The following is a 72,089-nucleotide window of genomic DNA, read 5'->3' as shown; positions in this document are numbered from 1 at the left end:
GGATTTAACACAGGAATTATGACAGTATAAAATAGAGAGTCCATCATATCTTGATCATCTGCCTGTGCAGATCCAGGGCGCACGTACATGAAGAGAAGGGGGCCATAGTATAAAGATACGGATAAAAGATGGGCTCCACAAGTAGAGAAAGCTTTCCGTATGCCTTGTAGAGACTTCTTTTTTAAGATTGTAAAAAGAACTAGTGTGTAAGAGACAAGAACAGTCAAAATGGTGAATACTTGTATTGACCCAGAGAAAATAAATACCATCAGAAAATTAATAGAAGGGTCAGTACAAGAAATCTTAAACAATGGCATAATGTCACAGTAAAAGTGATGTACTATGATGGAATCACAGAAGGTTAATCTGAATAACAAAGCATTGTGAATTATGGCATGAAGAAGGCCACCTGAAAATGACAAAACTAACAGCCGGATGCATAGTGTATTGGACATAATCACTGGGTAAAGTAATGGTTTGCATATGGCCACATAGCGATCATAAGCCATTGTTGCCAGCAGAAAACATTCTGTGGTTACACTGATTGCAAAGGAAAAAAATTGTACCATGCATTCAGAGAGAGAGATCATCTTACTCTTGGCAAAGAAGTTGACCAGCATCTTGGGGGTCACTGTGGATGATATCCAAGCATCCACAAATGCCAAACTTCCAAGGAAAAAGTACATGGGGATGTGAAGCTGAGGTTCATTCCATATGAGGGCAATCAGACCAAGGTTCCCCACAATGGTGAGAAGATAGATAACCAAGAACACCAGGAATAGGGGGATTTGCCACTGTGGTTCATATGTGAGTCCTGTGAGAATTAACTCTGTCAGCAATGTTGCATTTTCCTTTCCCATGTCCTCACTGGGTGTTGCCTGAAATGAAATGGAATAAGTTTTTTAAATGTCAGTAAGAATTTATATGTGAAAATATAGGGAGGAGATTTGAGATACAATTATGCATATCATAATGTCCTCTCAATTTTATGTGTTACCTATGTAATAGATGGAATCTGTTTTGGGGACTAGGAAATAAATGCAGTTACTCACATTTTTTAAATGTGGCATGGTTAACAGAATTGGGAAAATGAAAGGCATTGCGCATATGTGCTAAATTTATGGGATAGGATTGCATATGAAAAGCAAAGTCTATATCTGGGATGTGGATATTGGGTGAAGGGAAAGAAGCTTGAAGAGCCTGGGATATAAAATGAATTGAATAGCCCAGGAAGGACCTTGAACATTATTCATCATTGAATAACCATTCACTGAAAATGTAAGAGAAGGGAGTGGCATTGTAAGATTCTTTTTTTAGTGAATATATGGTAGTGTGGAAAATAGACTGTAGGGAGAAGAAATTGAGGTCAGGAATACTAGTCAGGAAGATGTTACTGCTATCCACTGGTTCTCAACCCAGTTTACACATTGGAATTCTCTGAGCAACTTTTTGTGCAGAATATAGATCGTGAAGTTTTATTTTAGAATTAGATTTAGTGAGTCAAGAATGAAATCTAATAATCTGCATTTTAGACTTGCTCCTCAAGTGATTCAAATACATATGATATGGCTAGTTCATGGGTGAAATCACGTTGATAATGATGGGGAAGATGAAGAGAGAGATGGAAAAGAGTTTAGAATGTAGAAACACTACTTCTGTGACATATTGGAGGTGAAGGGGTGGTCACTGAAGAATAGAGGAGTCACTCGGTGACTAAATAGATTCGTGTACCCAAAGAAAATGAAAACACTAATTTGAAAAGGTACATGCACCACTATATTTATTGCATCATTCATTATTTAGAATGGCCAAGATATGGAAGCAACCTAAGTGTCCATCTATAGACAAATGAATAAGCAAGATGTGGTGTGATACACACACACACACACACACACACACACACACATGCACACAATGGATATGCACAATGGATATATATGTATATATTAATATCATATCTGTATCTATATCTACCTATGTATGTATGTATCTATCTATCTATCTATACACACACACACACAATGGAATATTACCAGTCCTAAAAATAGGATAAGATCAGGCCATTTGATACAACAGGAATGGACCCAGAGACTATTACACTAAGTGAAATAAGTCATACTGAGAAAGATAAATATCATATTATTTCACTCATATTGGAGTTTAAAATAACGAATAAACAAAGAGAAGAATAAGACCTATAAATATAGAGAACAACTTGTTTGCCAGAGGAGTGGGGGAGTGGGCAAAATGGGTGAGTGGGCTTCCAGGTATAGAATGAGTAAGTCAGGAAATAAGTCACAGCATAAGGAATATAGTCAATGATTGTAATAGCAATGTATGGTGACAGATGGTAGCTATGCTTGTGGTGAACATAGCACAAGGTATAAACTTTTCCAATTACTGTTTTACACCTGAAACTAATGTAACATTGTGTGTTAACTATACTCAAATTTTAAAAAAATCATGAAATTAGGATGCATTGCCAGTGTGTAGAGAGAATGTCCTCTGAATAGCGAGGTAATAAATACTTTGTTCTATGAATCTACTACAAATAATGACTTGAAAGTCATTGGGGTAGCTGAAGGCATACCTATGTATGCATCTATCCGTTGGAGAATACACAAAGTGAAGAGAAGGGTGAGGAACTAAGCTGACAAAGTACATTAAGGTGGTTATAGAGGATATATATCATTTTTAGATAGCAATCTGATCCTCTTTCTGCTGCATAATCTTAGTGGCAGGCAAAGTTTACGATCCACCCTAGGAGCCAAAGGAGCTACAACTGACTTTCCTGTCCCCCTAACAACTAGAGTGAGGGGACATGAGATGTGGATGTGACAACTGAAAACCACCAACACTGGATTTGGAATTTGGAATGAGGGAGAAAAGGGACAAGGAAAAGAGAATTTGAGTTGCTAAGGCAGCCAAGGCACAATATGAAGACTCCAGCAAACGCATCATGCACTCACACCAATGACCCTGGCAGTGGCATTTCCACGTAGCAAGGGAACACAGCCCTCATGGAGCCAGTGGTGGCACACGATTTTTGTTGCTGACAGACTGCCTTGCTTCTTCTGTTGCTGCCCATTTTTTTCCTTCTGATTCCTTCTATCTCCCTAGCATTTCTATGTTAGAGAAAATCCATTCATAAACATCATTTCTTGTTGAAACTAATTGCTCTGACTGACAGATGAAAGTCAGGGAGAGACCAGGAAAGGATACTGAGCAGAATGATCAAGAAGAGAAGGGAAACAGGACAGATGTGTGTCATGAGCATAAAGAGAGGAACATATTTAGGAAGGACAAAGAAAGTTATGGTACCAATTGCTAAAATACATGCTGTATTAGGACAAGGTGTGAACAGATATAATTGAGAATGGAAATTAAGAGATTTTTAGTGGCTTTAGCACAAAATTTCCATTATGTGATGCAGTGGAAGACAGAGACTAATGAAAAGTGAATGGGAAACAAATTGCACAGCAGTGAACAGGGAAATTAAATTGAACATCCCAACAATGTGGAGGACAGTTGTTGTATGTATGCTGTGGGTGAACAAATAGAACATTTTTTCCCTGATATTGTCTTAATAAAAGTTTTCAAAAGAGAGAAATGGAGAGGAAGGCATTAAGAAGAGAAAGCAGGTAAAAGTAGGAGAAGGAGCAATTTTGGCTGGTGAAAAGATCAGGAGATGGAAGAAAAGCATTAAGTAGAGAATACTAGATGGATGGGTCAGTGTGGGAAAGACCACAAAGAAGGAAGAGGAAGGACATATCAGAGATAAGCAATGGACAACAAAAAAGGAAAGGGTCAGAGTTTATCTTAAGCTTGGTTTTCATGTAAAGTTGTCGGCATGTCAATCTTTTCTTTTTCTCTTAAAATTTCCAAATTTATTTTCCTATGGAGTATGTGTATGCAAGAGATTTTAAGTTTAACTTTATAAACTTTGTGCTATTCATATATATACTAACACTGTCTAAAAGTTCTATTCATATTAAAAGTGCTTTCTAATTTTTATTGCAGGAATTAGAACTTATTTTTTCTAGAAATCCTGCTGGTTTTACTTGAGAGCACTTTTTCTCCACCATTTATTTTCAGCACAATAAAACTGAGTCAAAAACCAGAGTGAAATACAAGTGACATAGATAACCAAAACCAATGGTTGCAATTGTTGAATGCATATGTATTTGAAAAGGGCTTATTTCCATGTAATCTCAAATCATTAAATTATTGAAAATTCTGAAGTTCAACTTGTGTGTGGTACTTATCAAGCCGTAAAAGCTGGAGCTGCAAAGGGACACTTACTGCCTATTTCCTGCTACATATATAAAAAATAATCAATGAAATTATTGCCAGAAGTGGGAGAAAGGATAGAGTTAATATGCAAGTGACTTTAAAAGTATTAATCAGAAAATGTGATCACTTAAACAAATGGAGCTTTTAATCAGAATAACCAGATCCATTTCTTATGTAGGAATCATTAAGACCTGATACTTAAATGCAGTTTAAATTGTTTCACATTTTAGTTCACCACACTTATCTTATAAAGCCATTATAGCTATGTTAAGAGACAATAAAGCATTGTTAAAGGGAGTAATTCAGCCTCACAGTTATTTTGCTTATCTAGATTATGGCCATCAAAATAAAATATACAATTTACACACTATTTTTTTCCATTATTTACCTGGCTTTTTGGCACCTGTAAACCCAATGTGAAATTTTTATAAATGTAATAGTATATCAACTTTGTATAGAAAAGAATAATGAATATTATAGAAATCATTTCTCTCTTACCCATATCTTATAAGAATTTGAGGAAATTGCTTCAAATTGTTAGGCTTTCTAAAGTAGATAAAAATATAGTAGCAATGGAATGACCATAACATAGGTAGCAACTCTTTGTACACTGATTCACTTTGGAGGCTTCACAAGCTCAGGAAAATGTTGCTTATACCAGTTTGTTTTGAATATGAGTTGGCCAATTGTCATAAAACTATGTGCTTTTGCCAAAAAAAGGAAGGCGTGAAGAACTAAAATTCCCCTAACAGTGCCCAAGGATTCCCCTCAGGACAAAAGTAAGGTGCTCTTTTGAGCATTGTAGATTTGAATTTGTGTGAAAAGTACAGGTATCCCATAGGGCAACACGTTCTGTAGAATACAGGCTCTAAAATCGTAAACATCAGGTCATGGTATACATTTCTAGTTTTAACAGTTGAAATTGCACTTTATGACACTACTGTCTCCCACAAATGACACTTCTGACATGTTTACACAAACTTCAGTTTGTCTATATATTTTGATGCTCTGAGTACTTTGATTAATATGGTCTTCTCTAAGCTAAGCATACATGATTTTATTGAGGCCAAAGTTCTAGATTCCTTTCAAGAGCCAACCCCAAGGAAAGTTCCTCCTCAAACAATCTACAGCTCACAACCCAGACCTACACCTAACTCCACATTTTAAGATGAAGTATGATCAGAAATCTTAGGCAAAGTTCAGGGGAGGTCAAAGGCAGAACAAAGATGATGAACCACAGTGAGAGGTGCCATAGATCAGTGCTTCTCAAGCTTTAATGCTTGTGAATCTCCTGGAGACCTTTTAAAATATAGATTCTGTACCAGTAAGTCTGAGTGGGGTCTAAGGGTCTTCATTTCTAACATGGTTATTGTTGCCTGTGGACATATGTCATCCACAAGGCCTTCATCATTGGAAGGCCTAGATTATCAGAGCGCCTAGGTCATGGGAGAAGCACAACGTGGCACATTACAAATGGAGAAGCTAGGAGTAACCAAATGAGGCAAGGAAGGCCAGCGTGGGTGGGATCACGCATGCCCATAGAGGCTAGTTCAGAGACTTTGTTTTTACCCCAATTTAAAAGACATGAAGTTACTTGAACATGGTGGTAACGTACTCAGGTTTGCTTTTGTGCATTAGCAATGTTGTCAGTGAACTTTCATTCAGAAAAATAAAATTTAATTTGCTTATTTGTGACATTTTTACTTGACCTTTGAAGAGGAGGAAAAAATGTTCAACCTACACATGAGACTTGATTGGTAAGATAAGGAAAAGCAGACAGCATCTTTTTTGGCAGACCAATTAATCAGTTATCTCACTTGCTTATAATTTGGCCTGTGAAGGCCAAAATAGAGAAAAATAAAACAGCTTTAACATAAAGCAAGCTTGACTTACGTTTACTGACTCCTTCAATTCTGTATAATTATCTCTTAATTCACTCTGCTACCTATCTGTGAGTACAGAAGATCTGTAATGCTACTTCCAGTAAGAGTTGTTTTTTCAATTTTAGTCATTTATACAAGTGGGTTGTGGTATCCCTTTGTGGTTTTCACATGTATTTCCCTGATGACACATGATATAAAGTATCTTTTGTGTCCTTTTTTGGTATCTTTTTATCTTGTTTGTGTCTATTGTTTGTGTCTAATAAGCTGTCACACTGGCTCATTGCACAGATGACATTATGATGTTCAATCCCAGTGAACAAGAAGTAGCAACTATGCTATGCTTCTTGATAAGACAGGTGCATGACAGAGGATGAGAAACTGACAAAAATTAAGAGGCCTATTTCAGTGAAATTCCTAGGGAGCCAGTGATACAGGGCATGTGGACATACCCCGTCCAAGGTGAAGGAGAAGTTGTTGCATAAGTCCCCTCTTACAACCAAAGGAGAGTCACAACACCTAGTGAGCCCCTGTGGGTTTGGGACAGAGTATAATCCTCATTTTGGTGTGCTACACTGGCCCATTTGCCAAGTGACCAGATAAAATGCTAGTTTTGAGCAGGCTCAGAACAGGAAAAATCTTTGTCATAAGTGTTGGTTGCTGTAGAAGCTGCTCTGTCGCTGTGCCGTGTGATTCAGCAGATCCAATGGTGCTTTAAGTGGCAGATCAGGCAGGGAGACTGTTTGGAGCCTTTGGTAGACTTCTGTAGTGAGCCTCATGTGTAGCCCTTAGAATTTTGGGGCAAAGCCCTGCCATCCTTGGTGGATAACTACTCTTCTTTTAAGAAACAGCCGTTGGCCTGCTATAGGCTCTTAGTTTAGACTGGATGCTTAACTATGGGCCACTAATTTAATATGCATCCAAAGTCGCCCTTACAAGCTGGATGTTCTTTGATCCACCAGGACATTAAGTTAGGCATTCACAGGCTCATTCTATTGTGAGATGGAACTGGTATATACATATGTGTGTATATATACATATATATATATATATGTATGTATATATATACGTATATATGTGTGTGTGTATATATATATATATATATATATATATATATATATATGTGTGTGTGTGTATATGTATATACCAGTTCCATCTCACAATAGAATGAGCCTGTGAATGTATATATATACATACATATATGTAGGGGCCAGAGCAGGCCCTGAAGGCAACAGCAGTTACATGAAGAAGTGGCCTAGCAGTAGGCTGCTACACTAGCCTCTCTCCCAGGATGCACCTATGGGGAATTCTCTAGGATCAGTTGACAGAGGAAGAAACAAAATTGGGGCCTAGTTTATAGATCGTTCTGCACAAAATGCAGACATCATCCAAAAGTGGACAGCTACAACACTACAACCCTTCTCTGAGACATTCCTGAAGTACAGAGGTGAATGGAAAGTGGCAGAATATGATGCAGTGCACCTGGTTGTTCACTTTGGAGGACAAATGTCCAGATGTATGATTGTATTCCAATTCATGAGCTATGACTAAGGAAATTTGTAGAAGAGGTATGTGAACAGATCTCTCTGCAAGGGTGAAAAACATAAAGATATCTGTGTCTCATAAGAACAATCATTAAAGGGTGACTTCAGCAGATAAAGATTTAAATAATAAAGTGGATAGAATAACCTATTTTGGACAATAGTCAGCTTTTTTCTTCAAACATTTTTTTGTTATCATCCAATGGGCTCATGAATAAAGTGACCCAATGGCAAGGAAGGACGATATGCATGTGTACACATCATGGACTTCCATTTACTAAGGACATCTTGGCGATAGCCATTGCTGAGTGCTCAGTCTACCAGGAACTAAAACATGAGTCTCTTATATACCACTGTTTACTAGAGTGATCAGCCAGCTGCCTGGTGGCAGGTTGATTACATTGGACAGTTTCAATCATAGAAAGGAAGTGTTTTGCTCTTACTATAATAGACATTTACTAGATATAGATTCCGCCCACCCCCATGAATTTGGTTCTACCAAAACCGTTGTCTTGGACTTAACAGAATTCCTTACCCATGTCATAGTATTATACACAACATTTCTTCTGACCAAGGAATTTACTTCACAAAGAAGTGCAGCAATGGGCCTGTGATCATAGAAGTCACTGCTCTTGCACTGTTCCCTACCATTCTGAAGAAACTTGTTCAATAAAATAATGGAATGGCCTTTCTGAAGACTCATTTGTAGCAGAACTAGATGCCAATACCTTGCAAGGTTAGAGTACTAAATACTGATTGGCATCAGTATTTAATATGTGGTGATGGTTCCCCTATAACCAGGTTCCACAGGTCCAGGAATCAAAGGGCAGAAATGGGAGTTGCACCACTCATTGTTACCCCCTAGTAACCCCCTGGCATAATTTTTGCTTCGGGTTCCCTTGATCTTATGTTCTGATAGCCTAGAGGTCTTGGAGCCAGAAGGAGGAATACTTTCATCAGGACACACAACAGTGATCCATTGAGCTGGAAATTAAGATAGGAAAAAGTTGCTATGGCCAAGGTCAAAGAGGTTGCTGCCTGTGTTCTCCTCTAGGAATTTGATGATTTACTGTTTGACATTTAGATCCTTCATCCATTCTGAATTTATTTTTATGTATGGTGTAAAAAAAGTGGTCCAGTTTCATTCTTCTGCATGTTGCTGTCCAGTTTTCCCAACACTATTTGTTGAAGAGACTCTCTTTTTTCCATTGGATATTCTTTCCTGTTTTGTCGATTAGTTCACCATATAATTGTGAGTCCATTTCTGGGTTTTCTATTCTGTTCCATTGATCTATGTGTCTTTTTTTTTTGTGCTAGTATCCTACTGTCTTGATTATTACAGCTTTGTAATAGAGCTTGAAGTCTGGAATTGTGTTGCCTCCAGCTATGCTTTTCTTTTTCAACACTACTTTGGCTATTGAGGGTCTTTTTTCCTTCCATACAATTTTTAGAATTGTTTATTCTAGCTCTATGGAAAATGCTGATGTTATTTTGATAGGGATTGCATTGAATGTGGAGATTGCTTTGGGTAGTACAGACATTTTAACAGTGTTCGTTCTTCCAATCTAATGAGCATGGAATGTTTTTTCATTTCTTTGTGTCCTCTTCAATTTCTTTCATTAAGTGTTCTATAGTTTGTCAGAGTACAGATCTTTTACCTCTTTGGTTAGGTTTATTCCTAGGTATTTTATGGTTTTTGTGCAATTGGAAATGTGATTGATTTCTTGATTTCTCTTTCTGCTGCTTCATTATTGGTGTATAGAAATGCCACCAATTTCTGTACACTGATTTTATATCCTGTGACTTTGCTGAATTCATGTATCAGTTCTAGCAGTGTTTTAGTGGAGTCTCTCAGGTTTTCCATGCAGAATATCCTGTCATCTGAGAAGAGTGAAAATTTGACCTCTTCCTTGCTGATTAGGATGCCTTTTATTTCTTTTTATTCTCTGATTGCTGAAGCTAGGACTTCTAGTACTATGTTGAGAATGAACACCCCTTTCTCATTCCTGACCCTAGGGGAAAGGCTCTCAGTTTTTCGCATATAATGTGTGGATTTTTTGCATATGGCCTTTACGATGTTGAGGTGTGTTCCTTGTTTTTTTTTTTTTAATTTTTATTTATTTATTTTGATGGAGAGACAGAGACAGAGAGAAAGGGAGAGAGAATCGTAAGCAGACTCTGAGCTGTCAGCACAGAGCCCAATACAGGACCCAATCTCACAAACTACAAGATCATGACCTGAGCCAAAATCAAGAATCAGACAATTAACTGACTGAGCCACCCTGGTGTCCTGAGGTATGTTCCTTCTATCCCTACTTTCTTCAGAGTTTTTATCAAGAAAGGGTGCTATATTTTGTCAAATGCTTTTTCTGCATCTGTTGAGAGAATTATCAGGTTCTTATCCTTTCTTTTATTAATGTGGTGTATCACATTTATTGATTTTTGGATATTGAACCACCTCTACAGCCCAGGAATAAATCCCACTTGATTGTAGTGAATATTTCTTTTAATGTACTGTTGGATTTGATTTGTTAGTAACTTGTTGAGAATTTTTGCATCCATGTTCATCGGGGATATTGGACTATAATTCTCCTTTTTACTGTGGTCTTTGTCTGGTTTTTAAATAAAGGTAGTGCTGGCTTCATAGAATGAGTTTGGAAGTTTTACTTCCATTTCTCTTTTTTTGGAACAGTTTCAGAAAACTAGGTATTAATTCTTCTTTAAATAGCTGGTAAAATTCCCCTGGGAAGCCATCTGGACCTGGACTCTTGTTCGTTAGAATATTTTTAATTACTTATTCCATTTCTTTGCTGGTTATGGGTCTGTTCACATTTTCTACTTCTTCCTGTCTCAGTTTTGGTACTTAATATGTTTCTAGAAATTTATCCATTTCTTCAAGATTGCCCAATTTGTTGGCATATAATTCTCATAATACTCTCTTTTTATAGTTTGTATTTTTTCAGTGCTGTTTGTGATCTCTCTTGTTTCATTCATGATTTTATTTATTTGAGCCCTTTTTCTTTTGTTTTTGATAAGTCTGGCTAGGGTTTTATCAATTTTGTTAATTTTTTTCAAGGAACCTGTTCTTAGTTTTGTTGATCTGTTCTGTGTTTTTAATTTCTATATCATTTATTTCTCCTCTAATCTTTATTTTTTCCCTTCTTCTGCTGGTTTTGGGTGAGGATGTGTTTTCTGCTGCTTTAGAGTGAAATGCTCTGAATATATATGTAAAGTTCACTTGATCCAGTGTGTCATTCAAAGTCATTGTTCCCCTGTTGATCATCTGCTTAGATGATGTGTTCATTGCTACAAGTGGGATATTAAAGTCCCCTACTATTATTGTATTATTATCAATGAGTTTCTCTAAGTTTGTTTATTAATTGATTTATATTCTTTACTTCTTTCAAGTCGAGGGCATAAATATTTATAATTGTTAGATCTTTTTGTTGGATAGACCCCTTTATTATGATATAGTGCTTTTCTTCATTTCTTATTGTAGTCTTTAGTTTAAAATATAGTTTGTCTGATATAAGTATGGCTATTCAAGCTTTCTTTTGATATCCATTAGCATGATAAATGGTTCTCTACCCCCTCACTTTCAATCTGGAAGTGTCTTTGGATCTAAAATGAGTCTCTTATAAGCAGTATATCAATGGGTATTGGTTTTTTTATCCATTCTGATATCTTGTGTGTTTTGATTGGAACATTTAGTCCATTTACATTAAGAATAGATATTAATAGACATGAATTTAGTGCCATCGTGTTAGCTGTAAAATTGCTGTTCCTGTGGATTGCCTGTGTTCCTTTCTAGTCTATATTGCTTTTGGTCTCTCTTTCCCACTCAAAGGGCCCCCTTTAATAATTCTTGCAGAAATTTTAGTATTGGATAAAGGGCAAGTTTCCAAAATATATTAAGAGCTTATCAAACTCAACTCCCCAACAATAAATAATTCAATTAAGAAATAGGCAGAACACATGGACAGACATTTCTCTAAAGAAGACGTAAAGATGGCTAATAGACACATGAAAAAAATGCTCAACATCACTCATCATCAGGGAAATACAAATCTAAATTATAAGATACCACCTCATGCCTATCACAATGGTTAAAATGAACTCAAGAAACAGCAGATGTTGGTGAGGATGTGGAGAATGGGGAACCCTCTTACACTGTTGGGGGGATGTAAACTGGTTCAGCCACTCTGGAAAACAGTGTGGAATTTCCTCAAAAAGTTAAAGATAGAGCTACCCTACTACCCAGCCATTGCCCTAGCAGGAATTTATCTATAGGATACAAAAATAGGATACAAAAATATTGATTCAAAAGGGAATATGCACCCCAATGTTTATAGCAGCACTATCAACAACAGCCAAATTATGGAAAGAGCCTCAATGTCTATCAACTGATGAGTGGATAAGGCAGAGGGTATATATACACAATGGAATATTACTCAGCCATCAAAAAGAATGAATTTTTGCCTTTTCCATGTGGATGGAACTAGAGTATATTATGGTAAGCAAAATAACTCAGTCAGAGAAAGACAAATACCATATGATTTCATTCATACGTGGAATTTAAGAAGCAAAACTGATGAACATAAGGGAAGGGAAGGAAAAATAAAATAATATAAAAACAGAGAAGGAGGCAAACCATAAGAGACTCTTAACTGTAGAGAATAAACTGAGGGTTGCTGGATGGGAAGCGTGTGGGGGGATTGGCTAAATGGGTTATGGGCATTAAGGAGGCCACTTGTTGTGATAAGCACTGGGTGTTATATGTAATGATAAATCACTGAATTCTACTCTTGAAGCCAATATTACACTATATGTTAAATAACTTGAATTTAAATAAAATCATGAAAGAAAGAAAAAAAGATCAGCATGGTTTCTTTGAGTTCTACATTCCTTGAATGGTCAGAAAAAAATGAAGTTACTGTGTTGGCTCTGGTGGTTGATGCTGATTATCAAGGGAAAATGGGACTAGTCCACAGTGGAGGTAAGGATGAATGTGTCTGGAATACAGATCATTTAGGGTGTCTCTCAGTATATCATTCCTTGTGATTATGGTCAATAGAAAACTTCAAAAAATTAATGTAGGAAGGACTTCTATTGGCCCAGACTCTTTAGGAATAAAAGTTTGTGTTACCCCATCACGTAAAGGACCTGACCAGCTAGGTACTTACTGAAGGCAGAGGGAATATGCAATGGGTAATAGAGGACTGTAGTTATAAATTCTAGCTATATATACATAATCAGTTACAGAAATGAGGACAGCAATTGCCAGGAGTATTTGCCTCCTTAATTTTATGAGTACGTTTTTGCGTGCCTGTATGTGTACATGTAGCAAATGTCTTTGGTTTCTTTTCACTATTATTCCTTTATCCATGTAACATAAGATGTATTGCCTATATCTTATAGTAATTAAGCATTGTTAATTTGACATCATAATATTTAAGTTACCAGATATCAAAAAGATGAGAAAATATTACTCAAGGAATTCACCTCCTCCTCTGGGGAAGGGTTTAGTGCATTTTCGATGTACACGGCATACTTTTATCATGTGAGGCAGAATTATCACCATGCTGTTGTCCTAATTTGGGGATTAAATATAATTTAAGGAATTGTGTGTGTGTGTGTGTGTGTGTGTGTGTGTGTGTGCAAAGTGACATTGGGTGGACTTATGATGTTTCATTTTATGTGTCAATTTGACTAGACTGCAGGATGTCCAGATATCTTATTAAACATTTTTTCTCGTTGTGTTTGTAAGAGTATTTCCAAAAGTTATTAGTATTGAATTGGTGGACTAAGTAAAGCAGATAGAGCTCACCATTATGGTGAGCGTCTGAATTAAACAAAAAAGACAGAGGATGGCTGAATGTATCTCTGCCTGGCTGGTTTACATTGATCTTTCCCTGCCCTTGGTGATCCTGATTTGAGGACTCAGACTTGGCCTGGAATCTATACCATAGTTCTCCTGGGTCAGGCCTTTGAGCTACAACAAAGGCTCTCCCTGTCTCTAGCTTGCAAACGGCAGTTTCTCAGACTTAATAATTATATGAGCCAATATTGTATTAAAAAATCTTTATATTATAAAGATTTCTTCTTATAGATCTATATCTATATAATCATATTGATTCTGCTACACTGGAAAATCCTATACTAATAAAACAATTCATTGTGATTTATTCAATTTCTTGCTTTACATTGAAAATAGAAGAAAATGTCATGATGCTACTGTTAGCTGTTTCCCACAAATAAGTCTTTTAATTAGTTAGGTAGGTAGGTAGGTAGGTAATTAAGTGGGCTTCACACCCAGCATGGAGGCAAACATAGGGCTTGAACTCATGACCCTGAGTTCAAGAGCTGAGATGCAGAATCAGACACTTAACTGACTGAGCCACGCATGCACTCCAAATTAGTCTCATTTAGAAAGTACCTTCTCAGAAAAGGTAAACATCACTTTATTATAACATCTGGAACATCTTGTTTGTGAATTTTCATTGATAATGATGAACCTAAAGTTGATCCAGCTTGAAATGTCTTTTTTTTTCATTTTCTTAAATTAAATTTTAGTTAACATACAGTGCAATATTGGTTTCCGAAACAGAATTCAGTGATTCATCACTTACATACAACACCCAGTGCTCATCACAAGTGCCCTCCTTAATACCCATCACCCATCTAGCCCAACTCCAACTCTCTTCCATCAACCCTCAGTTTGTTCTCTATTGTTAAGAGTCTCTTGTGGTTTATTTCCCTCTTTTCTCTTTCCTCCCCCTTTCCCATATGTTCATCTGCTTTGTTTCTTAAATAAGCTTGAAAATTATTTTTTTTTAATTAACTGAGGTCCTATCCATTAACCTTACTCAAATGAGGCAATGGAGTTTTGATTTGCTATCATCACTTTCAATCATGGCACCCAAGAGAAAGTTATAAAATGGTCCAGAATTCTTCATCCTTTGAAACAGAAGCCCAAATGAAATCTGGACCCCTCCTCCCATAGCAGGGAGGAAAGTACAAACCAGAAGATAGAAACCTTTAGAATATTTGCATATTGTGTTTAAGTAGGAGATAGAGAATGTGTAGAAACTCTATTTTGACTGGTCTCTAAATATTACAAAAATTTTGCTTCACTGATTATTTTAAGTATGGTTTCAAACCAACAGAATTAACATTGCTGACTCAGAAACACTAATGGTGGAGCCTGTCAATATGTTTTCACAAACTCTCCACATGATCTTAATGTTTAAAGACCACCATTTTAAAAGAACAACAACATGAAAGCCTATACCAGAGAGATTGTGACATACACCTAATACACATACTCAGTAAGATTTTACCATAGCTACTCTACAACCTAGATGTTGAGAAATACTGTTCTAGTGTTGATTGGTGTTTATTTTTTTTTCTTAACCTGGTTCTTTGAATACAATCTAAGATAATTTTTTCAACAATCTTCTGAACAAAAGAAAGTATTGGAAAGTGATGAAAAAAAATGTATATAGTATATGTGTTTAAAGAGGTAGGAACTGTAAGTTATTTTATTTTTAAATTTTTATTCAAGTATAATTAGCATACAGTGTTATATTTCAGATGTACAATATAGTGATTCAACAATTCTATACATTTCTCACAGCTCATCATGGTAAGTGTACTCTTAATCTCTTTTATCTGTTTTACCGATCCTCCCCTCTGATAACCACCAGTTTGTTCTCTGTATTTGTCTGCTTTTTATATTTGTCTCTTTTTTTCTTTGTTTTGTTCATTTGTTTTTTTTTCTTAAATTCCACATCTGAGTAAAATCATATGGCCTTTGTTTTTCTCCAACTTACATTTCACTTAGCATAGTACTCTCTAGGTCCTTCCATGTTTTTGCAAATGGCAAGATTTCATTCTTTTTTATGGATGAGTAATATTCCACTATTACAATTTCTTCTTTATGCATTCATTTATGGATAGGCACTTGGGTCACTCCCACATCTTGGCTATTGTAAACAGTGCTGTAATAAACATAGGGTTGCATATATCTTTCTGAATTAGTTTTTTCATTTTCTTCAGGTAAATACTCAGAAGAAGAATTACTGTATCATATGATAATTCTGTTTATTTTTTTGAGGAACCTCCATACTGTTTTTTACAGTGGTTACACCAGTTTGCATTCTCACCAAATGCATGAGAGTTCCTTTTTGTCCTTTATTATTTTTTCTTTTTTTATTTAATTTTTTTAATGTGTGTTTGTTTTTGAGAGGACAGAGTGTGAACAAGGGAGGGACAGAGAGAGAGGGAGACACAGAATCTGAAGGAAGCTCTAGGCTCTCAGCTGTCAGCCCAGAGCCCGGTGCAGGGGTAAAACTCATGGACCACAAGATCATGACCTGAGCCAAAGTTGGATGCTGAACCTACTGAGCTACCCAGGCACCCCTGTCTTCTGTTATTTCTTGTGGCTTGATTTTAGACATTTTTACAGGTATAAGGTGGTATCTAATTGTCGTTTTTATTTGCATTTCCCTGATAATTAGTAACGTTGAGCATCTTTTCACTGTCTGTTGGCCATCTGTATGTCTTCTTTGGAGAAATGTCTATTTAGATCCACTGCCCATTTTTTTTTAATTTTTTTTTTAACATTTATTTATTTTTGAGACAGAGACAGAGCATGAACGGGGGAGGGTCAGAGAGAGGGAGACACAGAATCTAAAACGGGCTCCAAGCTCTGAGCTGTCAGCACAGAGCCCGACGCGGGGCTCAAACTCACAGACCGCGAGATCATGACCTGAGCCGAAGTCGGCTGCTTAACTGACTGAGCCACCCAGGCGCCCCATCCACTGCCCATTTTTAATCAGATTGTTTGGGTTTCCTGGTGTTCAGTTGTATAAATTCTTTATGTATTTTGGATATTAACCACTTATTGGATATATCATTTGCAAGTATCTTCTCCCTTTCAGTAGGTTGCCTTTTTGTTTTGTTGGTGGTTTTCTTCACTGTGAATAAGCTTTTTGTAGGAACTGTGAGTTCTTTTAAATCTCCAGATTAAGAAAGCGAATGCACCTTGATAATAAAGAGCATTTCAAGTATGTTATCTATATTTCTAAGGGATGGTTTAATCCCACATCAGCAGTGGTAGTTCCAGACAACTAGGTGAATTTAGCATTGTAATATCATCCTTTACATCTAAATATCTATTAAATAATACATATGTAATTTCATAGTTTCTTTTTAAAGGAATCACCAGAATTAAAATATGGGCTTTACACAGATGTATATTTTACCTCTTTCCGAACATGCTACTTAGATGACAAAAATAATGTATAAAATGAATAGATCTATAACAGAAATGATAATAGGATTACACCAATGGGCAAAGCTTTTTGGTGAATTTCTAGAAGGAATAAAGTAGTTGGTATTTTACTGAAGTTCAAACTGGAACAAAGGAATCTATAGACCTGACATATACAACAGGGGGCTGCAGAGGAAATCTGAGCTCCTGAGAGGCCCCCAACTGTCTGTCCCATACTCATCCAGCCTAAAGTAAGACTTGACAGGTAACACATCATGCTCACAGAGTCACAGCTGGATGTCAAACTTCTCATTCAAAGAAAAAAACAGGAAAACATACCTTTCTAATGGCTAAAGAAATACACAGTAGTAGTTCATATTATTATTTTCGCTTTGGTGTCATAACAACAAATGAATGAAAAAAATCTAGACAATTGACAAGAAAAAGCAGAACAAAGGGAATATTATATAGCAACAAAAATCAATGTAGCTATAGATATATGAAATAACATGAATTCTTCAGGTTTAAAGAGTAAAAGCAGTTGGACTGTGATCCATTCATTTCCTTTACTGGGGCTTGAGGGCCTCTCCTCAGAGAAACAAAAAGGGCAGATTACCTGTTTTAATCTTGTGACTTGTACTTCCAGAAATACATAATAATGACTTTAGTTTTAAATATTTATATGTTTTATATCTTTAAACAAGTATCTAATTAAAGGGCTTCTCCTTGATATTTTGTTATGCTTTCCCAGGTGCTAAATCTAATGTTAAGAAGAAGAATTCACTATTGGGGGCACATGGGTGGCTCAGTTGGTTGAGCGTCCGGCTTCAGCTCAGGTCATGATCTCACGGTTCGTGAGTTTGAGCCGCTGCTGTGCTGACAGCTCGGAGCCTGGAGCCTGCTTCAAATTCTGTGCCTCCCTGTCTCTGCTCCTTCCCCACTCATGCTCTGTCTCTCTCTGTCTCCCAAAAATGAATAAACGTTAAAAATTTTTTTTAAAAAAAGAAGAAGAATTCACTATTGGTTTATGATAGTTGAGATTATCATGAAAGAAATAGGAAGGAGAGCTGGCCTGCAGCAGCCATACCAAACCTAGTAATCTCTCTGAGCTCATGACCATACTGAAAAAGAGTGACAGTCTACTATATTCCACGTATTTAGGCTGTAAGATTTTTAAATTTCATAAGTATTTCACAAATACTTACTTAGGACCTTGTGTGTAAGTCATGTCCTATGCACTGCACAAGATAGAAAGAGTTCTAGGACTTCTAAATTGTCATCTAAGTGTGTAGACCAAAAATAAGTACTTTTGAAGACCAAGTGTGATCTAAGGATAAATAAACTAACAATGCTTCACATGAATATGCATTCCTATCCTCTTTAAGGTAATCTGCAAATGCATCAAGGAAGTTGTAACATTTAAGACAGAACTTGAAGAAAAGATATCATTTCAATTACAAATAAAAATTGGTAGTTGTGGTGTGGAGTGGAGGATTTTATTCTCCCTGGAGGGATGCATATGAGAAAAATGCTGAACCTGAGAGAGTGAGGTATGTCTAAAAAGCTTTCAGTAACTCTATATGGATTTAACACAGGACCTGTTAGGGCACTTAGGAGGGAAGGGACTTCAGAATTAAGCCAAGGTTTAAAAAAATGGGGCACCGGGTGGCTCAGTCAGTTAAGCACCCAACTTTGGCTCAGGTCATGATCTCACAGCCCTGCATAGGGCTCTGCACTGACAGCTCAGGGCCTGGAGCCTGCTTCAGATCCTGTGTCTCCCTCTCTCTCTCTCTGTCCCTTCCCTGCTCACACTATGTCTCTCTCTCCTTAAAAAATAAATAAATACTAACAAAATTAAAAATAAAAGCCTCAATGCCAGGATGAATAAATGCAGGGTAGAAAAGATGCTGGTAGATATATAACATATAATCTGGACTTACGCATGAACAAACAAATACATGCATATATATATGTACATAAGTCCAGATATATATATGCCATATATCCACATAAGCTAGTAGCAAAGACATTCTATTAAATGTTATTGAAAAGGGATATCATTAATCTGAATTATGCTTATAAAGAACAACCTAACACCTTTTTTTTGGAATTAAAAGAGAATCAGCAAGAGGAAGGGGTTAAGTAACTATAGAGTGTCACAAATCACAGAGGTAGGTAATTATGGGGGTGAGAGCCTTAGTGGTATCAGTAGGATGGTGTACAGAATTAGTGGTGAGAGAGGAAAGGTGGGGTGGACTTGAAGATGAATCACTCATTAAATTTAGCAAATGGAGTGTAATAATAAGTAACATTAATGGACTTTGAGGCACAAAACATCTAAACTCTTGTTGATTTTCATGTCTCTCTGAGCCACTCACTGCACGCTATGACATTCTATCAACTTAACATTATTTGGACTTTGGTAATGTACATTTGAAGCCCTATTTGAAGTTTATTAGTTTTGGTTATTAGTGAAGTTTTCCAGATTGCCCAACCACATACAAACATAGTTAGAAAGGACCCATAGAAGGCATCATAGACAATGAGAGGCAACTTGCCTTTGCTCCCTCTAAGCACACTAAGCTAAGCATCTCTTATAGTTTGGCCCTGTCTTCATTGTCTTAACACCTTTGTCATTTTTACCCTGTTTCTCCTATTTCTTTTTATTTCTTTCTGTGACATGAAAGTTGAATCTCCACAAGAAGCAAAATTCACCAGGCTTCAAATAAGTGGAAAGAAAAACCTTTTGAGGGCTGCAGAATTCCTAGAATTTGCCTCTGTTCACTCAAACACAAATCTGCCTATACTATCAAGCTAAATTCAATATGGGTCTCCAGGCTATCAAGCTGTATAAGGATCAAAAACATAGTAATCAAGTTCTATTCAGAGGCACTATGTATTTTAGTACTTAATGCATTTATGAAGTCACACTGAAGAATGTACAAGCCTGTGAAATGTTTTCATTTTTGTTTTCTCCTTTATTTAAGTATGATAGGAATGCCTGATTAAAATTCCTTGTGTGTTTTTGACTAGCAAAGACAAATATTTTAAGTAGATTATCAGGTTCTCCCACCTTAAGTCATTAAAACAGTAGGGCAAATGGGGTGCTGGGGTGGTTCAGTCAGTTAAGCATCTGACTCTTGATTTTGGCTCAGGTCATGATCTCATGGTTTGTGAGATCGAGCGAGCCCCATGTTGGGCTCTGCACTGACAACATGATCCTGCTTAAGATTCTCTCTCTTCCTCCCTCTCTGTCCCTCCTCTGCTCTTATGCATGCATGCACACTCTCTCTCAAAATAAGCAAAGATTTAAAAATAAATAAATGAAAGATTAGGGCAATTATAACTGCAAAAAAATTTTAATACTAATCAACACATAGCAATATCTAATCTGCACAATCTTGTCATTTTAATGAAAGGAGAATAGATGTTAGTATGAGATCTAAGCTTTTCTCTTTAACATTTTTCTCAGTGAATCTATGACTTTCTTATTTCTCAAGCTATAGATAATTGGATTTAACACAGGAATTATGACAGTGTAAAATAGAGAGTCCATCATATCTTGATCATCTTCTTGTGCAGATACAGGGCGCACATACATGAAGAGAAGAGGACCATAGTACAAACAGACAGATAAGAGATGGGTTCCACAGGTGGAGAAGGCTTTCCTTATGTCTTGTAGAGACTTCTTTTTTAAGATTGTAAAGAGAACTGATGTGTAAGAGACAAGAACAGTCAGAATGGTGAACATCTGAATTGATCCAGAAAAAATAAATACTATCAGAACATTAATAGAAGGATCAGTACAAGAAATTTTAAATAATGGCATGATGTCACAGTAAAAGTGATGTATTATGTTAGAATTACAGAACGTTAATCTGAATAAAAAGCCTGTATGAATTATGGCATGAAGAAGTCCACCTACAAATGATGAAACTAATAGCTGCATGGATAGTCTACTGGTCATAATTACTGGATAAAGTAAAGGCTTGCATATGGCCACATATCGATCATATGCCATTGTTGCCAGCAGAAAACATTCTGTGGTAGCACTCATTACAAAGGAAAAAAATTGTATCATGCATTCAGAGAGAGAGATCATCTTGCCCTTGGCAAAGAAGTTGACCAACATCTTGGGGGTCACTGTGGATGATATCCAAACATCCACAAATGCCAGATTCCCAAGGAAAAAGTACATGGGGATGTGAAGCTGAGGCTCATTGCATATGAGAGAAATCAGACCAAGGTTTCCCACAATGGTGATGAGATATATAACTAGGAATACCAGGAACAAAGGAACTTGCCACTCTGGTTGATATGTAAGTCCCATGAGAACAAACTCTTTTAGCTCTGTTGCATTTTTAGTTCCCATATTCTTAATAGATGGCATCTGAAATTAAATGTATTAAATGTAAAAAGAACATTCATTAAGGTTTATAAAAGAAAATTCAGTGAGGGTAACTGAAATAAAACCGTACACTAGCCTGAAGACCCTTTAATTTTATTTACTCTTACATGGAAGCTATTTGGGGGAATTGTTATGTTGGAAATAACACAATTATTTCAATTCAAAATATGTAAATAATAAGCAGATTTAGAAGACAGGAAAAACATTCTGAACATGAGCAAACTTATGGAGTAACAATTGAATGAAGTAGGGAAATTCTGTGTGTAGAACATTGATGCAGCATCAAAAGTGCAGATGTTAGAAGGGCTTGGATTATACAAAGTTGAATGCCCTGTGAAATATCTTCAATTTTATTTTCCAAACAATAGGCATGGGCTGAAAACTTTTAAGACGTGGAATGACATCATCAGATATTTGTTAAATTAAATGTTTGGTAGTAGTAAATAGGCTGAAGGGAGGGGACAGTAGAGTTAAGGATACTAATCAGGAAGCTGTTACTAATGTCCAGTGATTCCCAAACCAAATTATACATCAGAATTGTCTAAGGGAGTTTTTGTACAAAATACAGATTGTGAGATATTAATGTAGAGATTAATTTGGTAGCTCATAATTTGGTTGTAATAATATGCATTATATAAATGCTCCCCAGTTGATCAAATAGCATGTGAAGTTCTTAGTCCATGTGTGATATGACGTTGGGGGTGAGGAGTGGGACAAAGTGATAGATCAAAATAAGTCAGCGTGTATAGTTACTAGGACTCGGTAACCTATTACATGTGAGGGGAGGTGGTCAGTGAAGGAAGAAGACGCTTGGTGCCTGGATAGATGGTCATCAAAAACTGAGACTGAGGACTCAGGCGTACTGGCCAATTTTTGCAAGGAGCATTCTGGGACCATCCAGGTGAGACGTACTCAGCAATATTGTTCTATAAGATCTTAATAGAAATGACTTGGGAGGCAGTTGGGGTGACTAAAAGCATAGTTATATATGACTCACCCATTAGAGACTGTGCATAAAGTAAACACAAGGAGGGCATAGAAAGTAACTTCAGAAAGTTGTAGTAAAGAGATTATGAAATGGATGTAAGTCGTTTATTAGATGGATAATATTTAACCCTCTATTCTACCACATGAGTCTTAGTGGCAGACAAAAGCTGTCATACAGCCTAGAAACCAGCAGTTCTAGAAACTTTCCCATCCCCTTGCACATAGAATGAGGGGACTTGATGTAGGTTTGGCCAAACACCTACTCTAGATTTGGAATATGGAGAGAAGTAAACAAAAGTTCAGGGGGGAAAAAAAGAATTTTCATTGCTAAATCAATCAAGGGAGCAATATTAAGACCTCAGAAAATGGATCCTACACCCACATCAGTGGCATTATCGGTGTGAGCTATTGCATTCCACATTCAGCAGCAAGGCAATAGCTCTTTTTGAGTTAGATAGAAGAGGGACATAATTTTGGCTGCTGACAATCTGTCTTTATGTTCCTGTCCATTTCTCCAGTGGGTTTCTCCAACTCCTCTAGAAATTCTATGTTAAATCCACTTTCCGTTCAATTAACTCTTTCCGTCTTGCAACCAACAGCTGTGGCTTATACAATAGGAGAAAAGGAAAGGCCAGAAAACGATACTGGGCAGAGTGATCATAGAAGCATAAAGGAATTGTAAAGCTGAGTGTTGTGGAATTAAAGAGAGTGAAGTACAGTGCCAAAAGTGAAGTAAGTGCTCTGGTAGGATGAGTGATCAGTGATCATTAAATGTGGGAATTAAGAGATTAGCAGTGGCTTTAGTGAGAGCAGTTTCTATTTTGTGATAGAGTTGAAGTCAGAGAGTAATGAGTAGTGAATGGGAAACAAATGGCACAACAGCGAGGAGAATGAAATAGAGACTCCAAGGAATGTGGAGAGCAGATGGCATTTGTCTGCTGCCCACTATGAGTATCCATAGTGTATTCATAGATGGATAGGTGTAGGAAAGACCAGACAGTGAAGAGGGAGAGAGGAAGTATTAGAGGAAGGCTGAAGATGAAATGAGGAAAAAGCTCAGAGATTGGGGGTAAATATTTGTCTTAATTCTGGTTTTTATTAAAAGTTGTTAATACTGAGAATACTTTCTTTTTCTTTTATTCAAAATTCCAACTTTAGTATCCCATGGAAAATGTATATGAAATAGAGACTGTCATTTTAATTTATGCTAGAAACTTTATATAGTTCACAAATATACTAGCACTGCTCAAAGTTCTTTCCATATTTAAAAGTTGCTTTGTCTTTGTTTTCACCGTGATTAGAACTGACTTTCTCTAGCTATTCCCATCAAGGGCTTGAGAGCCCTTTCTTCTCCACCAATTTTTTTTTTTTTTTTTTTTTTGCAGAATAAAATTGAGGCAAAAATGGGAACCTAGTGCATGCAATATAAATAACTAATGCCAATAATTGTAATTGTTAAATGTATATTTATTTGGAATGGATTTCCTTCCATGCAATCCCAAATCAGTAAATAATTGAAAAATCTTAAATCTAATCTGTGGGCCCTTATTAAGTTAGAAAGTGGAAATAACACTGGAGGGACATTTTCTGCATTTTCATACTCAAGTTATTATCAGAGGTGGGTGAAAGTATACATAGGGTAATATTTAATTGATTTAACTTAAAAGTTTAATTATAGAATGTGGTTAATTAAATGGAATAAGTATTTTGAACAGAATCATCCGAAAGATTTCTTACATAGGAAATATTATAACCTAAATCCTTAAACTCTCTTTTAAATTGTTTAAAATTCTAGTTCATCAGAAGTATCCTACAGAGCCATTATAATTTTGTTAATCAGATATTAAATTATTAAAAAGTGCAATTCAGTTTTAGAGCTATTTTGCTTACCCAGATTTTATACACAATTGTATAATATATAGATTATTCATTATTTGTTTTCTGTTTCCAGCTGCTTATTTGGGTATTATATAAACCAAATCAAAATTTTTATAAACTTAACAGTATTTTTAACTTTCTATAAAAAATGAGTATTACAAAAATCATTCTCTCTTACCAATATCTGTTAAAAAATTGTGGTGATCCTTGCAGTGTTAGGCTGGAAAAAAAAATACAGTTGCACAGGAATAACAATAGCATAGGCAGTAATTCTTTGCATACTGATTCATTTTGGAGGTTTCATTTACCAAGCTCAGGAAAATGTTGTTTATATCAATTTGCTTTGAACACAAGAGTCAACCAGTTGTAGAACTGTGTGTTTTGGTCAGAAGAGGAATGAGTGAAGAACTAAAATTCCCCTAATAGTACCCAAGGGTTCCCTTTAGGAAAAAACTAAGCTATTCTTCTGGGTATTATAGATTTGAATTTGTATGAGAAGTCCAGATGTCCCATAGGGCATTACAGCCTGTTAAATCATAAACATCAAGTCATGGTATATAGTTCTAGTTTTAACAGTTGAAGTTGCACTTTAAGCCACTACTTTCCTACCACAGATGACACTTCGGACATGTTTATGCAAATTAGTTTATAAAATGTGTTGCTCTGAGTGCTTTGATTAATATGTTCTTGTCTGAGGTAATCATACATGATTTTATTGACGCCAAAGTTCTAGAATCCCTTCAGGAGCCAATCCCAAGGAAAGTTGTCCTTTTCATGCAATCTGCAGCTTACATCCCAGACCTACACCTACCTTCACACTTTAAGATGAAATATGATGAGAAATCTCATTAGGCAAAGGTCAGGGGTGTCGTAGACTCTAAGTCTGAAGTTCTCTTTTGCCTAGCAAAAGAGCGGACACGGGATTAAAATGAGAGATGGCTAATGTCCGGGAAAAAGACAAGAGCCCCAAATGAGGGTCCTTGCCCTGTATTTATTCAGATCAAAGGCTTGCAAACGTGATGGGTGTGTACAAAGAGACAAAGAAGTAGGAACATTAATTTGTGGATGTGAGGGGGAAAAGGGGATTTTGAAGATATACAGTGTTTGAGGTTTGGGTCAATATAAAACAAAATCCAGGCGTCGGGCAGATGGGTAGATGGTTGTTAACAAGCAGACAGGAGGCACCATGCCTGTTTATCTTTGCCAGCCTAGGAGATGAGACAGACAGGGAGAATAATCTCAGGGTTAACAAGACACCTTTTCTTTTGTTAACCATCTCCACTCAGGCTGCTTTGCCTGCAGCGCAGCGGTCCAAAGTCCAGTTCACCAATTTACCTAACCTGGCCCTATTCTCCTATGAAAGCAGCTTTCTGCTATAGTACTAAACTTTGGGTGCTTTCACCCTGTAATCTTGTTATTCCTACGTATTGGACACCTTTGCGCTGATTCTATTTCAGGCCTTTGCCTCTCTCTATTTTGGAGGGTTCAGCACCCCCTCTCTATTTTGGGGTGACTTTGCACCTCCCTATTCTTGGAGTGCCAATCTGGTTACCCAAACTCAGGTGTGAGCATTTTATGACTTTGTGTTTCTTTATGCCTTGTTAACCCATTGGTGTAGGCCCAGGGGATTCCTAAGTTATCCCCCACACAGGGAAGGTGCAAAGAAAAATCAAAGATAAGGAACCACAGTGAAAGGTGCCATAGATCAGTGCTTCTCAAGCTTTGGCCTTAAGCCTGTAAATCTCCTGAAGATCTTGTTAAAATGCAGATTCTGTGCTAGTAGGTCTGGGTGAGGCCTAAGGATCTTCATTTCTAACATGGTGATTGCTGCCCGGGGACATGTGTCATCCTCAGGGCCTTCATCATTGGAAGGCCTAGATTATCAGAGACCCTAGATCATGGGAGAAGTACTAAATTGTAAAAGTAACTGGAATATTAAGAGAGAAGCAGGCAGGAGCAAGTTGGGGTTAGGGAGGCCACATATGTGGATCACAAGAGACCTTGGAGGCTAGGTCGGGGACTTTATTCTTTACCCCAGCTTAATGGAAAACTATTGAGGGCTTTAAAACTTGGTTTAGATCTGTTTCTTGTGCATTACCAGAGTTAATGTTGCCATTGAACACTCATTCAGAAAAATAAAACTTAATTTACTTATTTGTGACAATTTGATTTGATATCTTACAAAAAACTTCCAGTTGCATCATGGTAGCAGCATAGGCAGGGAAAAGGGACTTATTTTTTGAAAGATTCATTAATCCATTTTCCTGGATTTCCAACATTCTTTATAAAGATAGTGAAAGACAAAGTGAAGAAAAAACAACAAAGATACAAGAGGGTTCACTATGAAAATCTGCAGAAGGGTTGAGTGAGCAGGATGATGTGCAGAGGTAGCTTTTAAATAACCAAACTTGACTGAAATTTCCTGCCCCCTTAAATTTTGTGCCATTATCTCCTAACTCATTTTGTTGCCTTTCTATGAGTGCAAAAGGTCTGTATTGCTGCTTCTGGTATGAATTGTCTTTTCAATTTTAGTTACTTTAATAAATAGGTTGTAGTGTTTCATTGTCGTTATAATTTGCATTTTGATGATGCTTAGCACCATTTTGTGCCCTTACTTGACATCAGTATGCCATCTTCAGTGAAGAGCCTATTCAGATTTTTCCCAATTTTAATTAGATTATTTGTTTTCCATTTTTTGAGTTTTGACAGTTCTCCATATTATCTGAATATGAGGTTTTTATTTGCTATATGATTTATACATATTTTCTGAAACTCTCTGGTTTGTCATTTTATTTTAGAAATGTTTTTGAACAAAAAGTCTTTTAATGAAGTTAATTATCTTTTTTTTTTTCTTTTAGGGACTGTGCTTTTTGGTATTCTATTTTTCTTTGAATTTTTACTTAATTTCTAATTAGTTCAAATACAATGCATGTTAGTTAGCATCCAGTCATTTCAGGAGTAGAATTCAGTGATTCATCACTTGCATACAATACCCAGTGCTCATCACAAGTGCCCTTGTTAGTACCCATCATCCATGTAGCCCATCCTCCACACACCCCCTTCATCAACCCTCAATTTGTTCACTGTTAAGAGTCTCTTATAGTTTGTTTCCCTCTTGCTCTCTTTTTTAAAAATGTTTATTTATTTATTTATTTTGAGAGAAAGAATGGGGGAGGGAGAGAGAGAGAGGGGGAGAGAGAGAATCCCAAGCAGACAATTCACTATCAGTGCAGAGCCCAATACAGGGCTTGAGCTCACAAACTGTGAGTTCATGACCTGAGCTGAAATCAAGAGTTACATACTTATCCGACAGAGCCACCCAGGAACCCCCTCTCTCTTTTTTACCCCTTCCCATATGTTCATCTGTTTTGTTTGTTAAAATCTACATATGAGTGAAATCATGTGGTATTTGTCTTTCTCTGACTGACTTACTTTGCTTAGCATAATACAGTCTAGCTCCATCCACATCATTAAAAATGGCAAGATTTCATTCTTTATGATGGCTGAGTAATATTCTTTGTATATATCTACCACATCTTCTTTATTCATTTATCAGGCAAAGGGTACTTGTGCTGTTTCCGTAGTTTAGCTATTGTTGAAAATTCTGCTATAAACATCAGGATGGGTGTACCTTCAAATCTGTACTTTTGTATCCTTTGGATAAATACCTAGTAGTGCCATTGCTGAATTGTAGGGTAGTTCTATTTTTTACTTTTTGAGCAACCTCCATACTGTTTACATTCCCACCAACAGTGCAAGAATTCCTCTTTTTCTGCATACTCACCAACACCTGTTGGTTTTTGTGTTCCTAATTTTAGCCATTCTGACAAATGTGAGGTGGTAATCTTATTGTGGTTTTGATTTGTATTTAAAATGTGTTCATGTATTCTGCCCATTTCTTAACTGGATTATTTGTTTTTTGGGTAGTGAGTTTGATAAGTCCTTTATAGATTTTGGATACTAACCCTTTATCAGATATGTCTTTTGCAAATATCTTTTCTCATTCTGTTGGCTGACTTTTAGTTTGGTTAATTGTTTCCTTTGCTATGCAGAAGCTTTTTTTCTTGATGAGGTCCCAATAGTTCATTTTTGCTTTTATTTCCCTTGCCTTCAGAGACATGTCAAATAAGAAGTTGCTGAAGCCAAGGTCAAAGACGTAGTTGCCTGTTTTCTCCTCTAGGATTTTGATGGGTTCCTGTCTCACGTTTAGGTCTTTCATCCATTCTGAATTTATTTTGTGTATGGTGTCCAAAAGTGGTCCAGGTTCATTCTTATGCATGTTGCTGTCCAGTTTTCCCAATACAATTTGTTGAAGAGACTGTCTTTTTTTCTATTGGATATTCATTCCTGTTTTGTCAAATATTAGTTGATCATACAGTTGTTGGTCTACTTCTGAGTTTTCTGTTCTGTTCCATTGATCTCTGTGTCTGTTTTTGTGCCAGTACCATACTATCTTGATGACTACAGGTTTGTAATGTAGCTTGAAGTCTGGAATAGTGATGCCTCCAGCTTTACGTTCTTTTTCAGGATTTCTGTGGCTATTTGGGGTCTTTTGTGGTTCCATGCAAATTTTAGGGTTCTTTGTTCTAGCTCTGTGAAAAATGCTGCTGATATTTTGATAGGCATTGCGGTAAATGTGTAGATTGATTTGGGAAGTATAGACATTTTAATAATGTTCTTCCAATCCATGAACATGGAATGTTTTTACATTTCTTTATGTCCTCTTCAATTTCTTTCATAAGTGTTCTATAAATTTGTTATCTCTTTGGTAGGTTTATTCCTAAGTATTTTATGGTTTTTGGTGTAACTGCAAATGGGGTTGATTCCTTGATTTCTTTTTCCACTGCTTCATTACTGGTATATAGAAATGCAATGGATTTCTATATACTGGTGATATAACTAGCAACTTTCCTGAATTCATGTATTGGTTCTAGAAATGTTTTGGTGGGGTTATTTGGGTTTTCTGCATAGCATATCATGTCATCTGCAAATAATCAAAATTTGACATCTTCCTTGCCAATATGGATGCCTTTTATTTCACTTTGTTGTCTGATTGCTGAGGCTCAGACTTCCAGTAGTATGTTAAATAGTAATGGTGAGAGTTGACCCTGTCTTGTTCCTAACCATAGAGGAAAAGCTCTCAGTTTTTCCGTATTGAGGTTTTTAGCTGTAGGTCTTTTGTATGTAGCCTTTATGATGGTGAGGTTTGTTCCATCTCTCCCTACTCTGCTGACAGTTTTTACCAAGAATGGATGCTATATTTTCTTAAATGCTTTTTCTGCATCTATTAAGAGGATCATATGGTTTTTATCCTTCTTTTTATTTTTTTTAAGTTTATTTATTTATTTTTGAGAGAAAGCAAGTGCAAGCCAGGGATGAGCAGAGAGAGAGGGAGAGAGAAAATCCCAAGCAGGCTCCACGCTGTCAGCAGAGAGCCCAATGTGGGGCTTGATCTCACAACCCCTGAGATCATGACCTGAGCCAAAATTAAAGGTGGGACACACAACCAACTGAGCCACCAAGGCGCCCCATATCCTTTCTTTTATTAATATGGTGTATCACGTTAATTTGTTTGCAAATATTGAATCAGGCCTGCAGCACAAGAATAAATCCCACTTGATCATGGTGAATAATTCTTTTAATGTACTGTTGAATTCAGTTTGCTAGTATCTTGTTGAGAATCTTTGCATCCGTGTTCACCAGGGTTATTGGCCTATAATTCTCCTTTTAGTGTGGTCTTTGTCCGGTTTTAGAATCAAGGTAATGTTGGTCTCATAGAATGAGTTTGGAAGTTTTACTTCCATTTTTATTTTGGGGGACCAGTTTGAGAATAGGTATTAACTATTCTTTAAATGTTTGGTGGAATTCCCCTGGAAGCCATCTGGCCCTGGACTTTTGTGTGTTGGGAGATTTTTTATTATGATTCCAATTTCTTTGCTGGTTATGGGTCTATTCACATTTTCTGTTTCTTCTTGTCTCAGTTTTGATAGTTTGTATGTTTGTAGAAAGTCTGCCATTTCTTCCAGATTGCTCAGTTTGTTGGCATATAATTTTTCCTCATATTCTCTTATCATTGTTTGTATTTCTGTGGTATTGTTTATGATCTATCCTCTTTCATTCATGATTTTATTGATTTAGGTCCTTTGTCTTTTCTTTTTGATAAGTCTGGCTAGGGGTTTATCAATTTTATTAATTCTTTCAAAGAATCAGGTCTTAGTTTCATTGATCTGTTCTACTGTATTTTTGTTTCTAGATCATTGATTTCTGCTCCAATCTTTATTATTTCCCCTCTTCTGCTGGCTTTAGGCTTTATTTTGCTGTTCCTTTTCTAGCTCCTTTAGGTGTAAGCTAGAGTGTATATTTGCTACTTTTCCTTCTTCTTGAAGTAGTCCTGTATTGTAATATACTTCCTTCTTAAGACTGCCTTTGCTGCATCCCAAAGATTTGGATTATCATGTTTTCATTTTCATTTGCTTCCATGTACTTTTTTTAATTTCTTCTTTAATTTCCTGGTTAACCCATTCATTCTTTAGAAAGATGTTCTTTAATCTCCAAGTACTCATAATCTCTCTAAATTTTTTCTTGTGGTTGACTTCAAGTTTCATAGTGTTGCGGTATCAAAATATGCATGGTATGATCTCAATTTTTTGTACTTGGGATGATTTGTGACCCAGTAAGTGATATATTCAGGAGGATATTCCATATGCAGTCAAAAAGAATGTGTATTCTGCTGCTTTAGGAGGAAGTGTTCTGAATATATCTGTTAAGTACATCTGGTTCAGTGTGTCATTCAGAGCTATTGTTTCCTTGGTTTTCTGCTTAGATAATCTGTCCATTGATGTAAGCAGGGTATTAAAGTCCCCTCCTATTATTGTGTTTTTATCAATAAGTTTCTTTATGTTTGTCATTAATTGATTTATATATTTGGGTTCTTTTGAGTTGGGGACATAAAATATTTACAATTTTTAGATCTTCTTGATGAATAGATTCCTTAATTATGATGCAATGCCATTCTTCATCTATTGATAAAGTCTTTGGTTTAAAATCTACTTAGTCTGATGTAATTATGGCTTCCTCTGGCTTTCTTTTGACATCCTTTAGCATGATAGGTGGTTCTCCATCCCCTCACTTTCAATTTGCAGGTGTCTTTAGGTCTAAAATGAGTCTCTTTTAGACAAGCATGGAGATGGGTCTTGTTATTTTTATCTATTCTGATACCTGTGTCTTTTGATTGGAGCATACAGTCCATTTACATTCAGAGTGATTACTGATAGATATGAATTTCGTGCCATTGTGTTACCTGTAAAATTGGTGTTTCTGGTGATGTTCTCTTTTCCTTTCCAGTCTTTGTTGCTTTTGGTCTTTTTTCCCCACTCAAAGAGTCCCCTGTAATATTTCTTTCATGGGTGGTTTAGTGGTCACAAATTCCTTTATTTTTTGCTTGTATGGGTAAGTCTTTATCTCTCCATCTATTCTGAAATACAGCCTTGCTGCATAAAGTATTGTTGGTTGCATACTTTTTCCTGTTCAGCATGTTGAATATATATCCTGTCAGTCCCTCTGGCCTGCCAGTTCTCTCTGTACAAATCTGCTGCAAACCTTATCTGTCTTCCCTTGTAAGGTAATGACTTTTTTTCCCTTCTGTTTTCAGGATTCTGTCCTAGTCTGTGTATTTTGCAAATTTGACTATGATATGCCTGGCTTTTGTTGAATTTAATGGGAGTTCTCTGTGCTTCTTAGTTTTTGATGTTTGTTTCCTTCCCCAAATTAGGAAGTTTTCAGCTATAGTTTGCTCACGTAAACCATCTTCCCCCTTTTCTCTCTCTTCATCTTCTGAGACTCCTATGATATGAATGTTATTATGCTTTAAGGAATCACTGAATTCCTAAGTCTACATTTGTGATCCAATACTTTTTTCCCTCTTCTTTTCAACTTCATTGTTCTCCATAATTCTATCTTCAGTATCACTGATTTGTTCCTCCATTTCATCCATCCTCACTCTCATGGCATTCATTTGGGTTTTCATTTCAGTTATAGCATTTTTAATTTTGGCCTGACTAGTTTGTAGTTCTCTTCTCTCTGCTATAAGGGATTCTCTAGTGTCTTCCATGCTTTTTTCACGCCCATCTAGTATCCTTAAAATTATTGTTTTAAATTCTAGTTCAGACATCTTACTTAGAGCTGCATTAAGTCTCTAATGGTGACTTCTTCCTGTTCTTTCTTTTGGGGTGAATTCCTTCCTCTTGTTTTGGTCAAAAATAAAAAAGAAATAAAAATTTTTAAATTAAAAAAATTTCTTTTTCTGATTAAAAACAAATAACCAAAAACAAAGGAAGCTAGATCCTCTTTCACATATTGCTGAAGATTTGAAGCACTGTATCACTAGTAGACTTGATGTGTGTGAGGAGTCTGTGTTGGTCTCCTGGGCGTGGGGCCCATGGTGCTGCTTCCCAGGCACACTTGCCCTAGTAAAGATGTACCTCTAGAGCGCAGTGGGGAGTGGCTCAGTGCAATCAACTTCAACCTCCACTGGAAGGCACTGTGTTTCTCACTGAAGTTGGTGAATGCTAATGGGTGGGGAGAAATAGGATCCCCTGCTCTCTCATCTCCAGAGCAGGGAGCTCATGTGTACCACTCCTTAGAAAGCCCTCATAAAAGAGCAAACAATCACCCCTCCTGTGTCCAGGCCTTCCATAAGATCACCCTGTCTGTTGACCAAGCTGTCCACCTACCATGCTACACAGCACTCCCGTGTTTTATCTCAGGCACAGCTGGGTTTCAAAACTCCAAACTTCAGAGACACCCACAGTGCAAACCCTCACTGATCCTCTGGGGGAGGGCCTCGCCCTGCTGTGGCCAGTGCTGGCTTGTCCTAGGAAACAGTCCTGCAATCGTGTAGCAACTCAAGAGTTGATGTACAGCAGAGAAGACAGCCAGCACCAAGGTTCGCTGCCCTCACCCAGCATCTTTGTTCCTATGCTGGTGAATGGGGCATCTCTGTGGTGCCCTCAGGGCCATTTGTCTATGGAAAGCAGTGCCCCCCTCCCAAATGTACTGCATAAAAGGGAACTCCATAAAAGTGATCCCAGAGGATCCTCAGAGCACACTCTCCACTCCCATCTCCACCTCCTTCCCCACTGGAGCACTGCTAAGCTTGCCAGGTGCAGGACCCTGTCAATGGCACAAACCTCTAAAACTTCAGACTTTGTACTTTACTGCTTATTTTTTTAAAAAATTGCAATTTTGATCTGCCTTGTTTTCCCAGTCAATGGTTGTGGGGAAGAGTTTTCTTGTGCAATCCCCTGCACATGTTTTTTTTTTCGCTCTTTCTCTCTCTCTTTCTCTCTTGCTCCTCTCTCTGTGATCAAGGCTCCCTCCTGTCCACAGCATCCATGACTATTTTCTCCCCCAAGTCAACTCTCTGCAGCTCCCACCTTCCATGAGGTGGTTGTTTTTCTACTTGGAGATACGCAGTTTTGTTCTCTCAGTCCTCAGATCGATTTATAGGGTGTGCAGAATGATTTGATGTTGATCTAGCTGTGTTCCAGTGACGAGGCAAACTTATAGTTGCCCTACTCCTCTGCCATCTTAACCTGTCTCCTCTGGTGTTGTAGTTCTTGATTGTGCATTTATGTCTACAATTCTTTTAGCATATTATCTGTATCAAAGTTCCTTTTCTGCATATAGATATCCAATTGTTTCTGCATAATTTATTGAAAAAACTATTTTCTCTACTAAATTACCTTTGTACCTTTGCAAAATCAGCTGTCCATATGTGTATGGGTTTATTTCTGGATTTCATTCTGTCCCACTCATTTATTTGTCTATCTTTATAACAATACAACACCGTCTTGATACTGAAGTTCTATATGAAGTCATGGAATCAGATATTGTTAGAACACTAACTTTGTTCTTCTTTTTCAAGTATTTCTACATCCTTTACATTTCCATGTGAATAATATAATTAGCTTTATCAGTTTCTTAAGAAATCCTACTATGATTTTGATTGGACTTTTATTAAATCTATAGATGCATTTAGGGAGAATTGACATTTTCTTAAATATTGAATGATCCAACCTGTCTTTCCATTGATTTAGTTATTCTTTAATTTCTTTCAATATGGCATTTTTTTTTCTTTTTCTGGGTATAGGTCTTGCACATTATTTGTCTGATTTGCTACTGCTTTCATATATTTTTAACTATCATACATAGTGTCATGTATACGTACATCCACATGTTTGCAGATAGGGAAATTATGCAGTAGAGATAGTTTTGTAAACTGCTATTCATGCTTAATATGCAGAGTGAAAGTTCTAGAGAAAGGGTTCAAGTCCCCACTCTGATCCCTCCTGCACTTTCATTTTTACCTCTTTTAGGAAATTTATTAAAATAAAAGGAGATTTTAATATGATATATGAAATGACTAGATTCTGGCAGGACCACATGTGTTTATGGAGCATCCAAAGGTTGGCCTGTGGCTTTTACTTACCATTATTATTCTCCCCTTTTAGAAGACATACCAAGCAGTCCCCCAATGCATGCTGCCCTAAAACAGGCCCAGTCATCTCTCTCTCCTTCCTTAACAGAGAAGTAAACTTACTTATGGGCTTTTCCTTCTAAATATGTCCAGCTTTATTTCATTTCTTCTTCAAACTAGCCACCAAGCTTTAGTCTGGCCAACACACGCCAGTCTTGTGCACCATGGGTAACATGTTCTTTTTGGCTCCATTTCTTTCACACTAGAAATCAAGATTCAAATTGTACTTATAAGGAAAAAGCCCCTTGGAGCTCTAGTCTAGGCCATAATTTCCTATGGGTTTTTTTTTTTTTTTTTTTTGGTTTTGGTTTTCTGGGCTTTTTTGATTCAAAGAGATTCTTTTATTATAGCACAAGGATAGGACTCATGGACAGAAAGAGCTTCATTGTGATTATGAGGAGCATTTGAGTATATACTTTTTAGTTGAGAGAGGTGGAGATAAAGGAAGTCTCTAAAGGGATTTCTGTATGTTGAAGAACACTTACAGAATATGTTATTTTGACTAAAGCTCAGAAAACAGTATAGTTTTGCTTTCTTTTCCATGCACTTACATATTTTTCTAGAACATCTGAAAGACTTACGTACTTCTCCTCAAAACTCCTGGAAGATGATTCAGTTTCTTCTGATTATCTGTTTTATATAAAGTATATAGACTGGGCTTTTCTTTGAAGATTTTAACTAAAAATTCAAACAAAAAATGCAAGTAGTCAGGCTATCTATTTCTTCTTAAATAAGCCTTGGTAGTTTGCATATTTTCAAGGAATTTGTCCATTTTATCTAGATGACATAATTTTTGTACATAAAGCTATTCAAGATATATCTTTGTTTGTTCTTTAAACATTATAGCATCTGAATGCATAGCATACATAATTTTTTATGTTCTGATATTTGCATTTTTGGTCATTTAGTAACTTAAGTCTTTTTTTCTTCTTGGCCCGTTTGGCTAAAAGTTTATCAGTTTTATTGATCAGGAACACGACAGGGATGTCCACTCTCACCGCTGTTGTTTAACATAGTGTTGGAAGTGCTAGCATCAGCAATCAGACAACTAAAGGAAATCAAAGGCATCAAAATTGGCAAAGATGAAGTTAAGCTTTCACTTTTTGCAGATGACATGATATTATACATGGAAAATCCGATAGACTCCACCAAAAGTCTGCTAGAACTGATACATGAATTCAGCAAAGTTGCAGTATACAAAATCAATGTACAGAAATCAGTTGCATTCTTATACACTAATAATGAAGCAACAGAAAGACAAATAAAGAAACGGATCCCAGTCACAATTGCACCAAGAATCATAAAATACCTAGGAATAAATCTAACCAAAGATGTACAAGATCTGTATGCTGAAAACTGTAGAAAGCTTATGAAGGAAATTGAAGAAGATATAAAGAAATGGAAAAACATTCCGTGCTCATGGGTTGGAAGAATAAATATTGTTAAAATGTCAATACTACCCAAAGCTATCTACACATTCAATGCAGTCCCAATCAAAATTGCACCAGCATTCTTCTCAAAACTAGAACAAGCAATCCTAAAATTCATATGGAGCCACAAAAGGCCCCGAATAGCCAAAGTAATTTTGAAGAAGAAGACCAAAGCAGGAGGCATCACAATCCCAGACTTTAGCCTCTACTACAAAGCTGTCATCATCAAGACAGCATGGTATTGGCACAAAAACAGACACATAGACCAATGGAATAGAATAGAAACCCCAGAACTAGACCCACAAAAGTATGGCCAACTCATCTTTGACAAAGCAGGAAAGAATATCCAATGGAAAAAAGACAGTCTCTTTAACAAATGGTGCTGGGAGAACTGGACAGCAACATGCAGAAGAATGAAACTAGACTACTTTCTTACACCATTCACAAAAATAAACTCAAAATGGATAAAGGACTTGAATGTAAGACAGGAAACCATCAAAACCCTAGAGGAGAAAGCAGGAAAAGACCTCTCTGACCTCAGCCGCAGCAATTTCTTACCTGACACATCTCCAAAGGCAAGGGAATTAAAAGCAAAAATGAATTATTGGGACCTCATGAAGATAAAAAGCTTCTGCACAGCAAAGGAAACAATCAACAAAACTAAAAGGCAACCAACGGAATGGGAAAAGATATTTGCAAATGACATATCGGACAAAGGGCTAGTATTCAAAATCTATAAAGAGCTCACCAAACTCCACACCCAAAAAACAAATAATCCAGTGAAGAAATGGGCAGAGGACATGAATAGACACTTCTCTAAAGAAGACATCCAGATGGCCAACATGCACATGAAAAGATGCTCAACATCGCTCCTCATCAGGGAAATACAAATCAAAACCACACTCAGATATCACCTCACGCCAGTCAGAGTGGCCAAAATGAACAAATCAGGAGACTATAGATGCTGGAGAGGATGTGGAGAAACGGGAACCCTCTTGCACTGTTGGTGGGAATCCAAACTGGTGCAGCCACTCTGGAAAACAGTGTGGAAGTTCCTCAAAAAATTAAAAATAGACCTACCCTATGACCCAGCAGTAGCACTGCTAGGAATTTACCCAAGGGATACAGGCGTACTGATGCATAGGGGCACTTGTACCCCAATGTTTATAGCAGCACTCTCAACAATAGCCAAATGTGGGAAAAGCCTAAATGTCCATCAACTGATGAATGGATAAAGAAATTGTGGTTTATATACACAATGGAGTACTACGTGGCAATGATAAAGAATGATATATGGCCCTTTGTAGCAACGTGGATGGAACTGGAGAGTGTTAGGCTAAGTGAAATAAGCCATACAGAGCAAGACAGATACCATATGTTTTCACTCTTATGTTTCACTCCTGAGAAACTTAACAGAAACCCATGGGGGAGGGGGAGGAAAAAAAAAGAAAAAAAACTAGGTTGGAGTGGGAGAGTGAGCCAAAGCATAAGAGACTCTTAAAAACTGAGAACAAACTGAGGGTTGATGGGGGGTGGGAGGGAGGAGAGAGGAGGTGATGGGCATTGAAGAGGGCATCTTTTGGGATGAGCACTGGGTGTTGTATGGAAACTAATTTGACAATAAATTTCATATAATAAAAAAAAGAAGTAGAGAAACTGGATATAAAAAAAATAAATAAAAACCAGGCTTTTCATTTTATTGATTTTTCTGTATAATATTTGTTTCAATTTAATTGACTTGTGTTCTTAATTTATAAATTTCTTTTTGCTTTCTTTGGATTCAATTTGTTCTTTTTATAATGTCTTAATATAGAAGTTTTAACCTAAATTTAATTATTTTTATTTTCTAATATAAGCATTTAATGATATAAATTTCTCTTTAAGCGCTATTTTACCTATATCCCACATACTTAAACATTTGTATTTTTATTTTCACTTTATTTAAAATATATTCTTTCCCTTATTACTATCTCTTTGACATATGGGTATTTAGAAGGATGACATTTTTTTTTTAATTTTGTTTTAAAGTAATCTCTACATTCAACATGGGGCTCAAACTTACAACCCCGAGATCAGGAGTCACGTGCTCCATTGACTGAGCCAGCCAGGTGTCCCTGGAAGGATGGTTTTTAATTGCCAAATAAATTATTGAAAAAGGAGTATTATAAACTTAATCTATAATTGTGAATTTGTCTGGTTCTCATTTCTACTTTATCAGTTTTTCTTCAAGTATTTTGAAGCTCCATTGTTCAGTATTTACATATTTAGTATTATTTTGTCTTAATTAATTGAACCCTATAGAACCCTATATAACCCTATATAATTTTGCAATGTCCCTCTTTATCCTTGGTAATATTCCTTGATCTAAGGTCTGTTTTGCTCCATAGCCGCTATAGCTTTTTTTTTTTTTTTTTGATTCGTGTTTGCATGATGGATCTGTTTTCTATCCTTTTACTTCTAATTTATCTAAGACTTTATATTTGATGTGTTTCTTTCGAACAGTGTATGATTAGATCTTGCTTTTGAATCCAATCAGATAATGTCTTATATTTGGTATATAATACCATTTATATTCAATGAGATTATTGATGTGGTTGGGTTAAAAGTTACCATTTTAGCTAACATGATAGATGTTCTATGTCCATTGCATCTGTTCCTCATTCTCCTTCTTTTCTTTTCCTGACTGCTTTTGGATTAATAGAGGCTTTTTGTGATTTCACTTTATATCCACCTTTGGCTTACTATTTATGCATTGTCTATTTTTTGGTGGTTCCTTTACAGTATACAGTATATCACTTTAATTAATCACAATATATCTTCAAATAATGTTATACCAAGTAATAATTGTGTCATATTGAAATAAGATGGTACAGGCATGCCTGATTCCTGTATAAAATATAAAATATGACCTTAAGAGAATAAGGGCATCTTCATGTTCTTCCAGACCCTGAGACATGATTTGAGTGCAAGTAATTTATTTAGGAACAGTTGATGAGTGAAAAAGTGAGACAGGAAAGGGAATGTAGCCAATAAAAAGTAATTTAAAAAAATTACAACTGTGGGCAATCAAGCTTAATCTTTTTTTGGAAACATCATTAGGCATGAATTTCAAAAGCATTATATCAACCAAAGGACAAAGAATTGAGGGTATTTACTCACCATCTCCCATCAGTCATTGGTTGATAGATGATCTGGAAGAGATTCTAAAAAGAACATTTACTTCTCAGTTTTCTAGTCTGCCTTAAGTGAGGGTAGAATCGCTCTGGCCATGAGGGAAAGCCTTCAGATGCAGATGTACAGCTAAAAAAGATATGGGCAACCATCAACAGTATCTACGACAGGGAATCTATAGGAATCAGTGGGCAGTGTGACTTGTGATTGACAGTGAATGAGCCATTCAGCACTAGCTATCATAGCAGGTCAGAATATCTCTCAAGCAACCCATTCTCAAAAAACTAAAGTTGTGATTTGTCCACAAATAACCAAAGGAATGATGAAATTTGCTTTTATAGGCTTGGAAAAGCAGAAAACACTATCTCAAAGTGAGTTATAGCATACAGTTTATACTACATAACACTTATCATAGGGCCTCTTAATTAAAAGAGAGTATCCTCTGATATTTGCCAAAATTCTGTTAAGAGTGATGGGATATTATTTAATTTATTTTTGAGTCTTTAAACTCTAACATATACTTACAATACAGTTACCAGTCACATTATCATCATCTATTGGTCCATTGCTTATAGTATCTTATGCACAAGGCAGTCAGCCACACAATATTGTGTCATGAATACTGCCCCTGAATTGACCAGTGCCCTCAGCCTACCCAGCCATTCACAGTTTCTCTGCATACAGTTTGTCTCAATACTATTTATGGAACCCATTATTTTTCCCTCAATAGTTTATAAATGTGGTTTCATTGTCTTTGTAGTCTCAGTGCAACAGACAAAATGCTACCATACATATTTTTCTTTTAGTGGTAATCCTGTCTCTGTCTTTAAGGTTGTAGATAGTCTCTTTACCCCTAGAGTCTGAGACTGTTCACCACGAACATATCCTTGTGAATATGGATAAATGCTATCCATTGAGGATGTTTAGCTTAGGAATCCAAGATTTCCTTTGTTTCTAGGAAATGGCTTGATGATGTGTATTTCAGACTGATCCTGACTTGCCACTTTTAGAGTCACCAGCTGAAAGGTTGTAAATGCACCATAGAACCTCTTCAGTAGGAGGTTCTTCCCTAAAATACTCTTAAACAATAAATACCCCAATATGTTAAATTTTCTTACTAGTTTAAATATTATATGGTTTCACAGCACTTGTATTTTGAAATAATAGTGTCCTTATTCACAAATCTAAACCTTTCCCTCTGCCTAGTTGAAGAGAGGACATAGGACCTTGCAGAAACAGAATAGTCATTTAGATCTCCATCAGCACCAACATGCCTCTATTAAGTACCTCCATTTATATGATAAGGATCATTTTCTCCTAATACTGTATTTGATTTGTAGAAATTGTGATTTCAGTTCACTTCAGTGTGTACCCTCTTCTTGTCTCTCCCTGTTTAGATTGCCAAGCACATTGATGTAATCATTTTACATTCATGTACTCTTTGTGCCCTGTCAAAAAGTCAAAGATTATCTAAAATATGCTGGAGGACCTGTACAGTGCTGGCTTCAATCCTCAGCCTTACATCTTCCTAGCTTGCATTCCTGTTAAGTCTGTACATCAGATTTTCTGAATATGCTATTCTTCCTCTTAATTCTTCCTTACTGCTCACCAATATCAAGCCATCACCTGGATATTTTGCAGTGGCAATAGGTAGTCAAAGATATTACAGATTGAAACAAATTATACATTTGCCACTTTAGAGTTCCTTTAAATTCATATGTCCAATGAAGAAAGTCACTACATATTTCTTAGAGTAGCCAATGAAAGAAAAATAAATATTACACTGAAAGTTTTTATAATCATTTCAGAAATAAAAAAAACATTCCATAGTGGCACTTACCCAAATTAAGATATGTTTCATTGTCTAACTAAAGAAGTAAATTTTTTTACTTGAGTAATAGACATGTAAGAGATTATAAGAGCAATAACTATGGAAACTTATGTTTCTGCATGATTAAACATGAAAAGATAAATGCAGCATATTCCTAATGTCTGAGGAGATATATCCTGAAATCTTCCAATATCTACAAATTCTTGAATACCAATATTGCGTATAATTTCCCTGATAAAATATACTGTGTATTTTCATACAGTTGAGCCATACTTTTAATTAATTGTCTACTTTTTATTTTATCCCAGTTAAGATTCTTCTCAATAATATCCACCATTCTCTTATATTCTGTACTTTTCAAAATATTTTCTTCACTACAAAGAAAGTTTTCTCTTCAGAACAGTTTCCTCTAAGAAGTCACTTCATCTGAGTCTCTGAACAATCAAAAGGCAGCAAGACTTTTTTTTCATTCAAGTTTTTGTTTAAATTCCAGTTTCATTAATACACCGTGTAATATTAGTTTCAGGTGTAGGATTTAGTGATTCATCACTTACATAAAACACCCAGTGCTCATCACAACAGGTGGCCTCCTAAAACCCTTCACCTATTTAACCCATCCCCCTGCCCACCTCCCCTCCAACAACCCTCTGTTTGTTCTCCGTAGTTAAGGGTCTATTTCCTGTTTAGCCTCTCTTTTATTTCCCCACTATATCCATCTGTTTTGTTTCTTAAATTCTACATATGAGTGAAATCATGTTATTTGTCTTTCTCTGACTTATTTTGCTTAGTATAATACTCTCTAGCTATGTCCATGTCATTGCAAATGGCAAAATTTCATTCTTTTTGATGGCTGAGTAACATTCTATTATATATATACCACATCTTCTTTATCCATTCATCAGTCAGTGGACCTTTGGGCTCTTTCCATAATTTGGCTATTGTTGATAATGCAGCTATAAACACTGAGGTGCATGTATCCCTTTGAATCTGCATTTTTATATCATTTGGGGAAATACCTAGGAGAGCATTGCTGGATCATTTCTTACACCATGCACAAAAGTAAATTGCAAATGGATGAAAGACCTAAATGTGAGACAGGAAGCCATCAAAATCCTAGGGGAGAACACAGGCAGCCACCTCTTTGACCTCAGCCATAGCAACTTGTTACTAGACATGTTGCCAGAGGCAAGGAAAACAAAATCAAAAATAAACTATTGGGACTTCATTAAGATAGAAAGCTTCTGGGGTGCCTGGGTGGCTCAGTCAGTTGAGGTCCAACTTCAGCTCAGGTCACGATCTCACGGTTTGTGAGTTGTGAGTTCAAGCCCCACGTTGGCTTTGTGCGGACAGCGCAGAGCCTGCTTCAGATTCTGTCTCCCTCACTCCCCCCACCCCATTCATGCTTTCTCTCCTCAAAAATAAAAAAAACATTAAAAAAGAAGATAAAAACTTCTACACAGTTGAGAAAACAATCAACAAACCTAAAAGGCAGTCTTTGGAATGGGAGAAGATATTTACAAATGACATATCTGATAAAGGGGTTAATATCCAAAGTATGTAAAGAACTTGTACAACACAACATGGGAGAAACAAATAATCTACTTAAAAAATGGGCAGAAGACATGAATAGACATTTTTCTAAAGAAGACATCTAGATGGCCAACAGAAACGTGAAAAGATGCTCAACATCACTCATCATCAGGGATATACAGATCAAAACTACAGTGAGATACCACCTCATACCTGTCAGAATGGCTAAAATTAACACAAGAAACAACAGGTGTTGCTGAGGATAAAGAGAAGGGGAAACACTCTTACACTGTTGGTCAGAATGCAAACTGGAAAAGCAGCAAAACTTTTGATATACAGGCTTTGGACAATTATCTTGGCTCAGTCATTCCAGCCTCAAGCAAAGAAACATAAATATCTGCTACAATCATGTTACAAACTATTATTATATCTAATTTAGAGGCAATGTACAAAGAGTCAAAAATCACAAATTTTAAATGCTTAGTTTTCTTAAAGGTGGTCTATTTTTAATCAGTGATTCAATTCTGTGTGATATTAAGATCTCCTTACATTGAAACAAATACCCAATGAAGCTTTCATCATACAGCACTCAGAAACTGCCCTAGACACTGCCTTCTGTTAAACTTATAAAGCCAAAGCTACTTTTCATAACTTCAGACCCCTTGTATTTTGCACAGTTTGAAATGAGCAAGTTTAAATTTTGCCTTAAGAACTATTTATATTTTATTATTCTCTTCAAGGCATCTATAACCTCTTTGTTTCTCAAACTGTAAATAAAAGGATTTAGCAGGGGAATTATGATTGTGTAAAATACAGAATACATTTTATCTTGATTTTCAGCTGGGCCAGACCCAGGACGCACATACATGAAGAAGAGAGTGCCATAGAACAAAGAGACAGAGAGCAAGTGGGCGCTGCATGTGGAGAAGGCCTTGCTCCTGCCCTTTTCAGACTTCTTTTTCAGGATGGCAAAGAGGACATGGGAGTAAGAGATGATAATAGTCATAAAGGTGAAAGATTGTATAAAGACTGAAAATATAAAAATTAAGAGCATATTAACTCTAGGGTCAGTACAGGAAATCTTAAACAGTTGTAAAATTTCACAGTAGAAATAATGTATTACATTGGACTTGCAGAAAGTTAATCTGAATAACAAACTGGTGTGCATCATAGGATGAAGAAACCCTATAATATATGAAACACCTAATAACCAAATGCAAAAGATATTGGACATCACCACTGGATAAAGCAAAGGATTACATATAGCTACATAGCGATCATAGGCCATCACTACCAGAAGGAAACATTCAGTGTTTGCACTGGAAGCAAAAATATAAAATTGGGTGATGCATTCAACCAGGGATATCAAGTGATTGTTGGATAAAAAATTCATCAGCATCTTGGGAGTCACAGAGGTGGAGGAACAAGCATCTGCAAAGGCTAAACTGCCAAGGAGTAAGTACATGGGGGTATGAAGATGGGGGTCCTTCCAGATGAGAAAAATCAGTCCGAGGTTGCCCACCATGGTAGTGAGGTAGATGACCAAGAACACCAGGAACAGGGGGACCTGCAGCCCTGGAAGATCTGTAAGTCCCATGAGAACAAACTCCATCACCTGTGTTTTGTTTCCATCAGATTCACTCAAGTTGATCACTGAAATGGAAGAGTAAGTGAAAAACAGAGTCATAAAAGACTGTGAAAATAATCACATTTTATTTGCAAATAAATGTATCTTGCTTAGTTACATATCCCTTTTAACCAGAACATTTATCTTTACACTTCAGTATTCTTTACAAACAATATGTATTTGGGCAACTGTTCCTCAAAATTAAGGGGAATATATATATATATATATATATATATATATATATATATATATATATACCATTAATATTAAATGGTATTATATGGCATTAAATACATATATATATATATATATACCATTTACACACCATATATATGGAATTTATTATGTATATTTATTTTATGTATTTATATTTATACATATTTATTATATATAATTTATTATATATGTAGAGTTTATTAGTTGTATAAGAGAAGTGGTTTTGTTTTTTAATTTGGAAAAAATTAATTTCAATTTAATAATCATCTTCTAATTATAAAAGCTTTAAAAATAGAATTAAGCTTTTGAAATATGCTAAAGATGAGTAATCAAAGCCAATAGCATACATTCTAAACAATATAGCATCTTCCTCAAATTAGGACAGATTGAAATGCTTACTCTGACCATTACTGTACAGTATTTTTCAGAAACTTCAATACATCTAAGATATGAAAACAAAATATAACAAAGATATAATGAAATGTCATAAAAATTGTAGGAGATAAATTCATATTTTTACTAATGTTATATTGTTATAATTAAACAAATAACATTATGACTTTAATAAGTACCAGATGCAGGATGAATACATAAATAATCACGAGATTTTTTTCAGTGCAAGCAAGAAAGAAATAAAAAGGATATATATCAGTTACAATAGCCATACACCTTAAAATACATTGAAATATTTTTAACATATATAAGACCTTGTGAATAAAATTGTAAAACTTACCGAAAAGTATTATACAATTTCTCAAGAAATAGCCAAAATATGTTCTCAGATAAGAAGACCAAGTATTATAAATATGTCATTAGAATTCAATTTCAGCTAGAAATTAAATTCAGTTAGTTGTTTTTAAGATTATTTATTTTTATTTATCTATTTTGAGAGAGAGAGACAGAGCCTGAGCAGGAGAGGGAGGGGCAGAGAGAGGAGTATCCCAAGCAGGCTTCACAGAGCTCAGTGTGGGGCTCGATCCCACAAACTGCAAGATCATGACCTGAGCCAAAATCAGGAGTTGGTCACTTAACTGACTGAGCCACCCAGGTGCCCCTGAATCCTAACTGCTTTTTAACATAATAGCATAAGCATAAAGTTTTTATAAAATAAAATTAGTTTGAAGAGACAAGGAAAATATGAATAATAACAAAGTTAAGTGTGCAGTGGTGTTACAACATAAAGCCTTTAATGGAATATAATATGACATGAAAATAGGAAAATATAATAGTAAAACCAAATAAAGACTCCAAAGACTGATTCAACTATATGTATTGGCATTTAATATAGTACATGGGTGATTTTTCAATTGAGAAAATATTATGGCTACATTTGCCTATTTCAGAAAAAAAAAGTAAGAATGGCTTTGTTTTCCATGTTTGTTTTAAAATTGTTACTGGATCAAGGGCTTAAAAGTAAAAAATTAAAAAAAAACAATTTAAATATTCTAAGAAAATTCATGAAATAAATATAATTTAAATATATTACAAAAATCTCTAAGAAACCCACGAATTATAAATAAGGATGTAAGTGTATTTAATATAATGTTTAAATACATGAAAATGAAGTATGTATCAAATATTTCACAAGGTAAAAGATGAATAAAATGTTGGAAAAAATATGTATAGTTAATATAATAGGCTAAATATTAGTTTCTATCACATGCTAGGAAATATTACTAATTGGTAAGAAAAGTCAAGTAATTTGACAGAAAAAAAAATGGAATTGAATGGGCAAGTCACAGAATATGTCAACACATTGAGTTAATGTGAGGAAGGTGAGCACCTTCCCTAGTATTCAAGATGTGTAAATAAAATAAGACGTTATTTTTCATTCCTCAGATTAGCAAAATCTGATTGTTAGAATTTAGAAAATGCCACTGTCACCCTTACTAATAAAAATGTAAATTATTAAGACTGAAAAACAATTTGGTAATATTTAAAAAAAATACCCAGGGGCACCTTGGTGGCTCAGTCAGTTAAGCACCCAACTTTGGCCCACGTCATGATCTCACTTACAGTTTGTGAGTTTGAATCCCATGTCAGGCTCTGTGCTGACAGCTCAGAGCCTGGAGCCTGCTTCAGATTCTGTGTCTTCCTCTCTCTCTCTCTGCACCTCCTCAGCTTGCTCTGTCTCTCCCTCTCAAAAATAAATAAGCATTAAATTTTTTTAAGATTGAAAAATAAATAAAAATACACATACTTTTCAACTCAGCAACCCATGCCTTCTATCTATTCTATAGCAATAACATATTTCATAGGTAGAAAAGTCTACAACAACATTGTTCACAGTGGCAAAAGACTGGAAATAATATGTAAACCAACAGGATGAAACAATGGTTGAACAAATTTTGGCATAACCAGACTAACCAATATTATGGCTAAAATCAATAAAATGAGCTGTTGATCTACGAGTTGTCTGAAAGAAATTTCCACAATTGCTAGGAATGTGAGAAAAATAAGATGCAGAGAAATGTATTTAACATTATCTCATTAAACAAATAGATAATAGAGTCTTAAAATTCCCATTCTGTAGATCTGTGAATACACACACACACACACACACACACACACACACACACATATATTTGCAAAAACCATAAGAACATAAAGATTGTATAAAATGATAGACCCTAGCTTGTTAATATTTATTGTCTGGTGGAGGTGAGAGGGGAGAATAAAGGAGGAGAAAAATACACAGTACCTCCAAAACTGCTTTTGTGATAAAAACACAATATATAGTCATCCTATTTTATAGAATTATAGATATTTATATATGGTCAATGACATATATTTAAGGATAGTCTTAAATTTTAATAGTAAAGAAGAGAAAAAGAGAGCAACAGGAATAATAATACTATTGCATTTAGTAGGTGGCAATAAATATTTTAATGAAAAATTAGGAATTAATCATAAGTAAATTTTATTTTATAGGTTTTCTGTATTTTAAAATACAGAAAAGGCTTTGGATTATGTAGCATATGCTTTTGAATATTTTCAGTTGTATCTGAATTCATCCATCGAGAGTAATTTCCCTCTCTCTCTCAGACAAAAGTTTTTTTGTAAACAAAGTTAGATATATAAACACAATGTTTTTTTTTAATAGTTTTCTTCATTTTCAGGTTCCTTTCTTTATATTTGATGTATCCCTGAAATAATTTGCTTGATTTTGTTCTATGACCTATAAATGTTGTCTAAAAGCAAATCCAAAGAAGAAATCCCAAGGTATTTAGAGGTGAATTCACAGACTCTTAGATCACCTAGAAGGAGAAAAATCTACCTATAATTTGATGTGTAAATTCATTGTTTCCCAAAATAAAATGAATAACACAATTTTATACACACACTTCTTGCTGATTAAAATACATTTAAAAATCTACCTATATACCCAAATTGTATTGTTTAACTTTAAAATGGCTCCATAGACAATATTTTCATAATGGTTCAACATTAGGGAGAATGAGGAGTTATTTCCCATATTCCTTGAGAATAGAAAAAAAATAGCTTTAAAAATTTATCTTTTGGGTGCAAGGGTGGCTCCATCAGTTAAGCATCTAACTTCAGCTTAGGTCATGATCTCACAGTTCGTGGGTTCCAGCCTCGCATCAGGCTCTCTGCTGTCGGCACAGAGCCCACTTCGGATCCTCTGTCCCCCTCTCTCTCTCTCTGCCCCTCCCTTGCTCTCTCTCCCCCTCTCTCTCAAAAACAAATAACATTAAAAAAGTTATCTTTTAAAGCATATACCCATGAGAAGGCCTAGAAACACAGCACATGCAGCAAGAATGATTGAAATGTCTCTTCTAAAAATTAGCCTTAATAGACACTGAGGGCAAGTCATTTAATTTCTAAGGTGGGGTTTTGTCCTGAGTGAGCCTGCCTAGGTTTCTTGCCAATTTTAAATCCATAATTGATACATCCTATTTTTATAATTAAGTCAAGAGCTATTAAGTTCTTAGATCTTTTCAATATCCATATGTATCTCTATATCATATAGATATACACATATATATGTGTGTGTATATATATATATATACACACACACATATGCACACACATATATCCATTGGAAACAAGGGGCTTAATAATGTTATCATTGGTGACTTTAGCTCATCTTTTCATGATTCCATGAACAAATTAAGGAAGTTTAAGCAGCATAATTTAGTTGTCCTTAGCCTGACAATGAAAAGTTTCTATGGTATGAAATAACCTCTGAAATTCTTGAGTCATTATCATCATTTTATCATTTGCCTCCTTTTTCTATTATCTCAAGTTTACTATTAAAAAGAAATATTATTTGTGTCTCCTCATCAGTCAAACATTTAGTATTTATGACAAGCATCCAGAATGGTCTACCCTGAAGTTAAATGAAAAACCTCATAGGGTTACCAGGATTTTCATTTCTCACCTGGATGTCTCATTATCAAATAAAAAAATTGAAAAACTACAAATAATGAAAATTAGACGGATCCTAGTGTCCTCACTCAATTTCTTAAAGTCTTTTCGAGATTGAGAAATGATGGGTTTCTTGAAGGAAAGATGGTGGGTTTCTAAAGGGAAGAAATATAAATTTCCCTCTACCATACTTTACATTGGGGCCAGAGACATCTTTATGAATCGCCAAACTGATGAAGTTTCTAGCTGCTTTCACACCCACATCCGCTGTACTTCCTCCTAAAATCTTTAAATGAAGAAAAGTGGAAGGTGCAGAATGAAGCAGTGATTACTTGCGCAAAGATTTTCCTTGGAAACCTCGACTGCAGGGAGAAGGTATTTATTTGTACTCTTTTCCAAATCTATTCATGAAAAAGAAAAAAAATATATTTTAAATTCCCTCAGTAAAAGTTACCAATGGATTGATTCCCTGTAGGTTGGGGGCAAAGCTGTTCTACTGGGCATTGTGAGCTAATTGGGGAATAACCCAGGCATAGCAGGTGTAACAATTAGAAATACACTTTGTGTCGTTAGAGTTCACTGTGAGGGCATCTTGACAAACTACCCCTGAGCAATTTTTAGGTCATAATAATTTCCTTTCTCTTATTGCTCTTGATGTTGCCACATTCCAACCACCGGATAGTTTCTTCAAATGTCTCAAAAACTCATGAAATTCAGAATGTCCAGATCCAAATTCAGAGTCTTTGTAAACAGTATCACCAAGTGTGGCCCTCATCCTGCCTTCCCATTCTCAGTTAATGGCATCATCATTACCCCGTTTTTAAAGAAAGAAACCTGAGAGTCATCCTTGACACTGAATTCCCGCCTTGAACCCATCAGAACTATTATCAAACTCATGGCTTTTATCTCTTTAATATCTGTTGAAACCACCCACTTTTCTCAAAATTCAAGAAAACTCCATCTCCTGCCTAGAATACTCACATATCCTTTTAATAAGCTCTGCGTATTTTCTAATATATTCTCCCACCAAAATCTGAATTTGGGCCAGAATCATCTTTATAAAATGCCAAACCACTGAGATCAGCACACCCATGGATGAGATTCCATTTAAACCCTTAAGTATAACTTATGATCACTCCTAGAAGATCAAAATTCTTAAGCCTATATATCCCTTTCCTCATCCTAAAACCTATCCATTCATTCTCTGTACCAACCTTTGGTCCATTGTAGCTAATAGATTCTTTAGGGAGAATGAGTCTATTTATTTGACAACAGAATCTAGGAGCTGAAGTTAAAAATCAAAATGTATAGTAAATTAAAAGGTTAAAAATCATGGCTTTCATATGCAATGTTGATGAGGAAAAAAAACAAAAACAAAAAACCAGAATTTATCCCTTTGTTTTTCTAATGTTAGTGTAGCAATGTAAGGAGTTCTCCTTAAACAGCTGCAAAGCTGCCAGCATCTCTCCAGGCCCATCAGAATCTGTGTGACATGCTTACCTCTGTGTGAGCAGCACACACACACTTTTGTGATGGGGCTGACAAGGGCTCAGGAACCAGGGTAGAAGCCTGAGAGTGCCCACTGGTTAGCACTACATTTTCTGTAGTGATGGGAACAGGTCATAGGAAAATGACAAACAAGAATTGCAAAATTATCCTTTCACTGACTTACACATAGTAAAGCATACAACAGAAATCTGATGTAGGTTGGGGATAGTGAAACCCCAAATTTCTGACAGATAATAGGATTTGTGGCTCAGTTCTCTTGAGCTCCAAGTCTTTCTCTGGGAAATACTGGTTGTGTAGTAACTGTGAATTCACTCAGGGAAAGGGAAAATTATGCTGTGTGTGGGTAACTTTGTGGATTGTGCAAATTTAATACCAAAGGCCCTGTGGTTCCTCGTCAGAGCAGTAACTTTTAAACATTGCATTATGTTTTACTCTTGGCCACAGAGGCTTTCTTTTCCAGTTCAGCTGGAAGCTTTATTCCCCTCATTCTCCTTCAGAACGCCTTAATACTAACTCAACCAGCATCAGAGCCTTTGTTCCAACTTTTAATTTTTGCTGCTGTTTATTTGTTTTGCCATTTCACACAACACAACTCCTGGCCTGATGACTGCAACTGACTTTTGAACTCAGTTAATTGCTGATGTCTGTTCGCCTCAGGTAGTAGCTTATTGAATGTACAAGAGGAAGCCTCGCGTGTTCAAGTGAGAATAAAAGTTATAAGGAACTGCCTCTGTTAATTCTGTGTGGTATAGCATTAACACTCCTCACTTGTAAAAACTGAGGATGTTTGACTAGAGGATCCTAACTGCTTTACAAGTATATTCTCCATTGTGCCTGGAATTCTAAGGATTTTTTGGTTATTGGGCTCTAGGAGCATTTAAGTAGATTATGGAAGTAGAAAAGTAGGAAGGAGAAGAAAATATACTTTCTTTCTTGATTTGGTTGTAACTCAGCACCCCCCAATTTTTTTTTTTTTTTTAGCTTATCACTGAGATTGGAGAGGTGGAAATTTATGGGATAGATTTTCCTATGTAAGAAGCAGCCATATTCCCAAGTACTAAAAGAAAGAAAATATCCTTCTGAGTGACCCATTTATGTTCCATGTTCAGAGATTGTAATGCTTTTTCTTCAGACCTTTGATCAGTGAGAAAGTGACACAGCCTCAACTTAAAGAGCTTTATTCTCCTCCCTATAGCCTAGGACACGAATTAATTAATATTTAATGTATTGGTATAAATTTACCACACAATATTTCCATGGAACTGCTGTGATTTTGTCTCAGTACAATGAACTGTTCCAGTGAAATCAGATGGCCAGTCTGCTATTGATACAGTATTTTTTCTTAATGGTGCCATTCATAGAAACAACGTTCCATTGGTTTGGGTGATGGAGTGTGGTGGTAGATTGACATTTAATTTATCACCTAATTTGCCTTTTTCTCAGATTTTATAGGATGGCTAAGGCCTCGTATTTCTTCAGTTCATTGATAATGTTGTCTAGCATTCAATGTGCATGCCCATATATTAGATCATGCATTCAAATATAGTTTAGCCCTTATCAAATTACTCCACTCAAAAACCTTCTCTGAGTCCTTGCAATTTGAATAAAGCCCCAATTCCAATGCTCAATAACCTATTACGTACATGCCAAATGCCCATTACCTATTCTCCTACCAGTTTAATTACAAATGGATAATATTTCCCCTGGTATGTGTTCCACTGATTTATATCATAAGATGACTACTCATCTGGCCCAAACAGAAATTTTAGTACAGTTTTGAGTAGCTGGCCTTATTAATATTATAGTCTCAGATATTCTTAACTGAACATGGCATTCATGGTGACAGAAACCATATTCATATGGCCTGACCCCATACATCATTAGGCATAGAATGGATGTACATGAAGATGGCAAAAACAGAAACAGTAGAAAAACTATGAGAGGCCTGTAGACTGAAAAGCGTAATGTGACTTCTCTAATCCACTGTTGTCAAGGTGGTACCCACACGTAGTACCACCTGTACACGTAGGCCCACAGACCTACTTTAGGCTCAGTAGAAGCAGTGGTATAGGAGGCACTTAGAGTTTAATAGACTATTTTTCAGTACAATGCTAGCTTATATACAGAATTTTCTGTAAAAATGTATGTTAAGCAACACAGAATAGAGTAGGAATTATTGTCTAAGAATCATACATCAGGAAAGAAATGTAGCAGAAACAGAAAATCATTGCTCATTTATTTAGACAAATATTTTTGTTTTATTCCTCACCAAAATACAAGAATATAAATAAAGAGGTCAAAAAGCTTACAGTGGATACCATGCTTGAAGGAAAAAAATTACAAGGAGATAGGAGGATATAATAAAGTTTTAATTTAATCAGTCCCTCTAAAATGAAACACCATTATTACAAGACTGATTCGAAACACTGAAAATTTTCAAGTGGTTTGTAATTACTAAAAAATTAATTTTGTATAAACAGTACTTCTAATAATGATTTTTTTCATTGATACTGTCAGAATGAAAAGGGTAATTCATACTTACCAGAAATTTTTAACTCTACTTATTGTGGAAAGTATTGCTATGTATTTGTCTATATGTTTAGACAAATATTTTAATGTCAGCAAGGAGGATACTTATTTAGAAGTACTTTTTTTTTAGGTGACTGTAATTACCTTGAAATGCTTTAAGATGATGTGTATAGTCACTTTTGTTTTTAAAACTCATGAACTTTATACTATTTAATTCCAAACAATTTCTTGGGTATAAAAGTCTTACAAAGCAAGAATAATGCAGCTGGAAATTGTTTGGTTTTATGGAAGGCTTTTAGAAGACTTTGCATGTGCTTCAAACTGTTTCCAGAATGGGTTATCATTGGAAGTAGAGCTCTCATGCATTTATTCATTCAATAATCATCTACTAAGATGATGATATAAGAGTGAAAGCAACTGAAACATTGCTTCACTCTTGCCTATAGCTGAAGAACAAATCTTAAATTCTGACAAATTGACTGGGTGTTTAAAAGACTTAATAATTGCTTAAAGTCATCAGCCATATTTTTATAACATAGTAATATAAAGTTTACACATTTTCTATTTTTTTTAACTAAAAAATGCATTGAGTATTATCAATGTGCAAGATGTCCATTTAGGTTTTGTGCTTATTTAAATAAAAATTGAAAAAATGGTAAGGACATTTTATTTGAGAAATGTGTATTCCTTTATCATTTTATTAGTCCACCTTAAATTTGTTTCTTTTGCTGTATGTGTAAGAAGAGATTTAGTAGAGAATTGCAATAATATACAACAAAGGATGCATTTTGCCCTGTTCTTCATCTGGGGCAGATTCAAGACTCACAAATCTGAAAAAAAAGAGTGTTGTAAGAGAACAGGAGAACAGTGAGCAAATGGCCACCGCTGTGGAGAAGGCATTACTTCAGACTTTTTCATAATTCTTTTTCAGTATGCCAAAGATGACATGGGTGTAAGAAACTTAATTTAATTGTTCATAAGAGTGAAGTTTGAATAAAGACTGAGAAACCAAAAAGAATCAATGCATTAATAGATTCATCTGTTTGGAAATTTTATATGGCAACAAGAATTCAAAATAGAACCGGTGTTTTTATGTTGGATCTGTAGAAAGTTAACATAAATGGAAATTCCATATGAACAATAAGAGGTAGAAAACCAGAAACATGCAAAACACTCAGCAACTAAATTCCATTTGGAAGAAAATCCATAATATAATACAGACAACTTCAGGGTGGCTCAGCGTCTCAGTCAGTTAAGCAACTGACTTTGGCTCAGGTCATGATCTCACGGTTTGTCGGTTAGAGCCCCACATTGGGGTTTGTGCTGACAGCTCAGAGCCTGGAGCCTGCTTCGGATTCTGTGTCTCCCTCTCTCTCTGCTCCTCTCCTGCTCATGCTCTCTTTGTCTCTCAAGAATAATAAATATTTTTAAAAAAAGAATTAAAAAAAAAGAATACAGACCATATCAAAAATAAAGCTAAAATGAAATCAATAAATTCAACTATGGATATAAAATCTAGAAGAAACCAAAATATTACAAGAAAGGAGAGCCAATGGAAAAAATTTAAAACTAGGAGAAAGTAAAGAATTAGATAAGAGCAAACAAATTTAGATGTAATTTTTAAAATTATAAGCTAATTCTTTTAAAATACCTACAAAATAGAAAAATTATTAGCTAACCTACATTTTCCTAAGTGAGAAAAAAAATGATAAAAGGGAAGTAACCTTCCAAACCCATAAATGTAAAAACCATTATGTGAGTCTTTGTCTAGTTCTAGATAAATAAATTTTAAAATATGGATGAAGTGAATAGTTTTATTAAAAATAAAATCATAAATTTTATTCTTAATAACACACAATAGGCCATCCACAGCTAATAAAATTAATATGTTCTGGATTTAAGTAAGCTTGTAGATCTAATTCTATCATCAGTTCTCTAAGTATACATTACCTTTATCACAAAGATACTATCAGCCAGATCCAAAATGTGAAAAATTCTATAGAAAATAAACCAGTTTATTCAACAGATAAATGACATGAAAAAAGGAGGAAGAGAAAACTATTATAGATGAAAAGAAATTTAAGAACCATCATCAAAATGCAATAGATATACTTTATTTAAATCCTGATTCAAACAAAGAAACAACAAATTTTTGATACAAATTGGGAATACGGAACACAGGTTGATATTAAATAATGTTAAGCAATTAATTCTGTCATGTATAATAATTTCACTGTGGTTACAAAACAAAGTCTTCATTTGTTAGCATTACATATACTAAAAGATTAACAAGTTTTTAATAATTGGTTCTACCTTTAATAATTCTGTCATGAAATATCATTGCAGAAATTAGAAACATTATGTAAGTGCCATGCCCTCAAAGTAAAAAACAAAAAAGCAAAAAAATAAAACAAACAAACAAAACAACTGTCGAGACATATATGCATGGAAACATTTATTTTTGTCAAAATGATAACAAAAATTTAAAAAATTGTAACAGAACATAATGGTAAATTATTGGAACAGGGCCCTAATCAAAAGTAAGGAAAATGTAATGCAAAAATCAATCCTAACCTATAAATTAAAAATATCCACATTAGATATTTAAAAAAAAAAAAAAAAAAAAAAGGCGGCAGGGCAGGGGGGTTGCCTGTGTGGCTTAGTTGGTTGAGCATCTGACTTCAGCTCAGGTCATTATCTCACGGGTTGTGAGTTCAAGCCCCATGTCGGGCTCTGTGTTGACAGCTCAGAGCCTGGAGCCTCCTTTGGATTCTGTGTCTCCCTCTCTCTGCCCCTTCCCCACTCACTCTCTCTCTGTCTCTCTCAAAAAGTAAATAAACATTAAAATTTTTTTAAAAAAATCCTGTGTCATTGTTAGCCACCAAAACAGTAAAATTAACCACAGTTTTCTGCAGTCAATAGAACTTTTCAAAAGAATGCATTCAGTTGTCTAACATTTTAAAAAGCCATTTCTAATGGGAACCTATGGCAATAAAATTGTAAGCCTATTAAAATGAATTGAATATTTTCATTTATATTCATAAGTCAAATGATTGATAAATTTATGATGCATACTGTCTTCATTTTAGATAAGTATTTTGATGTTTGTTGGAATTAAAGAAAAAAAAACCCTAAATATAACTTTTAAAATACTTCAACAAGAGGACCATTTTCACTCCTGCTTCAACAACTTGAATTTAATTTTTATTTCCTATGAATTCTTTTTTTTTAAAACACAGTGCTTGAACAAACAGATTGCTCAAGGAACATAATTAAGTCCTCGCCAAAAAAAAAGAAAGAAAAGAAAAGAAAAGAAAGGAAAGAAAAAGAAACTAAAAGAAAAAAAGGAATCTATGTCAATTGTAGTATACTAAAATAAATTAGTCTAGGGGTGCCTGGTTGGCTCAGTCAGGTAAGCATATGACTCTTGATTTTGGCTCAGGTCATGATCACACAGTTTGTGAGTTCCAGCCCAGTGTTGGACTCTGCTCTGACAGCAGGGAGCCTACTTGGGATTATCTCTGCTTCTCTCTGCCCCTCCCCATATGTGCGCCCTCTCTTTCTCTCTCTCTCTCTCTCTCTCTCTCTCTCTCTCTCTCTCTCTCTCTCAAAAATAAATAAATAAATACACTTAAAGAAAAAAGGACCACTAGCTCAATTTTTTGCCTGCATCCATATATGCTTAACCAGTTTCTCATCCTTGCCCTCCGCTTTGCCATCTACCTAGTGTAGGAGAGCAAAGCAATCTCTATGCAAATGTTTACCAACTTACTATTGCTAACAAAATAGTCATGTAAATAGAGTACAGGAGATCTGTAATATCTAAGAAAGCTATGTCTTGAGACATTTCCAAATCTGCCAATTCCAAAATACCATTATATTATATTGCCCTTCCTGTATGAAAGTTAGTATGTGGGCTTCTAGATATGGGAAATTAAAATCTTGATGTTCCATTATTTAATTCAAGCCAACTTTTTTTTTAACTGTTGTTATTAAAATGCACCAATTTTTTCAAACTCTTCATTTTTATTAATTTTCCTCCCCTTTATTTTGGAAACATTTTTCTTCCAAGAATCTAAGTTTTTATCATTTTATCATGATGTGGTAAAACATCACAGAGCCTTATTAACATGCAGGTCGAGCTCAGAGAGCTAGGATCAGTCATGAACTAAATGACTCCCACTTACACACCAGCCTCAGTTACTGTCAATTATTAAGTGGAATTTAGGGGAGGAGTCCCTTGCAGATATCAAATTTTCAAAGACTAAATGTTCAGATAAAAAGGAATTACAATATTTTTAAATAAATCAACAATTAGTAGTAGGAGTCATTTCAACTAACGTAATAACTTTAATTGGACGTATATCCAAGTAAACATTGTGTGAAGCTGGGTTCCTTCACCCATTGCTTAGTAACCACCCTGACCACTAGCTCTTTAGTAAAAGGGCAGAACCATAGCTAATCTGTAAGATTTAAGAACTCGTTTATGCAAAGGGTGAGAACAGAAACAATTTGAAATTTCCCTTGACAACTATTTACTTCTTTGTAGCTCATCTCAAGGCACCTATAGCCTCTTTATTTTCTCAAGCTGTAAATAAATGGGTTTAGCAGGGAAATTATAATAGTGTAAAATAGGGAATACAATTTGTCCTGATCTTCGGCTAGACTGGATGCAGATTGCACATACGTGAAGATGAGAGTGCCACAGTACAATGAGACAGAGAGCAAGTGGACACCGCATGTAGAGAAGGCTTTGCTTCTGCCCTTTTCAGACTTCTTTTTCAGAATGTCGAAGAGCACATGAGGATAAGAGATTATGATGGTCATTAAAGTGGATATTTGTATTAAAGCTGCAAAAATAAATATCATTAGTGCATTAATACATGGGTCAGATAGATGAAATTTGGAATAGTTGTAAAATTTCACAGTAGAAATAATGTATTATTCTAATACATTATAATAATGTATATTCTATACATTCTATACATAGAGTAATATTCTAACATTATAATAATGTTAGACCTGCAGAAAGTTAATCTTAATAACAAACTCATGTGAATCAGGGGATGCAGAAAACTGATTGCATATGAAATAATTATCAACTGAGTACAGAGTCTGTTGGACATTATCACTGGATAAAGCAAGGGGTTACATATGGCTACATAACGGTCATAGGCCATCACTACCAGAAGGAAACATTCTGTAGTTGCACTGGAAGCAAAAAAGTAAAATTGGGTGATGCACTCTGCTAGGGATATCATTGCAGTCTTGTCTAAGAAATTGACTAGCATCTTGGGAGTTACAGAGGTTGAAGTACAAGCATCGGCAAAGGCTAAACCACCAAGGAACAAGTACATAGGCATGTAAAGATGGGCATCCTTCCAAATAAGAGCCATCAGTCCAACGTTGCCCACCATGGTGATGATGTAGATGACCAAGAACATGAGGAAAAAGTGGAACTGCAGCCATGATCTCTCTGTAAGTTCTGTGAGAACAAACTCAGTGACCAAAGTCTTGTTTCCTTCTGACATGTCCACACTTGACCACGGTAATGAGAAAATATGTATCAAAGACAATCACTAAAGGTAACATAAAGTAGTAGCATTTTATTTGCACATTAAATTGTACCTTACTGTTGTTTTCCATTTAATTAATAGTTTTTAAAGTTTAACTTTTAGGGGCGCCTGGGTGGCGCAGTCGGTTAAGCGTCCGACTTCAGCCAGGTCACGATCTCGCGGTCCGTGAGTTCGAGCCCCGCGTCAGGCTCTGGGCTGATGGCTCGGAGCCTGGAGCCTGTTTCCGATTCTGTGTCTCCCTCTCTCTCTGCCCCTCCCCCGTTCATGCTCTGTCTCTCTCTGTCTCAAAAATAAATAAAAAACGTTAAAAAAAAAAAAAAAAAAATTAAAGTTTAACTTTTAGCCTGTAGCAAATCTGTTTACAAATTCTTTAAGTATCTGATCCTAAAATTGGAAAAACCTGAAATAAAAGCAAAGTTTGAGGCAATATTAAAACCACGTGAAGGGATATTGCAAGTGGAAGAAATACCATTGCCAAAACCATTGCATGAGGGAGAGAAATAGACTATCAATTTAACATAGGTATAACCATGTAATTTTATTGCAAAGAAAAATCCATAAACAAAGGGAAAGGACAAAAATATGTTGGGAAAATGTTTGGAACATATTCTGCATACATGGGTTTAATACATATAAAACACACACGTACACACACACAACCTCTTACAGCTAGGTTCATGCAAGTTAAATAATCCAGTGGAACTAATGGGAAGAAAATATGAGCAGACCTGTTTACGGAAGAGTAAGTCAACGTGACTGATAAATATATGAAGCAATGCTCATCCTCCATAAAATTAGAAATATTATTTAAATTGATACATCATTTTCACTAGTTAGAAAGGAGATAAGCTACGAAGCAAAATGAGAGATAATATCTGATGACAGGAAAGTGAGAAAGGAAGCATTTCCTACTATAACTGGTGAAAATGTAAATTGTAACAGCCTTTTATATGTGAGATTATCTGTCAAAATTAGAAACTTATATAAACTTTGATCACCAGTCTTTGTCATGGGTATATATTCTAGAAATAATATCATTCTCATACAAGAATAAAGTACAAATATTGTACTTAATGTTTTAGTACATGAAGACAAGGACTGGAAACAAAGACAACTCCCAACTAAAAAAAAACAAATTGAATAGTTGAATAAATTATAGTGCACTCTTACTGTGGAGCACTATTCAAACATAAAAGAAATGTGTTTGAGCTGTACCAGTTAACAATGGAAGCTTTTATTAATGTATTAAGCGAGGGAATCAAAATATAAAGAAATTTAAATTTTATGGACCCATTTATATAATTTAAAAAATTATGCATATAAAATTTTTAAAAATTTATGCATATAAATAAATATGATATGCATGTGGATAAATATACCAACTTTCTTAAAAAAATTTTTTTTAATGTTCGTTCATTTTCAAGAGAGAGAGTGAGACAGAGCATGAGTAGGGGAGGGCCAGAGAGGGAGGGAGACACAGAATTGGAAGCAGGCTCCAGACTCTGAGCTGTCAACACAGAGCCTGACATGGGGCTCCAACCACAAACCTTGAAATCATGACCTGAGCCGAAGTCAGACACCTAACTGACTGAGACACCCAGGCAGCCCGAAATATACCAACTTTCTAACATAGATTTTTCTGTGCAGGAGTAGATGTAGCATTAGGAATAGAGAAAACAGAAGAGAGAGATACTTCATCACAACCCCCACACACACACCAAAGTTCATGACAAAAACATGATATGTATCATAAGCCCTTTTCTATGTAATTTTCTTGTGTGTGTGTGTGTTTGCATTTGTGTGTCTGTGTGCATGTGTGTGCCTAGAAATATATATAAAAGGATGGTCACAAGTATGTTAATAAAAAAGAAAAAGAAAATGCTATTGTAACCTTGAAAGAAGAGTATTTGGCACTGAAAACTCAATGTAAAATTAGGAATAAATAATCTGTAAATATTTCTTTGAAATATTTATGAGTTATCTTTAATTCTTAAGGATGCTTTCCATGTTAATATTTGGTAATAGACTTTTGACTATTAAGAGCAAGAATGATTTTTTGAAATAGTCAAAGGTATTGAAATTGTTAAAGATGGTGTCTAAGTATAGGAGTCATTTTTATTGTTTATACAGTTTCAGTACTTTTCTTATCTAATTTATTCCTAAGGGTTTTATAGGTTTTTCTGCTACTCTGAATATAATATCTGATATTTTCATGAAGTAACAAGATTGATTTTCTTCTATGACTTTAAAATGACATCTGAAGGAAATCAAGAATAGAATTTTCCAAATATTTTAGAGTGAATGGGTAACCTTGCTTGAAAGAGAAACAAAAATATATTTACCATAATAATAACAGTTGGAATAATAGTAGCTTACTCATTTAAAAATCAATTTTACAATTTTATATCCATACCTCTTGACATTTATAATACATAAAGATGTTAAATGAGAATGCATTTAAAAAAATGGGCTTGTTTAACCAATGGGGAGAATGACAAGTTGTTATTCTCCATCTTTGCTAAGCTAAAAAAATTAATAAGTTTAAATTACTAAACACATACCACAAGGATCCCTTTTATAACATATATACCTAAAAGGATTCACTGGAGTTCATTTGCTAAAAATCAACTATGTGAATTTTAAGGAAATGTCATTTTATTTCCAAAGTGAAAACTTTGTCCTAAAGTGGCCTTGCTTTATTTACAACCCAAATCACCAAATAATAGATATTTCTAATGTCACTTCATTGATTCAGCATAATTAAGGCAAGACATGACAAGCTTTGGGAATTTTTTTTTCCTTAAGAGGAATGTGAAAAAAACATCACATTAGAATAAAGGAGATAGTGCTAGCTATATATATATATATTGTATATTATGTAATATAAGGGCTATATTACAGCCCTTGTTTTCTCATGATTCCATGAAATTTTAAGAGCTATGTATTAAAGACCAGCCATTAAACTCAAGTTTAGAATTATCTTGATTCTGCAAAATTATAAATGTAGATACAAACTACATGTCTGTCTCAAATCTAAACTCTCTGCATTATAAAATGTAACTTAAAACTGTTGAATCATTCTTCTCAAGAGTATTTTAATTTTTCCCATATACTTCATTTTTCTATTAATTAATTATGAATTTTTGTGATAAATATGTCTCCTGTACAGTTAGTCATCCTCTCCCATTCATCAAATTTTGATCACTGAGTGAGAAAAATCTCAATGCCTCACTAGAATTTTAAGTTCTTACATAGATATCTTACATAGATATTTGGTTATCCAAAGACAATTTGAAATATAGAAAATGTATAAATCACTGTACTCTCACCCAGTTCCCATATATTGGAAATTTAGTCAGTGATAGTTTTCTAGAAGCAATGTAGAAAATGCAGAAATGAGGCTGTGATTGCTGGCACACTGATTCTCATCAGTAACTCCAAAATGAATGAAGATAATATATATTACTTCTATTTTCAAACTTGTTATTTAAAAAACAAAGGAAGAGGAAGGAAAAATAGTTCCCCTATGCTTCCAAAGGATTCTCTGTAGGATGAAATGATATTCATTCTACTGGGTTTGGTGAGTTAATCATCATTTCACCCCTACAACTAGCTGTAACAATTAAAACCTGCCTTTGTAATCCACAGGGACCACTGTGGGACATCTATACAGAATATCAATTAACAGGCTTTAGGTAATATTTGTTTTCCTTTCTCTTGTTTCTCTTAATGATACCATCATCCAAATACTTACTTTACATGTTCCTTTGGAAGTCTCAAAGATACCTTAGAGTACCTTACCATGTCCAAGTTTGAAATCAAGATCTTGTGTTATTTCACCCCCAGTCATAGTTGAATTATACCAGTTATACCTCAACCTATTAATAGTCAAGCCCCAATTCTCCCTCCTTCAGTCATAGGCAACCACTGCTCTACCTTCTGTCTATAGATTTACCTGTTCTTGACATTTAGTAAAAATAGTATCATATAATATGTGATTTTACTGACTTCTTTCACTTAACATAGTGTCTTATAAGGTTTTTATATTGTAGCATGTAACAGCACTTTATTCCTCTACATTACGAACAATACTCCATTGTATGGCTATGCAACATTTTGTTTATTTATTCATCAGTTGATGGACATGGGTTTCCACTTTCTGGCCTTTTTTTTTTTTTTTTTTTTTTTTTTTTTGATGGACATGGGTTTCCACTTTCTGGCCTTTTTTTTTTTTTTTTTTTTTTTCATTTTATTTAATACTTGTTTATTTTTGAGAGAGAGACAGAACGCAGGTAGGGAAAGGGCAGAGAGAGAGGGAGACACAGAATCTGAAGCAGGCTCCAGACTCCAACCTGTCGGGACAGAGACCCACGCAGGGCTCAAACTCACGAACTGTGAGATCATGACCTGAGCTGAAGTCAGACACTTAACCGACTGAGCCACCCAGGTACCCCAACCACTTTCTGGCTCTTATGAATAATGCTACTATAAACATTCATGTACAAGAGTTTTTGTTTGGACATATGTTTCAATTTCTTTTGATGCTATTATAAACAGAATGATTTTCTTAATTTTATTTTTTGATTGCTAATTGCTAGTGCATAGAGATACAATGGATTTGTATATTGTATCCTGCAACAATGCTGAATTCATTTATAAGTTCTATTTGTTCTATTTGTTGTAGATGCCTTAGGATTTTCTAAATAAAAGATCATGTCATCTAGAAATACAGTTTTCCTTCTTTCTTTCTTTCCAGTCTGGGTGACTTTTATTTCTTTGGTTTGCCTAATTATAAGATCATAGGTATTTTTAGTTTTCTTGTGATGTCTTTGCTTTTGTTATCAGGATAGTACTGGTTGTCATCGTCAGTTTTGGTTACTATAAGCAAGCCATAGACTGGGTGGTATACAAACAACAGAAATTTATTTCTCACATTTCTGAGAAGCCCAAGATCACAGGTGAGTCCAGCATAGTTGAGTCCTGGTAGCAGCCCTTTCTGGTTGCAGACTTCTGACTTCTAGTTGTATCCTCACAAAGTGAAAAGCAGAGAGAGGAAGCAAGCTCTCTTGTGACTCTTTGAATGGTACTAATCCCATTCACAAGGGCTCCACCCTTATAGCCTCATCAAATCCTAATTGCCTCCAGAAAGCCCCACCTCCAAATTCCATCACCTTGAGAATTTGATTTTAACGTATGAAAACACACATTGGGGTACACAAACATTCAGTCTATAGTACTGGCCCTATAGAATGAGCTGGAAAATGTTTCCTCTTCTTCTATATTTGGAAGAATTTGTGGGAAATCAGTATTAATTTTTCTTTAACTACATGGTAGAATTCACCAGTGAAGTCATCTGATCTTTTCTTTGTGGAAAGTTTTAAAGTTACCAACTCATTCTCTTGCTAAGGTTTATTCAGGTTTTCTATTTTTTCTGGAGTTAGTTTTGGTAGTTTGTTACTTCCTAGGAATTTATCCATTTCCTCTAAATTATCTAATTTATTGGTATGTGTGGCAAATCAAATACCTATGTCCTAGTTAAGGAGATTATAGGGAACACATTACACTGCTTTCTGGCCATGCTGAAAACAGCTGACCATTATCTAGTTAATGCATATTTATGCCTGTGCTCATGAATTCCTTAGACCACGTTATCTGTGGAATATCTTATCTTGTTCTCCACCCTGCTTTCTGCAGTTGCTCTTTTGTAGTCTTGGGAATGCCTTGTTTTTTTGCACTCTTTCTATATCTTCATACTGACAGGTGGCCACTGATGTTATGCAATGTTTTCACTATACTGTATGCCTAATAAATACAGGAGCTTGAGAGCAGCTTGGGGAGACTTCCCTTAGCCTCTCTCTCAACTCTCTTGACTTGTGGAGTCTTGAGTAATCCTTTCTGCCCCACCTTGGCTTTGCTGGACAAAGCTGAAAGCCAAACCCGCAGGTATGGAGTTGTTATAGTATTCCTCTATAATTGTTTTTATTTCTGGATGGTCTATAGTGATATTGTTATACCCAGAATTCGTGATCCCCAGAGACCACCAGGGAGCTGAGTCCAATGCAAAAGCAAAGAGCCTTTATTTGAGCTAGCTCGAGCTCAATCCCCTACCTGCACTGATGCAGTGGTGAGATACCGGAGAGAGAGAGCATGGGTTTCAAAGGTTTATAGGGATCATGGCCTTAGCCGATTGGCTGGGGAAGGGTCATGGACTCAGCTGATTGGCTGGGGAAGGGTCGTGGCCTCAGCTGATTGGCTTGCTAGCCGATTGGCTGGGGAAAGGTCAGAGTCCTGTCAAGCAGGTTGCTGGGCGTGGTTTGATTGGTTTGATCAGGTACTCAAGGGGAGGAGGTGTGGTCTAAGGTTTGAGTGGGAACTTCTTTCTTCGGCCATGTCGGGGACATAGTCACTCAAGATGGAGGATACAGAACCAGATGGAGTCTGCCGGCCTAGGTCTGCTCTTTCAATATCCCCTTCTTGATAACTGATCTTAGTTTTGTTGTTGTTGCTGCTGTTGTAGTTATTTTGCTAGAAGAAAGATTTTATTATCTTTCTATTCTTTCTATAAAAAATGACATTACAAAATCATTGTTATATGAGGAGAATGACTCGTTTTCTGTTGTTCCTGTAGTATTATCACAAACTTGGTGGCTTATACAATACAAAATGTATTGTCTTATGGTTCTGGATGTCAGAAGTACAAAGTCAGTATCACTGGGATAAAATCAAGGTGTCATCTCTGGTGCCTTCTGGAAGTGCTAGGGGAGAATCTGTTTCCTTGCCTTTTCCAGCTTCTGAAGTCTACCTGCATTCCTTGGCTCATGGTCCCTTCCCTCCATCTTCAAAGCCAGCAGTATAGCAAATGACCAACTACTTTTCAATTTTCACATCTCTTTCACTGACCAGATCCAAGAAAGTCTCTCTGATTTTAGGAATTTATGTAAGTAGATTGGGCTCCCTGGGTAATTCTGGATAATCTCTCCATTTCAGAGTCTGTCTCCTTAATCACATCTGCAAAGACCATTAGCCTTATAAGGAAACATATTCATATATTACTGAGATTGGGTTGTGAATATCTTTGGTGGCCATTATTCTGTCTCCCACAAAGATATAATATCAATATTTGTAATTTATCTTGATTTCTTATTCTTTCTCTCAAATACATATTCTTTTTTGTATATAACTATGTATTTGCAATGTGTATTTTCTTTTTTTTAACGAGTATAGTTGACACACAATATTAAATTAGTTTCAAGTGTACAACTTAGTGATTTGTCAAGTTTATACATTATGCTACTTGTTGAAGGGTTTTTTACCACAATACCTGGGATTTGTTGTCTCACTTCAAAGAATGAAGAGGTGGACACAAAATGAGCATCGGGCAAAAGTTTATTAGAGTATAAGATCAGAAAGGAAGAATAGTAGCAAACCTCTCTTTACAGAGAGGGGACATTTGAAAGTGAATGCCCGAGGACTATAGGCAAGGGTCCTTGTTTTATAAGGTTCTGGTCACCTCTCCCCACCTTGTTCTATCTCAGGTTTTACCCTTATGGGCTTGATAGCTCTAGGTGCTGGTTTGTCCATTCCTGATTGGCTCATTTCCATTGTATGAGGGGTAGTCTATGCCCATACTTAGGTCTTTCCTCAAATTCCTGAGGGGAAACCTGAGGGGGAGTAGTTGGGGTCTCTTACATTCTTAAGAGGAACCCTGTGCCTGAGGGGCTTGCTGTGGTCACACTCCCAGCATTGTTCCAAAATAGGTGTTTTTCCCCACCCAGGGACCTCAGGCCCTAATCTTTCCCTCTCTGCCTACTGAATCCTGTCTTCTCATGTCATACAATGTTTACCACAAATGTAGCTACCATCTGTCTTGTTACATCTATCTTACAATATCATTGACTATATTCTGATCTTAGTTTTTTAAAACTTCTCTTTTATTCTTGGTCAGTCCAACTAATGAAATGCCCTTTTTCTTTTTTATCTTTTCAAAGAATCACTCCTGGTTTTGCTAGTTTTCTCTATTGCTTTTCTGTTCTCTCTTTCATTAATGCCTAGTCTTCTTTCTGTTATTTCTCTTCTTATGCTTGTTTTGGATTTATCTTGTTTTCCTTTTCTAGTTTCTTGAGGTGGAAGTTTAGGCTGCTTATTTTAAAACTTTTTTCCACTTTTATGGGTATAAATTCCACTTTACTACTTATGGCTACATCCTGTAGTTTGATGTGTTCTTGTTTCCATTCATCTCAAAATATATTCTAATTTACCTTTTGTGTTGAAGTCTCTTTTATCTGATAATGGTATAGCCACTCAGGCTTTCTTATTGTTGCTATTTGCATGGTATTACTTTCTCTATTTAGAAGAATGGAAGCCATTTTTATCTTTGAATCTAAAGTACATCTCTTGTAGACAGCATGTGGTTGTATCTTGTTTTTATGATGATGATAATGATGATGATGTTCAACAATTTTTGCCTTTTGTAGATTGTTTAATCTATTCACATTTAATGTTATATTGATATAGTTGGATTTACTTCTGCCATTTGCTTTTGTTTTTGATGTGTGTGTTTTTTCTCTCTCTATTCTTTCTTTGTTGGTATTAATTGGATATTTTCTAATGTATCATTTTAATACCTTTAATGATTTTTCAGTATATTTTGAGTTATTTTCTTAGTGGTTGATTTAGGGCTTATAATATTCATCTTCTTTTATCATAATCTACTTCAGACTTATACTAATTTAAGGCCAGTAAGATAAGTAAGACTTATACTGTTATATCTATATGTTACATACCATTGTTACAATGATTGCTTAATATAATGTTTTCACTCTTAAATTAGCTGGGATGTAAATAGGAAATAAAATATATATTTATAGAATTTGTCATATTAACCTTCTTAACTACCATTTTTGGTTATATTAATTTACTGTATGGTGTAATTTCCTTATTCTTGTACTCCTTTGTTCCCACGATTCCTTCGTGTTCTGATTGTCAAATATAATACATTTACATGTTATGTCCCAGTAATTCAATTTTACTCATACCATTTTATGAAGTTGCTTTTTAAATCATCTCACAGAAGAAAGGAAAAGAAAAATGTAATTATAATGTTTTTTTTTTAATTGCCTACATAGTTACCTTAAGTGTCACTCTTTGTTATTTTGTGTGGATTTAAGTTACTGTCTGGTGTTACTTATTTTCATCCTAGAGAATTTCCTTAATTAAGGCAGGTCTACTAGGCAAGAGTTCTCCCATTTTTATAAGATAGTTTCACTGGGTAGAAGATACTTGGTTGAGAGTTATTTATGTTTTTTGTCTTGGCACTTTAAATATGTCATCCTACCGCATTCTAGTCTTTATTGTTTCTGATGACAGTCAGCTGCTAATCTTTGTGGTTCTCTTATACATGATGAGGTATCTTTCTCTTTCTACTTTCTAATGAGTTTCTCTTAAATTATGGCTTTCAACATTTTAACTATGATGGATAAATCTCCTCTCCTTCTGTAGGCTGACTTTAGTTTTGTTTATTGCTTCCTTCACTGTGAAGAGCCTTTTTGTCTTGATGAGGTCCCAGTAGTTCATTTTTACTTTTGTGTCCCTTGCCTCTGGGGACATGTCTAGTAAGAAGTTAGGTCAAACCAAGTTTGACCTAGTTACAACCAAGGTCAAAGAGGTTGGTACCTGTTTTTTCCCTTTACGATTCAGATTGTTTCCTATTTTACATTTAGGTTTGTCATCCATTTTGAATTTATATTTGTGTATGGTGTAAAGAAGTAGACCAATTTAATTTTTCTGCATGTCGCTGTCCAGTTTTCCCAACACCATTTGCTGAAGAGACTGTCTTTTTTTCATAGGATATTCTTTCTTGCTTTGTTCAAGATTAGTTGGCCATGTTTTATGGGTCCATTTCTGGGTTTTCTATTCTTTTCCATTGATCTAGGTGCCTGTTTTTGACCCAGTACCATACTGTCTTGATGATTATAGCTCTGTAATAGAGCTTGAAATCTGGAATTGTGATTCCCCCAGCTTTGGTTTTCTTTTTCAAGATTACTTTGGCTACTCAGCATCTCTTCTGGTTCAATACAAATTTTAGAATTGTTCTATCTCCGTGAAGAATGCTGGCATTATTTTGATATGGATTGCTTTGAATCTGCATGTTGCTTTGGGTAGTACAGGCATTTTAACATTATTTGTTCTTCCTATCCATGAGCATGAATGTTTTTCCATTTCCTTGGGTCTTCTTCTATTTCTTTCATAAGCATTCTAAAGTTTTCAGCGTACAGATCTTTTATGTCTTTGATTAGGCTTATTCCTAGGTATCTTATCGTTTTTTGTGCACTTGTAAATGGAATTAATTCCTTGACTTCTCTTTCCACTGCCTCATTATTGGTGTATAGAAATGAAACAGATTTGGGGCGCCTGGGTGGCTCAGTCGGTTAAGCATCTGACTTCAGCTCAGGTCATGATCTCACAGTTCATGAATTCGAGCCCCACATCAGGCTCTGTGCTGACGGTTCAGAGCCTGGAGCCTGCTTCAGATTCTGTGTCTCCCACTCCCTCTCTGCTCCTCCTCTGCTATCCTTCTGTCTCTGTGTTTCTCAAAAAATAAAATGTTAAAAAATTTTAAAAAAATAAATGAAACAGTATATTATGTATATTGATTGTATATCCAGTGACTTTGGGGAATTCAGGTATCAGCTCTAGCAGTTTTTTGGTGGAGTCTTTCAGGTTTCCCACAGAGAGTATCATGTTGTCTGCAAAGACTGAAAGTTTGACTTCTTCCTTGCCAATTTGTATGCATTTTATTTCTTTTTGTTGTCTGATTGCTGAAAATAGGATTTCAAGTACTATGTTAAACAACAGTGGTGAGAGTGGAAATCCCTGTTGTGTTCCTGATCTTAGGATGAAAGCCCTCAGTTTTTCCTCATTGAGGATGATATTAGCTGTGGGTCTTTCATATATGGCCTTTATGATGTTGAGGTATGCTCCTTCTAGCCCTACTTTCTTGAGGGCTTTTATCAAGAAAGGATGCTTTATTTTGGCAAATGCTTTTTCTGCATCTATTCAGAGGATCATGTGGTTTTTGTCCTTTAATTTATTGATGTGGTGTATCATGTTGATTGATTTGTAGATATTGAACCACTCCTGCAGCCCAGGAATAAATCCCACTTGATCGTGGTGAATAATCCTTTTAATGTACTGTTGAATTTGATTTGCTAGTATCTTGTTGAGAATTTTTGCATCCATGTTCATCAGGGATATTGGCCTGTAATTCTCCTTTTTAGTGTGGCCTTTGTCTGGCTTTGGAATCAAGGTAATGCTAGCTTCAAAAAATGAGTTTGGAAGTTCTTCCATATCTATTTTTTGGAGCAGTTTCAAAAGAATAGGTATTAATCTTCTCTAAATGTTTGGTAGAATTCCCCTGGGAAGCCATATGGCCCTGGACTCTTTGTTGAGAATTTTTTATTACTGATTCAATTTCCTTACTTGTTATAGGTCTATTCAAATTATCTATTTCTTCATTTCAGTTTTGGTACTTTATATGTTTCTAAGAGTTTATCCATTTCTTCGAGATTGCCAATTTGTTGGCATATAATTGCTCATAGTATTATCTTACTATTGCTTGTATTTCTACAGTGTTGGTTGTGATCTCTCCTCTTTCATTCGTTATTTTATATACATTTGAGTGCTTTCCCTTTTCTTTTTGTTAAGTCTGGTGAGGGGTTTATCAATATTTTTAAGTGTTTCAAAGAACCAGCTCCTAATTTTCTTGATCTTTTCTACTGTGTGTGTGTGTGTGTTTGTGTGTGTGTGTATTATTTTTTTTTAGTATCATTGTTTTCTGCTCTAATCTTTATTATTTCCTTTCTTTTGCTGGTTTTGAGCTTAATTTGCTGTTCTTTTTCCACCTCCTTTACGTGTAAGGTTAGGTTGTATATTTGAGACATTTCATATTTCTTTAGGAAGGCCTGGATTGGTACATATTTCCTTCTTATACCGCTTTTGCTGCAGTCCAAAGGTTTTGGACTGTTGTGTTTTCATTTTTATTGGCTTCTGTATATATTTTTTGATTCCTTGGTTAACTCATTCATTCTTTAGTAGGATGTTCTTTAATTTCCAAATATTTGTGGTCTTTCCAAAATTTTCTTGTGGTTGATTTCAAGTTTCATAGCGTTGTGGTCTAAAAATATGCATGGTATGATCTTGATCTTTTTGTACTTGTTGAGGTCTGATTTGTGACCCAGTATATGGTCTATTCTCAAGAATGTTCCATGTGCACTCAAAAAGAATGTGCATTCTGCTGCTATAGGATGAAATGTTCTGAATATATCTGTTAAGTCAATCTGGTCCAATGTGTCATTCAAAGTCATTGTTTTCTTGTTGATTTTCTGCTTAGAAGATCTGTCCATTGTTGTAAATGGGGTATTAAAGTCCCTATTATTATTGTATTATTATTAATGAGTTTCTTTGTATTTGTTATTAATTGATTTATATATTTGGGTGCTTTCACATTTAGGTATAAATATTTACAATTGTTTGATCTTCTTGATGGATAGACCCCTTAGTTATGATAAAATGTCCTTCTTCATCTCTAGTTGTGGTCTTTGTCTTAAAATCTAGTTTGTCTGGTATAAGTATGGCTACCCCAGTTTTCTTTTGACGTCCATTAGCATGACAGATGGTTCTCCATTACCTCACTTTGTTTGCAGGTGTCTCTAGGTCTAAAATGAGTCTCTTGGAAGCATAAAGAAGGATCTTGTTGTTGTTGTTGTTGTTGTTGTTGTTGTTGCCGTGGTCGTCTTATCCATTCTGATACCCTATGTCTTTAGATTGGAGCATTTAGTCCAATTACATTCAGAGTGATTACTGAAAGATATGAAGCTAGTGCCATTGTGTTACCTATAGAGTTGATGTTTCTGATGTTGTTCTCTTGTCTTTTCTACTCTTTGTTTCTTTTGGTATGTATTTTGTTGTTGTTTTTCTCCACTCAGAGTCACCTTAAAATTTCTTGCTGGGCTGGTTTAGTGGTCACGAATTCGTTTAGTTTTTGTTTGTCTGGGAAACTATCTCTCCTTCTATTCTGAATGACAACCTTGCTGGATAAACAATTCTTGACTGCCTATTTTTCCCATTCAGCATGTTGAACACATCCCATAATTCCTTTCTGGCCTGTCAAGTTTCTGTGGACAGATCTGCTATGAACCTGATATGTCTTCTCTTGTAGGTTAATGACTTTTTCTCCCTTGCTGCCTTCAGGGATTATTCCTTGTCTGTGTATATTATGAATTTCACTATGATATACCTTTGTAATGGCTTTTGTTGAATTTAATGGGAGTTCTCTGTGCTTGTTGGATTTTGATATTTGTGTCCTTCCCCAGATTAGAGAAATGTTCAGTTCTAATTTGCTCATATAAACTTACTGCCCCTTTTTCTCTCTCTTCATCTTCTGGGACTGCTATGAAAGAAAGGTTTATTCCTCTTCAATAACTCA

General features: G+C 35.5%; 4 protein-coding genes across 4 annotated transcripts in view; all 4 read right to left on the bottom strand.

The window, feature by feature from the left end:
* Positions 1-3,291, bottom strand: part of LOC132683806 (olfactory receptor 5H2-like) — a 3,361-nt gene extending 70 nt beyond the window's left edge. The window contains exons 1-2 of the mRNA XM_060640194.3: positions 3,273-3,291; positions 1-889 (exon numbers count right to left, since the gene is read on the bottom strand). The exon at positions 1-889 is cut by the window's left edge and continues 70 nt beyond it. Coding sequence (XP_060496177.3) covers positions 1-889; positions 3,273-3,291 — 908 coding nt within the window. The remainder of the gene's footprint in view (positions 890-3,272) is intronic.
* Positions 3,292-20,430: 17,139 nt separating this feature from the next.
* On the bottom strand, positions 20,431-21,360 carry LOC132683807 (olfactory receptor 5H2-like). Its single transcript, XM_060640195.2, has one exon. The coding sequence runs from the start codon at positions 21,358-21,360 to the stop codon at positions 20,431-20,433; it is 930 nt and encodes a 309-aa protein (XP_060496178.1).
* A 22,112-nt stretch (positions 21,361-43,472) lies between these two features.
* On the bottom strand, positions 43,473-49,767 carry LOC132684330 (olfactory receptor 5AC1-like). The gene is made up of 2 exons (XM_060640971.2): positions 49,665-49,767; positions 43,473-44,413 (listed from the first exon to the last, which is right to left on the bottom strand). Exons 1-2 carry the CDS (start codon positions 49,765-49,767, stop codon positions 43,473-43,475), a joined length of 1,044 nt encoding a protein of 347 aa, XP_060496954.1.
* A 7,813-nt stretch (positions 49,768-57,580) lies between these two features.
* On the bottom strand, positions 57,581-58,561 carry LOC132683810 (olfactory receptor 5AC2-like). Its single transcript, XM_060640198.2, is given in 4 exon segments — positions 57,581-57,610; positions 57,612-57,926; positions 57,928-57,976; positions 58,035-58,561. Coding segments are annotated over 4 exon segments (921 nt in total).
* Positions 58,562-72,089: the final 13,528 nt, after the last annotated feature.

The sequence above is a fragment of the Panthera onca genome, chromosome C2 (genome assembly GCF_046562875.1).
Source record: "Panthera onca isolate mPanOnc1 chromosome C2, mPanOnc1 haplotype 2, whole genome shotgun sequence".
NCBI classification, from domain to species: Eukaryota; Metazoa; Chordata; class Mammalia; order Carnivora; family Felidae; genus Panthera; species Panthera onca.
The sequence above is the reverse complement of the archived record's forward strand: the minus strand, read 5'-3'. Positions and strand labels throughout refer to the sequence as shown.

What these genes read in the sequence shown, in the direction of transcription:
- LOC132683807 (XM_060640195.2), bottom strand. Translation starts at nt 21,360, where the DNA reads ATGGGAACTAAAAATGCAACAGAGCTAAAAGAGTTTGTTCTCATGGGA.
- LOC132684330 (XM_060640971.2), bottom strand. Translation starts at nt 49,767, where the DNA reads ATGAGGGCCACACTTGGTGATACTGTTTACAAAGACTCTGAATTTGGA. An exon ending in TTTGAAGAAACTATCCGGTG is followed by an intron (nt 44,414 to 49,664) that starts GTTGGAATGTGG and finishes CTTCCATTTCAG; the next exon opens with TGATCAACTTGAGTGAATCT.